Source organism: Carcharodon carcharias, chromosome 2 (genome assembly GCF_017639515.1).
Source record: "Carcharodon carcharias isolate sCarCar2 chromosome 2, sCarCar2.pri, whole genome shotgun sequence".
In the NCBI taxonomy this organism is placed as follows: Eukaryota; Metazoa; Chordata; class Chondrichthyes; order Lamniformes; family Lamnidae; genus Carcharodon; species Carcharodon carcharias.
The window spans coordinates 232713814-232785902 of NC_054468.1; the positions used below are offsets into that span (position 1 = coordinate 232713814).

Sequence of the window (72089 nt, forward strand, 5' to 3'; positions counted from 1 at the left end):
TTTCAGGTTGGAAAGACATAACTTGTGGAGTGCCACAAGGATCAGTCCTAGGGCCTCAGTTATTTACTAGCTATATTAATGATTTGGAGGAGGGGACAGAATATAATGTATCCAAATTTGCTGGCAGTACAAAAATAGGTGGGAAGGCATGTTGTGATGAGGGCATATAGAATTTGCAAGGGAATATAGATAAGTTGACTGAGTGGGCAAAAACATGGCAGATGGAGTTTATTGTAAGAACGTGTGAGGTCATGCACTTTGGTAGGAAGAATCAAAAGGCAGACTATTATTTAAATATAGAGAGACTCCAAAAAAATGCAGCACAGAGGGATCTGGGTGCTCTTGTGCATGAAACACAAAAGGTTAACATGCAGGTGCAGCAAGAAATTAAGAAGGCAAGTGGAATTTTGGGCTGTATTGCTAGGGGTTTGGAGTTTAAAAATAGGGAAGTCTTGTTACAACTATTACTCCAGGTCGCACCTGTTGTACTGTGTTCAGTTTTGGTCCCTGTATTTAAGAAAGGATATACTGGCATTGGAGGCAATTCAAAAGAGAATCGGTAGGCTGATTCCTGAGATGAAGGAGTTGACATATCAAGAACGGCTAAACAGGTTAGGTCTTTATTCATTAGAGTTTAGAAGAATGAAAGTTGATGTTATTGAAGCGCACAAGATTCTGAGGAGGCTTGACAGGGTAGATGTTGAGAAGATGTTCCCACTAGTGGGGTATATTGAACAAAGGGACATAATTACAGAATAAGGGGACACTTATTTAAAACTGAGATGTGAAGGAATTTCTTCTCTCAGAGGGTAGTGAATATCTGGAATTCTCTACCCCAGAGAGTTGTGGAGGCTATATCACTGAAAGTATTTAAAGAGGAGGTAGACAGATTTTTGAAATATCAGCGAGTTGAAGGTGACGAGGAGCTGGCACGAAAGAGGAGTTGAGGCCTGGGGCAGATCAGCCATGATCTTATTGAATGAAGGGGCAGGCTTGAGGGGCCGAATGACTTACTCCTGCGCTTATTTCTTATGTTCTTATGTTCTAAGCTGTGCAGGAGAACTGGCTTCGAATGGTGAGAAAGATAAACCCCTTTTGTGCTCATTAGAGGTAGTAAAGATGTCTGTGTGTACCAGCCTGGGGATTAATAGCAGTGTCAGAGGTAACAAAGCACAGTCAGGCTGGCTCTGTTCCTTCAAGCATGACCTTGTGAGAGGCTCTGGACTTCAGGACAAGGGGAAAAGACACTGATTTAACTGAAAACCAATTAAAAGAACAAAAAGCAGGCATTACCTTATATGTCACAGGGCCATAGCAAAAAAGCTGTAAAGAAAGAGTCCATGGAACCAGCTGGGCTGCAGTGTTTAGAGCAATTTTGTCAGTTGCTCAGAAGTCGTGTACAGAGGATTCATTATTAGGTTGATCCCGAGGTGGACTCCGGTTTGCAGGGAAGCTAAGCAGCCGTTATCAATGTGAGTATGTAATATTGCTTAGTGGTTTAATAAAGGTGTATCACTTTTGGTGAACCTTCATCCAAGTTGTTGTATGCTGTTGAAATCCAACACAAGGACTTTTAGACTAGGTAGAGGGTCTTACAATGTGGATGTAATATTCAATCACATTGTGGTCATTGCTTTCTAGGGGTGACTTCACTCTGAGGTCATTAATTAACCCTGTCATGTTACACAATACCAAATCTAATATAACCTGCTCTCTGGTTGGTTCCAGAACCAGCTGTTCATAGAAAGCATTCTATGAACTCCTCATCCAGGCTATTACTGCCAATCTGATTTTTGCAGTTTATATGTAGATTAAAGTCATCTATGATCATTGCCGTCCCTTTATCACAAGCACCCAATATTTCTTCTTGTATATATTGTCCGATATTGTGGTTACTGTTAGGGGGCCTGTAGACTTCTTTCCCCTGCTATTCCTCACCTCCACCCAAACCGATTCTGCATCCTGATCTCCTGAACCAAGCTCTTCTCTAACTATTGCAACAATGCCACCCTTGATTAACAATGCTACCCCTCCAGCTTTATTTAGCTTCCTATTCTTCTTGAATATCATATGCCACTCAATATTCAGGACCCTTGTCATTCTGCAGCTATGTTTCCGTAATGGCTATCAGATCATATTTATTTACTTCAATGTGCGCTAACAATTCATTTACTTTGTTAAGAATGCTACGCACATTCAGATACAGAGTCTTTAGTTTTGTCCATTTGTTATCTTTCTAACATCTAGTCTTGATTGTTGGTGCATTCTTAGGTTTTTTTCTCTCTGTCTCTTCCTGCCATTCTCTGACCCTCATTTCCCATATTATTATTCTCCTCTCTTACCTTGTCTCTACTCTTTAACATACCACATCTTTCCACATTTGATCCTTTGCCCCCCCACTATTTAGTTTAAACTCTCTCTACTTCCCTAGTTAGGCAGTTGGAAGAACACTAGTCCCAGCACGATTCAGGTGTAAACTGTCCCAACTGTACAGCCCCCACTTTCCCTGGTACTGGTGCCAGTGCCCCAATGCAAGTAACACAACAAAGGTCAGGGTTCAAATGGCAATGGTGTTTGGGTGTTCCCATTCACTATTTTAATTGGCCTGGTAACAGGCATGAGAAGGTTGCTTTAGCCAGGAGAAGGGAAGGGAAGGAGCAGTGGGGATGGAGCAGGGGAGGTGGAAAAGAATGTGGGGATGAAGGAGAAAAGAGAGAAAAGAGAGAGAGATAGAGGGTCCAGCCACGTCCCAGTGGTGTTGATTTAAATGTGGACCAACTGTAGGTCACTCAGTCTCAGCTCTGCTGGTGAAAGCTGATGGCAGTAAGGATCACAGCCCCAGAGGACCTGAGGGATGGTGCTATTTATTTTAATTTTTAAATGCATGCAATGAACCAGGATCACAGGGGCTGAGGGGTTTTGGGGCAGAGGTAAGGGAGACCCCAGCAATTGACGTGAATAAGAAATAAGACCAGGAGTAGGCCATAGATCTCTGAAGGCGGAGGGGCATGTTAGTGGGGTGGTGAAAAAGTCATATGGGATACTTGCATTTTTCAATCGAGGCATAGATTACAAAAGCAGGGGGGTCATGTTAGAGTTGTATAGAACCTTGGTGAGGCCACAGCTGGAGTACTGTGTGCAGTTCTGGTCACCACATTATAGGAAGGATGTGATTGCACTGGAGGGGACGCAGAGGAGATTCACCAGTATGTTGCCTGGGATGAAACATTTAAGTTATGAAGAGAAGTTGGATAGACTTGGGTTGTTTTCGTTGGAGCAGAGAAGACTGAGGGGCGACCTGATCGAGGTGTACAAGATTATGAGGGGCATGGATAGGGTGGATAGGGAGCAGCTGTTCCCCCTTAGTTGAAGGGTCAGTCACAAGGGGACACAAGTTCAAGGTGAGGGGCAGGAGGTTTAGGGGGGATGTGAGGAAAAGCTTTTTTACCCAGAGGGTGGTGACGGTCTGGAATGTGCTGCCTGGGAGGGTGGTGGAGGTGGGTTGCCTCACATTCTTTAAAAAGTACCTGAATGAGCACTTGGCACGTCATAACATTCAAGGCTATGAGCCAAGTGCTGGTAAATGGGATTAGGTAGGTAGGTCAGGTGTTTCTCATGTGTCGGTACAGACTTGATGGGCGAAGGGTCTCTTCTGCACTGTGAGATTCTGTGATTTAGCCCCTTGAACCTGCTCTGCCATTCAGTTACCCAGCTGGGAATGCCCTGAGGGAAAATAACATTTAGTCACTTATTGTAGGACTGGAGTCACATAGAGGTCCAGGCTGGCGAAGGGCAACAGCTTTCCTTCCCTGAAGGACATTATTGAACTGTTGGATTTTTACAATAATCACCAGCTTCATGTCAGTTCGTAAATAATCGGATTTATTGAAATCAATTTCACAACTCACTGTGAGGGGATTGCTGGTCCAGTATCAAACACATGCACCATTGGATGGCTGTGAGGACTGGGACTCATGTCCTCAGACAAGCAGAAAAGGAATACTCAGCATTTACTCTCACTCCCCATCCCCCTCCTCCTGCTGGCCCACCCCATCCCCTTACCCCTCCCCATCCCCCTCCTCCTGCTGGCCCACCCCCTCCAGGAAGAAGCCCACAGTCAGTTGAAGTTTCCAAGGCCTCTCACTATCAATAGAACATTACATAGGAGACAGATTATATAAAGGACTTGGGCATTAATTCTAGTGTTTTACTTGGATCTTGTGGTGTGTGGAACCATAGCTACTGTGTGACTGGGCTGACAATTCTCTGTAGATGTGGTCTTCCAATGGAATTAATAATTTTAACTATATGGGTATAAAAAACTTACACTTATATAGCACCTTTCTCAACCTCAGGATGTCCCAAAGCAGTTCAAAGTCAGTGGAGTACTTTTGAAGTTTAGTCACTGTTGTAATGTTGGAAACAGGGCAACCAATTTGTGCACAGCAAGATCCCACAAACAGCAATGTGATAATGACCAGGTCATATGTTTTCATAATGCTGCTGCAGGAAAAATATTGGCCAGGAAACTGGGGAGAACTTGACTGCTTCTTTTCCAATAGTGCTGTAAGGTCCTTTACATCTGCCTGAGAGAGTATCCAGGGCCTCAGTTTAATGTTTCATCTGAATACAGCACCTCTGATAGTGCCGACCTCCCTCAGTACTGCACTGGAGTGTCGACCTGGAATTTGGATGCAAGTCTCTGATTGGAGTCTGAACCCACAGCCTACACGAGAGGTGAGAGAGTGACACACTGAGCCCAGTTTAATGGTATCAAAAGTTGTGATTGACCACATGACACTGAGAATTATTCCAAGATTCTTTATTAAGCATTATATAGTAAGGTGCAGTTACGTGGAATATAAATTCTGTTCCTTATTCTATTGACAGGTACAGCGAAAAAAAATCAATGAGAAGTGAAATATAAACCATTTCTTAAAAGATCATTCTCTCCTGGAACTTGATACCTTAAAGTTGTTGAGAATAGAGGACGCCTTTGCAGCCAACCCTTTTTTAGTTCTTGGGATGGGGGCGACAGTGTCAAGGCAGTATTTATTGTCCATCTCTAATTGTTCCAAGAGCTTTAATCATCGGTCAAATAGTGTGGGTCTGGAATCACATGCAGTCCAGAAGCCGATGGCTCCCTGGTTTTAATGATCAATTTCCTGGTGCCAGCCCCACAGATTTGAGCCAGTGACCTCTGAGATCATGAGTCTAAGACCAGCATCAGTGATCTTAACTGAGACACTGAGGTCACGTCTCTGCCGAGCTCTGCATGCCCCCCCCACTGCCTGTGCTCTTCACTGGCACTTGAATGACTCGTGTCGATTTACAAAGGCTGGAGTGCCCCCTTAAGCACATTTTCAATGTGGTACATCCGCAGTCTTCAGTCATACAAATCAAGCTACCAGCAAAAATATGAAAGTTCTCTTCTATTCAGACACACGTGTAACCAATGAACATCCCCAGAAGTAATCTGTGCATTGCAATAAAAATATAATTATTTTACAAACTCACTTGGTTTCTGGGCTAGCTGCTGTATAAACATATTCCCTTCAATCAGTGCATTCCGTCAGCAATATTTGGCTCCCAGAACAAGAGTTAATGTAAATCATTCTCAAAGAGTTAACCTGTATGAAAAGACTGAAAGAGCAGCTTCCAATCAGTTCCCCTTCCAACAAGAGGAACTTTAATAGAAAGTACCATTGAATAAGTGAAATAACAACTTTCATTTATTTAACACCTTTAACATAGTAAAAACATCCCAAGATGCTTTGCAGGAACATTATCAAACAAAATTTGACACCAGGCTGCATGAGGGCAGATGACTAAAGCTTAGCTAAAGAGGTAGGTTTTAAGAATCATTTTAAAAGAAGAGAATGAGGTAGAGAGGCAGAGAGGGAGGGAATTCCAGAGCTTAAGGCCCACAGACAGCTTAAAGCACAACTGAGCAGTGAAAGAACAGAAATCAAAACTATTGCTCAAATGTTAAAACTCTTCATAAGAGGACAAGTTCCTCACTGTGTTCACGCCTTCTGCTCTGCCCAGCGTTAGGGTCTGGGGTTAATAGTTTCCTCGGCCCTGTCATCCCAAGTCCCTGCTTTTTGCCTTAAGGAATGAACTTGCGTTTCTGTGGCACCTTTCACAACCTCAGGATGACCCAGAGCACTTTACAGCTAATCAAGTACTTTTGAATTGTGGTCACTTGCACATTAGGGAAATGCAGCAGTCACGTGCACAGAAAGCTTCCACAAACAGCTTCCACATGAGATAAATAACCGAGAATCTGTTTCTTTACTGTGGCTTGTTGAGGGGCACGACAGGCATTCCTGATCCTCTTGGATTAACATTAATTTTCCTTCTGTGCCCCCTCCTCAACCCGCTGCTCCCTGTCCCTTGCATTGCTGCTGAGGTCAGCAGCTGCACTAACTGTACTAGTGTGTATTACAGTAGTGACCTGATATGATGACATCATCAAACCCTGACTTTGGCCTGCCTGAGGGGAGAGGCTAACAGCTGGCCAACATGGTGAGGGTGGTTTAGTCATCCTGGATATGGTGAATATCACACTACACCATATTAACTCGGAAGTTGGTAAAGTGCCAATGTGCTACACCACAAGACAGTGGGAGGAAGGGATTTGTTTCCATCATTCCTCCCTCGCCCAATTCTTAAAATAACCAACACCAACACCCCCTCCCGCCCCCCCCCAACCATCTTTCCCCCATGGGGAGACAATAAGCAAAGGCCAAGAATATCCTCACAGGGGAAAGTGAATGAGTTGGCGGCTCTGAGCTGTTTTACCCAATTCCTGTGGGTCAGTCATCCTACACAAGCACAATAACTAACCCTGAAGAATTAAGACATGTCTCTAGAAACATATTCCAAAAATAACAGATAATTATGACAATCCAAAAATCCATTAATTATCTGGACTATATTCATTCAGATTACAGCTGGAGAATCCCATTCACCAAAAGCACAGTTTTGCTCCGAATATGATACCATCTACAGCGTGAAAATAGTTGGCTCTACTGGTGAGATTAATATCAAAATTTTACAAGAATAAAAAAGGGAGGCTATTTCTCAACAATCGAGGGGTGTGGTTCATTGGAACAGGAATGTTCAATCTTACAATAGCTTAATCTTTTGATACCATTCGCTAGCAGTGATTCATTTGTCTAAATGTGACTGTTAAACCTGTCATCAAATTGGCTTTTGACTCATCCTCAGCAATTCCACAAGAGTTAATGAAGGTGGGTGGATGGTCAAAGCTCACTAGAGGGAAGTTGAGTCTATTGATTCTTGAAGAGTTCCCATGAATCATTGCTGCTCCCATAAGCCTCTCTTGTTCCTGCTACATTCATCTCTGCCACCAGATTAGACCATGTCTTTCACTTATCCCGTAATCAACACACAGGGGAAGCTTTTAACCTTGGACCCCACCTGAGCCTCCTAACCTTTCCCTTAACTCTGATCTGTTCTCAGTCGAGAATATCAGGTGGGGTTAGCCCAGTTTCTCTAAGGATTTGTTAGAAATAATCTAAGGATATAAAAAGCCTTGGTCAGATCCCATCCACACCCTGTCTTCAGTTTTGGCTAGTGCACCTCAGGAAGGATCTATTGACCTTGGAGGGAGTTCAGTGCAGATTCACTGGAATGATTTTCTTTTTATTCATTGGATGTGGGCATTGCTGGCCAGGCCAGCATTTATTGCCCATCCATAGTTGCTCTTGTTCAGACGGCATTTAAGAGTCAACCACTATTGCTGTGGGTCTGGAGTCACATGTAGGCCAGACCAGGTAAGGACAGCAGATTTCCTTCCCTGGCATTAATGAACCAGATGGGTTTTATGACAATCAACAATGGTTTCATGCTCATCATTAGAGTTTTAATTCCAGATTTTTATTGAATTAAATTTCTACCATCTGCCGTGGTGGGATTCAAACTCAGGTTCCCAAAGCATTACCCTGGGTTTCCGGATTACTAGTTCAGTGACAATACCACTAGGTACTGGGATTAAAAGAATTAAATTAGGAATACGGGCTGCATCAGCTAGGTTTGTATTCCCTTGAGTTTAGATGGTTGAGGGGTGGTCTAATTGAGATAGTTTGATAGGGTAGATAGAGAGAAACTATTTTGTCTGGTGGGAAAATTGAGAACAGGGAACATAATGTTAAAATTCGAGCCAGGCCATCCAGGGATGTAGTAAGGAAACGCTTCTTCACACAAAGGGGAGTGGAAATCTGGAATTGTCTTGACCCTAAAAGACTGTGGATTCTGGGAGTCATTTGGAACATTCAGGACAGAGATCGATAGATTTTTCTGGGTTAGGGAATCAAGGAATATGGATGAAGGCTGCAAAATGGTACTGAGATTCAGATCAGCCTCAGTCTGATTGAATGGCAGTGGAACAGGCTTGAGGGGCTGAATGGCCTCATCCTGTTCCATTATTTCTGAACTGCTCTTGAGCTATGGGCAATGCTGCATTTATTGCCTCTGCCCAGTTGTCTGTAGCTCCTAGTGGGATTCAGGGGTCAGGATTTATGGGTAGAGCTGAGCAGAGAGGACCAGCACATTGTCTTTCCGGAAGAATTTCAGTGAACACCAATCCAGGAGTTTTCTCCTTAATTTTCCTTCTGGTACCTGCCACAAAACTGTTAAATTAGCTTTCATAACTTGTCAAGGTTAATGAACTCGTGGTTTCTGCCCAGCACCATAACCTTGACATTCCCACACTTGGCAAGTGCTTATTTTCTCTGATGTAATGTGGTAGTGAAGGCATGGCATAAAGGCTGAGGCAGAGCCAGAGCTATAACCAATGCACAGTCAATGCTGCAGACTGTGTGTGACTAGCAGGGCCTCATATGCAGTCAGTGCATGTCCTAAAACTCCTTACCTAATTCCCAACAGTTGAATGTTGTCCAGGAAAATTCACCCTTACACATCCCATCAGAGGCTTTGGTCACAGAGTTTTACAAATGAGGGTGATTGTATTTAACGTTACCCACCCATTGGTTATACTAACATATTTCATAGAATCACGGAATTCTGCGACACAAAAAGAGGCCATTTGACCCATTGTGCCCATGCTGGTTCTTTGAAAGAACTTTCCAATTAATCTAATTCCCCTGCTCTTTTCCCATAACCCTGCAAAATGTTTCTTTTAAAGCATTTATCCAATTCCCTTTTGATAGTGACAAATCTACTTCCACCATCCTTTCAGACAGCGTGTCCCAGATCATGAGCAACTCACTGAATGAGAAAACGTCTCTTCACCTCCCCCTTAATTTAGCCTCCTTTTTTATTCCACATCCATTTGTTAACTAGGTGACAGTCCCTGTCTGCTTGCTGTAGCGAGGATCCTCCTCTACTTCATATTCATTCGGTACTGTATCACTTTCAACTCTTTGACCATTTTCTGCACATTTGCCTCATAGGCCAGTAGCTCATTGTGGGAGTTCTGCTGCTGTATGGTTTTAAATGTTTGCTCTATGACAGGCATGATTGGACCCAAGTTGTATACGTCCTTGCAGGAGTTGTACAACACTTCCACAGTCCCATGTAGACTGTACAGGTAGTCGTAGCAATACTTCAGTTTGCACTTGATATCTGCCAAGACCCCACATGCTTGCTGCATCTTTTCCACCTCGCTTTCTTTCCGGGCCAGGCTCTCCTTCAATCTCTCAATCTCTTTGCTTTTCTCTGGTATCTGCCTGCTGCACTTATTCATTTCCTCTTCATTATCTTTGACAACAGCTCTGAGGTGATGCAATTCGCCCTCCACCATCTTCACCAGCCTCTTTGTGTTATTTAGTTCCTTGTTGTAGTCAACGGTCATTGGAATTCCTGGAAGATGAAAACAAAGATCATTGATAATTGTGAAGTGAGTTAGAGGAAGGACTCTCCATGTTGTGCCTTTTCAATATAGGGCTGCAACCTCTCGGATTCTCATTGAAAGGGGATGGTGGAGGAGGGATGTAAATTAACCTAGTAACTGTAGACTGTGAGAATGAATGTGTCTATTTTGTCTGCTTCTATCCTGACTAATTATAAACTTATTCTCTTGTGCTCCTCTTTACAAAGCCTTGTGGAAATGACCTTTAGTCTGAAGTGGATCGAATTTGTCGACCTTTTCCTGAGGTTATTGGTAAGAGCTACACGGTAACTGACAGTGACTGATTAATCACATCAAGCCATGCATTCTCTTTGTGCTTTCTCAATGTTAGTGGGTATTTTGTTCATAATCTTCCTGGGCCATAAGCAGGGAGCATGTCCCTGTATAAAGTGATGCATCAAATCTGTTGGACTGAGTAATCATTAGTGAGTATGCAGTGAAGACGATGTTCAATGACAGCAAGTGTTACTTAACAAGAACATGAAAACATGTTGTGTTTAAAGGAAGCCGGTCAACTGAAGACAATCGAAAGACATTATGAGAAAGTTAGTGAATATCTGTCTTGTGAGGACTGAGGCATGTGGACCTGGGAGATCCCAGAATCGATCCCAGGGCTGTGCAATTGATGGACAAAACAATCACTGTCACCATTTTCAGACTCTCTGGGTTGGGCCGGGAGTTTCAGTGCCCGCTGGATGTGGGCGTGTTGAGTGGTGTGAGTGGACAATCGGTTTCACGACGGCATGAAACCAGTTCACGATTGTCTGCTCAGCCTTGTCAACGGAGGGCCGCGTTTCCCTCCATCTGACCTCAGGAACCTCATTGTAATACATCTGCTTATCATTATTAGGCCAGCCTACTGGAATCGTTTCTGCCCCCCCTCCCTCCCCCCACCAGCAGCTGGATCATCCGTCCACGTTGGTGGGAGAGCAGGCCAGCGCGTTTCACAACAGCACATAAAAGGTGTATACTTGGCAGGCTGCATTTTGAGGGAACTTGGAGGTGAGTACACAGCAATGGTGTGCAGCACTCGCCTGGGTCACCTATTGGACTTCAAGCTTGAGGAGCGTTGGGGGGGCGGGGGGTGGGGGGGCGGAGGCCAAGAGCAGTCCTGGCATTGAGGCAACTTGTTGGGGAGGGGGGTGCAGGGTAGCCAAGGGCAGCCTTGTGGTTAAGGCGACTTGTGGGGGTAGGGTAAGGGCAGATCTGCTGGTGAATATAGCGCACAAGTATTCAGGGTGGGGCGTAGGGTGGGCAAGAGAAGTGGCCATGCATTAGGGAAACCTTGTATAAAGTGTCCATTCCTCTGCAACTCAGGCAGTTTAGCCGTAGCCATGTTGATATGATTGGAGTTGGGTCTCTAGCTTATCTGCCCACTCAAGCAATGCAGAGGCATCAAAGTGCCACCAAGTGCTCCAGAGCTTCTCACTCCCCCTGCTCATTCTGCCATGTATTGAGTGTTTTAGTGAACTGGAGAACAGTTGGACGACTGGGCAAGTTGTACAATCTCCTCACTAAAGCTGGCCATGGAGCAGTCACTGCTGGAGACGCTCACAGCCCCTTGCAATGTCATCATCCCGGTTTGTACCCCCGTGAATCAAGCTAACAGGCCAGCCTTGCAGTGTGGGTTAGGAGAATGCCTGTGCCTGAGCTGAGAGCACAGCATGCAGTCCATTGGACAAAGCTGCTGCCAATTTGTCGGGCGGAGTGGGGCGGAGGTGGGTGGGGTTTCGGGCAGCCTTGCAGCACACTAATCTCTGGCCATCCAAGTGGTGGCCAGCACTCTCCCGGATGCATTGAGGGCCCTTCAAACTTAACCAAGACAGGTTCTTAGTACACCCATGCTAACCACATGCCTCTCTCTTTCATCCTGCAGGAGGAGTACATCAGGGTCATGGAGCCTGGTGAACCAGTTGTATGCCTGATGGTCTACAGTGAGCAAAGACAATATAGGGGAAAGTGACTAAGGCTCCTGGCTGTGCAGAGGGAGGAGCAGCAACCTCAGGAAGGGGTGGCTGGGGATACCACACACACCACCAAAGAGCCACAGCGAGTCATCGATAGTCGGCGTCTGGTGACACCCAGGGTCTATAGTTGGCGCCTTTCATTCCTACAGATAACTGAGAACCAGCATCGCCAAAGACTGTGGATGTCTAGGGAATTGGTCGGTCACATCTGCCAGTTACTGCAGGATTTGGTGCCACGGGGACATGGAGGGCATCCACTGCCAGTGGCTGTGAAAGTGACTGCGGTGCTCAATTTCCATGCCAGTGGCTCCTTTCAGGGCTCCACAGGTGACCCCTGTGGGATCTCACAAGCCTCCACCCACAATGCATCCATGAGATCACGGATGCCATCTTCGCGTTTGGTATTTCGCCCAGGACCAGGACAGCCAGGATGCAAGACACATCCTGCAGGTGTCTGCACAGATTCCAAGAAATGTGCACGATGCCTACATCTTCAGTCAGTCACAGATCCCTGAAGTCTTCCAGGGTCCACAGAAGCTGCAGGGATGGTTCCTCGGGGACAAGGGAGAGGCTGTGACTCATGGCACCCGTGTGGCGGCCTCAGAGAGCAGCAGAGTGAAGATATAATGAGGCTGATGCTGCAACTTGCAACTTGGTGGAGCAGACGATCGAGATGCTGAAGATGAGGTTCTGGTGCCTGGACTTGGTGGAGCCCTGCAATACAGACAGGGTCACCCATCGTCATCGTCTGCTGCACCCTTTACAACCTGGTGCTGAAAAAGGGAGATGAGATGACTGAGGAGGCGATGGAGGAGCTGGAAGTCTCCTCCGATAAAGACATCGACGGGGATGAGGGTGAGGAGGTCTTCGAAGGTGACAATGACAGTGATAAGACCCTCACATGGGCTAGATGAGGCAGGCGCACTCTGGAGGCCTTCATAGCTGCTAGATTTCTGGAGGATGATGACGACATTCGGTAAGGAGACCCCATAGATCTTCACATTGCATCTGTGAATGTTTGGCTCCAGTCTGGCCGAGTGCAGTTCGCTTGTGCTCTGTGATCAGGGTCATATCATAGAGACACAGCCATGAAACTTTAGAGGCATCTGATGCTTTGTCCGCCTTCAGTAGTGAGCCCTTCAGGAACACAGCATCAGTGGTCCCAGATGCTGAAGAGGTGGGGGCCAGCCCCACCTTAAAAGTGCTGAGAACACACAGAGAATGATGAAACTCTTTGGCACCTTCCCAGTACATTCTGGCAGCAATGATGAGCACTGTGGAGGTACAGGCATCAGTAATATGTTCAGGGAGTGTGAGGCTGGACCATCACTTTGATCTGAAGGCTGCACGAAACACAGGGACTGACCACCTGCCTTTATCTTGTGCAGAAATGTTTCACATCTGAGTGACAAGAACACTGTTTATCAGAACAAGGAGCCATAGGCAGGGAGACATTGTTGGGAGTTTATCAACAATAGTGAACAGTACTTACAAGTGATTAACACCTGTGCCCAGGCTGTGTAACTAATTCTTAACTTTCCTAACCCTGCCGCTATGTCTTGTTGCTCTCCGGACATCCACAGCGGAGCTGGAGGCTGCCTGCTGACTGCTACACCCTGTCTGTGATGACCTTGATGGGTGTCCTCTGGAGGGCTGAGACTTGGAGGGCCCCGCCCTACTTTCGGAGTCCTGCTGTGCGGCAGTCTGTGAGCTGGAGCTGCTGAGGCCACAGGAAGAGGGGATTCCGATGGGCCGGACACTTCCGGAGTCACCTGGATGGGTGGCCCCAGGGTGTTCACCTGATGATCCTCCTCCCTATGGGTGCCCAATGGCCCCAGGCTGACTCCTTGAGGTGAAGGGGTAGCTGGAGTGAGATTGAGCTGCCCTACAACCCTCTCGTGTACAAACTCTTGGAGGCCACTATGGCATCAGCGATGGAGCTGACCATCAGGAGTGTGCAGGAGTGACATCCTGGACCAAGGTCTCCATGGCAGCCACCATCCTACCAGTGTTGACCTCGGTGCATTGGCATGTCGGTGCTATCACCTCAGCCTGAAGGGGAATGGACTCTTCCATCGTGCCTTGCAATCTGAGGGAGTGCAGTGGACATCTCTTCCTGATGTTCCCGAGCTTGCCTTTGCAGCTCCAGGGACTGTGACGACTGACTTCAGAGGCTTATTATTGTCATTTTACCCACCCTCCTCTGCACAAATCTGGGACAATTCTGCCCTAGATAGGAGACAGTCAATCCCGAATCGCATTCCTGATCATTATTCAGCAGTTTGCAGTCTGTGCTTGAGATATCAAAGGGTAGAAATTTCTGCCAGTGACTGTACCAATACTGAATTGCTTGTTCTGACTCTTCTTCATTCCCTATAAGTATTACCTAGCAGAAATAAATGGTTAATGCCCTTAATTAATAGATTAAATTGCACCATTAAAATTCGCCCAGAACCAGCAGACTGTGACCTCAGATTAATGTCACATCCAAAGGACAGTATGTCTGATGTTGCACCACTTCCTCAGTGCTGTACGTGACATGGAGTTTAGAGGTGGTGAGATATCCACCACCTTTGCTCTTCCAGGCATGTGAGATGCCGGGTTTGCGAGATGCTACCAGTGAATTCTGATAATAGTGGAGCCAAGAACATCAGGCTCCTCTTCGAAATATGGATCTTTTGCATCCACCCAAGCAGACAGACTGGGCTTTGGTTTAGCATCTCATCCAAAAGTTGAGTGTGTTTTGTGCAAGACAAGTAGCCATTTCTGAAACCACTCCTTATCTTTTTATTCTTCCTGGACCTAAACCTTTGGAGATGCCGTGATGTACCATTGTGAGATGAATCTATTTATAATTCTTATCTTTCGACATTTTTGTGCACTGCCTGTTTGGGATCTTGCTATTCCCTCAATATTTACCCTATGGACCTGTTACCAGCAATTATCTTGAACATTACTTTGAATACCTCTTACCAACACAAGGAACAAGGAGAGTCAAACCGATTCCCATATCCCTTCCAGTGATTTTCTCTCCTTTCCTGGCCTCTGCGGCGTTCAGGGCGTTCTCCGTGTGTTGCAGGGACGATCTGGCAGCTTGAAGTTGATCATTGACCTGATACCTGTGACTCTCTAGTGTTATCAGTTCATCCCTCTTGATCCACAGGTTTTCCTCCAGATCCTTCCTGTCCATTTTCCCCTTGTCAAAATCCGCTGTCAGCTGCAGTGCCTCAGCCATTATTGATTCGATTATACCTTTGGCCTCTTCCTCGGCCCTGCTCATCTCCTCATAGGCCAATTCGACATCCACCTTCACTTTCTCACATTCTGCTTCCTCCAGGTCCTTGTTGTCTAACGTGGCTGCGGAGTTAGCGAAGGACAAAATGGCAGACATCCCACTCACAAAATGGGGCAAAGTGACATCTTTGAACTTCTTTTCATATGATTCATAATTGAGTGTGGTCATGGCTGCTCTGTAAAGTCACAAAAATATAAAACAGAAAGCTTATTAATGATTGAGTGATGCATTAAATCAGTTTCTTTGGGATCTGCCGAATTCACCATTACAAAGAATTATTGTCCAGTCTCACAAAATCAAATCTTTTGCTTCTAATGGTCTGTATCTTTTACATTTAGGTTTCTAGCTGACATAGAAAATCTCATCAAAGTAAGTAAGAAATGCATTTTGTTTTTAAGGTTTCCTTGACCTTTTGAAGAAAAATTGTAAATTGTTCAAAATCCCTTGAAGGCAGTTCCTCAGCTGATAAATCACTGAAACAAGATTAATACACACTCCATATCAAGTCTCTTTTTACTGTTTCATTTCTCCAGCATCTATAATTCACCTCAACCAGTGGTCCGATCAGCAGTGATGACCCAGGCACTAGCTGTCATTTCTGAGCCAGGCAAAGTGCTGCTGCATCAAAGGTTCACCAAGAGAATCTGGAGTGGGAATTGAACCCAGAGCCTTCTGACTCAATTCATTCTAACATGGATAATCACAATTAGAAAAAAACCACAGGTATGGCTAGAGTTGAAGATGAAGCTTTGCACCCAAACACTAGGAGGCAATGTTCTGCGATTGGGGTCAATGCATCTGATTGAGCAGTGACAGAGGGAGAATTCCTGGTCAATCTAACCCATGTTATCCATGGGAAAATGATATGCTGACACAGGTAGAAAAATAAATTAAAGTATTTTTTAGCTATGTAGAAAGAGAATAAAGTTAGAAGGCATCAGTCAGAATTGTTATCTTTTATGCTCAGAGGTAAAAATTTTAATTTCACTGTCCATGAAGTTACCATACCAACACATAAAGGGTCAATATTTTTAATCAGCACTGCAACTTATAATGTTGAAACTTTAAAATCAAAGTATATAGATATCATATTTTATCAAAAAAATTAATGTTAAGCAGCAGTTGCTCCTGTCAACTCCCCAGGGATGTCACTCAGAGTCAAACGTACAGAGAAGAGTGAGACTGTGGTCTCCTTTTTCACTTTTTATTCATTCTTGGGTCGTAGTTATTCCAACGCACTCCTGATGTGACTATTCCAATGGCTGTTTCCCACATTCTACCCTCTGTAAACTTGAGGTCATCCAAAACTCTGCTGTCCCTGTCGTAAGTCACAGCAAATCCCATTCCCCCCTCACCCCTGTGCTCACTGATCCACATTCGCTCCTGGCCAAGCAACGTCTTGATTTTCAGATTCCCATCCTTCTTTTCAAATCACTCCATCTCCTCCCCCCATCCCCCAATGTCGCTGATATCTCCTCCAGCCCCACAACCCTCCCAAGATTTCTGCACTCCTCTAATTCTGGCCTCTTGTGCATTTTCAAATATAATTGCTCCATCGTTGGCGGCTGTGCCTTCAGTTGCCTGGGCCCAAGCTCTGAAATTCACTCGCTATACCTCTCTGTGCCTCTACTTCACTTTCCTCCTTTCAGACACTCCTTAAAACCTAACTCTTTGACTGAGTTTTTGGTTACCTGACCTAATATCTCCCTGTGGTTCAGTGTCAGACTTTCTTTTCTCTTGCTCCTGTGGCATACCTTGGGATATTTCATTATATAAAAACAGCGATGTAAATATAAATGGTTGTTGTCATTGTTATTGTTATTGGAAGTGCCACTGGCTGGGCCAGCATTAATTGCCCATCCCTAGTTGCCCTTGAGAAGGTGGTGATGAGCTGCCTTCTTGAACCACTGCGTAGGTACACCCACAGTGCTGTTAGAAAGGGAGTTCCAGGATTTTGACCTAACATGAGTGAAAGAACACTCGTATAGTTTTAATTCAGGATGGGTTGTGGCTTGGAAGGGAACTTGGATGTGGTGGTGTTCCCATGGGTCTGCCACCTTTGTTCTTCTAGCTGGTAGAGGTCATGGGTTTGGAAGGTGCTGTCAAAGGAGCCTTAGCGCGTTGCCCTCCCTTACATTTAGAAATAACAGCACAGAAACAAGCCATTTAGCACAACTGGTCCATGCCAGTGTTTATGGCACATGTGCCTCCACCCATCCCTATTCATCTCACCTCATCAGCATCTCCTTCTACTCCTTTTGCCCTCTTGTATTTATCTAACTTTCCCTTGAATGTATTTACATTATTCATCTGAAATACTCCTTGTGGCAGTGATTTACACATTCTCACCGTTCTCTGGGTAAAGAGGTTTCTCCTCAACTCCTTATTAGATTTATTAATTTAATGTCTTGTATTTTGGTCCCTAGTTCTGGTCTCACTCACAATTGGAATAATCTCTCCACTAGCCTGACTCCAGTTTCCTAGCAGCTGTGGCAGGTGACTGTATGCGCATGATCAGGAAGTAATCTGGAGGGAAACAGAATGTCAGAGCAAGGTGCCCTTTAACACCAAATAAAACCATCCTTTTGACATACGAGAGAGCAAAGGTTTCCTGTTAACATGAAACAATGTCAGCAAATGTGAATCAATAATGCAAAACTCCACTTTTAATATAATTCAGCATAAATAAATTCACCACATGCAGTGACTCAAAAAGTGCTATGGTCAAGTGCGCAGTACTAAAGCTCACCACTAGTACGGTGAGCTCACACGAAAGCCTCAGACTGAAGCTCCCAGAGCCGGTGATGGTCTCATGTAATACAACACACCACCACCATCTGACTCTCCAACAACCCTGTCAAACTACATCACTTTGCAATCACCATTAACACTGGCAAAAGTAGCTTGTTCAATATAATACGAATAGTAGAGAAATAATATAATTGGAAATAAACTCTGATAATAACAGTTTTCAGAATGATTGTGTTCCGATTACTGTCATTGGGTTTTATTACACAAAATCTTTGAATTTAATCTCAGATATGTAAGCTGTTTGCTTGATAGTTTGTGAATTATGAGGCATTTAATCAGATTTATTCTGTCTCTCCTTCAGCTCCTCCTTTCCCTCGCCCTCAATTCCTCCTGCTCCCTCACCCTGTCCCCTTCCATCTCCCTCCCTCCTCCTTTCTCCTTCACCCTCTTCCCTTTACCCCGCCTTGTCTCCCTCTCAACGTCCTCACCCTCCCTCTTCTTCTCACTTCCCCTCTTTCCCTGTACCTATCTATCCCTCCTCCTCCCTTTCCCTCTCCCTATCTCCCTCCTCCCCTCTTCTTCCCAGTCTCTCCCTCTTTATTTCCCTCTTGTTTACCCCGTCTCTCTCCCCTTCCTCCAATCTTACCCTTTCCCAACCCCATTTCTTCCTCTCCTTTCCTCTCTCTCTCCATTTCCCCCTCTATCTCACTCACTCTCCTTCTCTTCCTCCTTCCCCCTCCACTTTTTCCCTTTACCTTCCTTTCCCTCTCCTTCTCCCTCTCTACCTTCCTCTATCCTCTTTCCTCCTGTGACTGCTAGTGGTTGAATTTTTCTCTTTCTATAATCACAATGTTCACCCTTTACCTTAAACAAAAGCTTCACTTTTCTCACAATAAAACTCACTCCTAGAACTCTAGATTAAAAATCAGGGCCCTGATTTCTGATTTGAGAAAACAGTATTAAGGAGCCAGATTTCTCTCTCAGAAAGCTGGCCGCGCCCAGATTTCTAGATTTGTCTACGTGTATGGATTTGAGGGGCTCTTTCTCCCTCATAAACAGTAAAATTACTTACAAATAGGGCCTTCCTATCTCATAACCAGCAGTCAATGAAAGTTCTTTCCAGAATAAAACTACGTGGGTTGCCTTCGACTTTCAGATAAAGATGGTATTCATATTGGTCTGTCATCAGTGCAAAACTTTAGTGGTCAGACGTTTTTCTTTCCACTCTGTACCTCTTTGTTTCTCTCTGTATCTGACCTTATGCAGAATAAAGCTCTAAGTAGGGACTTTACTTTTTAAGAAAAGCCTCACGTAGTAACTGAATATTTATTAATTCTCTCTCAGATCACTTTTAGAAACAAAATTTTGTGAGTGAATGTCTTTCTGAAAAGGAAGCTTGCTGGAGAGATATTCCTCTGAAAACAATTTCTCCCCCTTTATCTTAAACAAAAGCCTCACTTTGCCCTTTTGAAAATAAAAGTTCAGCTGTTTGAAGAGATTTCTTTCTCCCTCACAAAAACGAGTTTGGAAATCAGTCTTTCTTCCCTCTGTACATATTCAGACAACTCTCCTTTGAAAAATCAAGCAGTGTTGAGTTCTCTTTCGTCGACGAAAACGTGGGAGATATTTTTTCTCTCTGTCAAAAACCTCGAAACAAACTATTTTTCCAACCCAGACAGGGATTTTATTGAGAAAAAATATAACCCCTGCTCGGAAACACAAGTCAAAGTTCTGATATTCTGTCCTGATTAAGCCCCTTTGCTGCTGAGACTCAATTTCCTTCACTGAAGTGCGACACAAGCACGAGATCGGAAAGGGCTACGGGTGCGGCCAGGAGCTGCTAACAGAGGCACAAGCCACGAGGCTCGATCCACCCTGGCTTCTCGATGCAAGGACTGAACCCTAATCTTCCAGGAAAGTCTTTCAAATGCTTGGATCCTGAACTAGCTCGACCTGAATACCACTTCATTTCAGTTCAATCAGCCCAAAGCTATCAAGAGCCTCTCTGGTTAAACTTTAATATTTTCCCCCCACATTCTTAACACAATAAAATCATCGAGGACTGTTTAGCTCGCTCTGAGCACGTGCTAAAGAACCTAAATCCCACCCAATCTACTTCATACAAGCTTTTTTTGGGAAGAAAAATCCACCAAGAAACATAAAGACCAATTCAGAGGGGGAAACACTCCTGCACACTGAGGCAAATAAAACGTCAAAATAAACCTAAAATGGTACTCACTGTTCAGTCCTGTTGAGTTGCCCTTTAAATACAATTAAATTTTCCTTCTATTCCAGTATTAAGAGAGCTGATAGACTGCAGGAGAAAGCTTAGATCCAAATGGTGGATGGAAGGAAATTCAGCAACTTCAACCATACAGCCAGTAACTAACAGCAAAAACTGTGGTGTAGCTGCTTTTATACCAGGCTCAGTGATGGGAGGGGCATATTTCTAACAGACAAATGGATGGAGGAACATTAATGTATTTAAGTCCATCCCTCCTCCTTCAGGTTCCCCTGTTTGATTCTAACCCTAGATCCTGAGCACAGAGACTTGGTAGAAAGCTTCATCGACTCAGATCCACTGCACTAAAGGGTGAATCCATGGGCTTTATTCAGACCTCCCTGAAGGATGGATATTCAGACAGGGGAGGGCTGACCTCTTTCCTGCCACCAACCCCCTGTCCCCAAAACCCACCATCTTGAATCTACAATACAACAGATACACCAGATGGAGGCTTTCCACAATCAATATAGGCCGCTCAGCTCTCGAACTGCTTGTGTTCTTGTCACAATTGAGAAATTATATGGCTTGAAAGTCATTTAACATTGCAGAATTGCAAACTCTTCAAACTAAGACAGTTTGTAATTAGTTTTGGGAAGAAATTGCTTCTGACCCCAGCAAGCGATGCATCACTGGTTGGATGATAAGGAATCAATTGCTGTAATTCAATATATACAAGAAACCTGCTGAGGTGTCAAGAAATAGTGCAAGTTTGAAAAAGGAGGGATATAATAATATTGGAAGTTGCTACCCGGATGGAGAATGATTAAATGTGCCTGGGATAGACAGAAACATGGGGTTATATATCTAGCTTGGTTTATGGTGCATTTTCTGCAGACTGTGCAATTCGTTGACATTATTCATTCAAACAACTTTCACTCACAAAGATACAAAAGTTTTTTAAAAAGCAAATGGTGTTAAATCCAGCAAAGTATCCAGTGCTTGAAAACTGTGCAAATGGGAAATGATTGAACATCTGCAGTGATTGAACTGTTAGGGAGCAGCCTTCTGTCACACCATTAACATAGAAACAGGAGGACATCATTTAGCCCCTCGATCCTGTTCTGCTGCCATTCAGTGAGACTATGGCTGAATTGTGACCTACCCTTCTTATACCTGCCTTTGCCCTATATCCCTTAATACCTTTGGTTAACAAAAATCTATCAGATTTAAAATTAATAGCTGATCTGGAATCAGTTGCCATTTACAGAAGAGTTCCAAAGTCCTACCACCTTCTGTTTGCAGATGTTTCTTAATTTTCTTCTTGAAAGGTCTGGCTCTGATTTTCAGATGGTGCCCCCCCCCCCCCAACCCCCCTAGCCCTGGACTCTCCAACCAGAAGAAGTAGCTTCCCCCTATTGAATAAATGGGAAGTAATGACAATAATTTGCCTTCCTCAGCACTGCCGAGGCCTGACCTGGGGTGGAGAATGCTGGCCCAAACGTAAGTTGGTAAAAAGAATTGAGGCAGAATTTATGGTCCATTGCCTGATGTAACAGATCTGTTCCCTTTTCCAACAGAGTCTGCTTACTGCTGTGTCATCTTTACTTCCATAATTCTCCCCTTCCCACTATCTCTAATAAACTCTCTGTTGATACCATTAGATACATTTTTTTGTAATGACTGCCACATACTTGTGTTGGCCTGTAATATACCTGCCAGCTACATCTTGTTAAGTAACATGCATCAAATTGGGGCCTACCAGGATAGGCCTTGGAATGTGCACTGCGATCAGGTCTGATGCAACAGGCCAGAGAGTTCACCATGTTAAAATTATGGCATGAATTGTATATTGCTGGATTGCAAATGACAAACCTTTCTATGAACCAGGTAAACATCTCATGTTGTTTCCATCAGAGATGTGTCCTTCAATCCAACAGAACACAAGGAATGTCCCCCGACTATCCTTCTCCCTCTGAATTTCCTGATTTGAAAGCCCCTTGACTTTTGAACCCTTCACCAATGAAGAGTGCAGGAGGGCATGCCAGGAGCAGCACCAGGCATACCGAAAAATGAGGTGTCAACCTGGTGAAGCTACAACACAGGGTGACTTGTGTGCCAAACAACAAAAGCGGCAAGGGGTAGACAGAGCTAAGTGATCGCACAACCAATAGATCAAATCTAAATTTTGCAGTCCTGCCACATCTACTCATGAATGGTGGTGGACAATTAAAAAATAACTAGAGAGGGAGAGTCCACAACTATTCCCATCTGCAATTATGGAGGAGCCAAGCACATCAGTGCAAAAGGCAAAGCTGAAACATTTGCTACAATCTTCAGCCAGAAGTGCCATGTGGATGATCCATCTCGGCCTCTCCAGAGGTCCCCAGCATCACAGATGCCAATCTTCAGCCAATTTGATTCATTCCACGTGATATCAAGAAACAGCTGAAGGCAATGGATACTGCAAAGGCTATGGGACCTGACAATATTCTGAAGTCTTGAGCTCCAGAACTTGCTGTGCCCTTAGCCAAGCTGTTCCAGTACAGCTACAACACGGGCATCTACCCCGGCTATGTGGAAAATTGCCCCGGTTTATTCTGTGCATAAAAGCAGGACAAATCCAACCCAGCCAATTACCGCCCCATCAGTCTACTCTCGATCATCAGTAAAGTAATGGAAGGAGTCATCAACAGTGCTATCAAGCAGCACTTGCTTATCAAGAACCTGCTCACTGACACCCAGTTTGGGTTCCACCAGGGCCACTCAGCTCCTGACCTCATTACAGCCTTGGTTCAAACATGGACAAAAGAGCTGAACTCCCGAGGTGAGGTGAGAGTGACTGCCCTTCACATCCAGGCAGCATTTGACTGAGTGTAACGTCAAGGGGTCTGAGCACAACTGGAGTCAATGGGAATCAGGGGAAAACTCTCTGCTGGTTGGAGTCATGCGTAGCACAAAAGAAGATGGTTGTTGTTGTTGGAGGTCAGTCATCTCAGCTCCAGGACATCACTGCAGGAGTTCCTCAGGATAGTGTCCTCGGTGCAACCAACTTCAGCTGCTTCATCAATGACCTTCCTTCCAACATAAGGTCAGAAGTGGGGATATTGGATGATGATTGCACAATGTTCAGCACCATTTGTGACTCCTCAGATACTGAAGCAGCCCATGTCCAAATGTAGCAAGACCTGGACAATATCCAGGTTTGGGCTGACAAGTGGCAAGTAATATTTGCACCACACAAGCATCAGGCAATGATCATCTCCAACAAGAGAGAATCCAACATTCACCCCTCGACATTCAATAGCATTATCATCACTGAATCCCCCACTATCAACATCCTGGTGTGGGGGGTTGGGGGGGCGGGTTACCATCGACCAGAAACTGAACTGGACTAGCCATATAAATACTGTGGCTACAAGAGCAAGTCAGAGGCTAGGAATCGTGCAATGAATAACTCAACCTCCTGATTCCCCAAAGCCTGTCCACCATCCACAAGGCACAAGTCAGGAGTTTGATGGAATACTCCCCACTTGACTGGATGAGTGCAGCTCCCACAACACTCAAGAAGCTGGACACCATCCAGGGCAAAGCAGCCCACTTGATTGGCACCCCATCCACATACTTTCACTCCTTCCACCACCGATGTACAGTAGCAGCAGTGTGTACCATTTACAAGATGCACTGCAGGAATTCACCAAGGCTCCTGAGACAGCACTTTCCAAACCCATGACTACTACCATCTAGAAGGACAAGGGCAGCAGATAGATGGGAACACCACCACCTGGAAATTCCCCTTCAAGTCACTCACCATCCTGACTTGGAAATATATCACCGTTCCTTCACTGTCGCTGGGTCAAAATTCTGGAACCCCCTTCCTAAAAGCACTGTGGGTGTACCTACACCACATGGACAGCTTTCTCCATCTCAGGACATCCCAAAGTGCTTTACAGCCAATGAAGTGTTTTTGACACTTGTTTTTGACAACAGTAGTCACTGTTGTAATGTAGAAAACACAGCAGCCAATTTGCACACAGCAAGATCCCACTAAGAGCAAAGTGATAAATGACCAGAAGTTGGATGGGTGATAAATATTGTTCAGACCATCAGGACAAACTCACTCAGCTTTCTTTGAATAAAGGCATAGAATCTTTCACTTCCCCCTGAGGAAGACAGGACCTTGCTTTGATGGCTCATCTGAAAAAAAAAGCACCTCAGACAGAGCAGTACTCCCTCACTACTGCAGTGGGAGTGTCGGCCTGGATAATGAGCTCAAGTCACTGGAGTGGAATTTGGGCACATGACCTTTGGATTCAGAGGCAAAGATGCTGCCAAATGAACCAACTCTGGAGCCTCTGTGGCATGCATGACAGTTGCCAGGACATAATAAAGGACTATATAAATGCAAGTATTTTCTTGTCTATCAGGTGCAATGGTTCAGGAGCTTTATATGGGTAGAAATGTGTCCTTTCCCAATAAAGAAAGCATAAGAGGGGTTACTGATTTGTTATTGCTCCTATTATGCTTTTGCCAAGGCTAAATTTCAGCTCTATACATATTTTTACAGTCCAATTCTTCAACATTGCAATGTCATCCTCTATCATTGATATAATAAAATGGAGAATTCAGATACATGGCCACTTGGCTATGGGGTATTTGTGAAAGGGGAATTGAATGGAGTGCAGTACAGATTCACTGGAATGGTACTAAGGTCTCCAAGGGTTAGCTTATGAGCAGAGTTTATATCAAATAAGCTTATTTTTCTTGGAATAAAGAAGATTAAAGGGTGAGTTGATTGAGGATTTTTACGATTTTGAAAGGAATTAATAGGATAGATATAAAGACAAACTGAAACAAAAATAGAAAGTGCTGGATAAACTCAGCGGGTCTGGCAGCATCTGTGGAGAGAGAAACAGAGTTTCGAATCCATATGACCCTTCTACAGAATTGAAGAGAAGTGGAAATTTATACTGTTTAAGGGGGTGGGGGTGGGGCAGGTGGAGCTGGATAGACCAGCAATAGGTGGGGACAAAGGAAGGATTGACAAAAATGTCATGAACTGAAGAACAAAGGGAGTGTTGATGGTGATGGTTAGTGCTAAAAAAAGATGCTAATAGTGGCATAGTAAGAAAGCAGAATGTGATTAAAGCAAGGGTAACATTGTATGAAAGAACAACATGGAACAAGTAACAGATGGCTCTTTTGGGGAATAGGGTGGGGGGCTGGGTGGGGAGAAAGGTCATACGGACTCAATGTTAATTCTGTTTCTCTCTCCACAGAGGCTGTCAGACCTGCTGAGTTTTTCCAGCATTTTCTGTTTTTGTTTCAGATTTCCAGCAACCGCTGTATTTTGCTTTTATATTCTTATAAAGACAAACTGTTCCACTGATAGGGCAGTCTAGGACAAGAGAACATAACCTTAAATTCAGAACTAGACTGTTCAGGAAAGCAGTTTGAAAATATTTCTTCATGTAGAGTGTGAAACACATTTCCACAACAAGCAATAGATCCTAGCTCGTTAAATAATTTTAAAGCTGAGAGCTCTAGACTTTTGCTAGACAAGGATATGAGAGGATGTGGAACCAATACAGATGTATGGAGTCAAGATAAAGATCAGTCATAACCCCAGTGAATAATGGAACAGATTTGAAGGGCTGAATGGCCTCCTCCTGTACCAATGAGTGGCTGAGAAACCACAGAAGTACCTAAAAAAACTTGAACTGTTCCATATTTTTCAAAAAGTGATTACAGGAGACAGCAAGCTGGGGACTGCAGCTTATTTTCTTTTTTGAAAAACTATACTTTATTCATAAAATATCTGGAAGAAACTTCCAAAACATTTCAAAATCATCATCACAAAGGTACAATCAGATTTACCTTCCACACATGGATCATGAGGTGCATCAATACAATCAATTAATATTACAGTCATTTCAATATGGTCAGTACTGACAATCAGACAATGGTATTGGAGTTAACAAGGTACATCATGTTGTAGTCTGAGGTGCTTCAATACAATTATAATATCATTAGTATTCAATGAATATGCAGATCAGCAAGGGTTTCATAAGGGCTGTTGACATTATGAGACTGTGCATTGCTCAGGATCAGTGAGGCTTTGTGCTATTTGGACACATTAAAGAGACACTGGTACTTTGCAACAGTTTGCAATCTTGGGACGTTTTTTTCCACTTGGACATTGAATGTTGCTGGGAAACTGATGCAGATTTTCAAAACTTTGAAATATTTCAAGGGATGAAATAGTAAAGGATTGTTTCCATTGGTTGGTGGTAGAGAAAGAAAAGAATTTGAATTTGCATAGAGTCTTTCATGGCCTCAGGATGTCCCAGAGTGCTTCATAGCAGATTAAACCTGAGGATTATACTAGCAGATTAAAAAAAGTTAGAAGCTGTCTTTTGTGGAGACCATTTGTAATTGAATATAAATTTATAATATTAATTTAACTTCAGTCCATATGGAGTGTTGTCAAAGAGCTTCCAACACTCAGTGAAAATGTATCAAAGACACAACATTGTCCAACTGGTCTGTTGAGGACTGTTCCCCAGTCATTGGCTTCATTCTGTTACTACCTCATTAAAAAACATCGGAAGCAACTTTCCACCAACTTCTCCAGGGTGACGATACCTCTTCAATAGTCCCGAGAAACAGCCAAAAGATACGCTTTGTCTCTTTAAACACTTTAAAGAGCTCAGTAATAATAACAGTACTTACATTCACCTGGTCATTTTCAGGTCAAAACAATTTACCCACTGTGTTACTTTTCTAAGTGCAGTGATTTGTATAAGAAAACAGTGCCAGCAATGTCCCACACACAGACAATGACCATTCAGTCTGGATCTAGATGGCATTGGCTAGGGTAGGGAAGTTGGGCTTGACTTCAGGGGAGTCAAAACACAACAGTGCTCAAGTTCTCTGCTACTGGGGAGGGACATGGAACTTTTTACCACGAGGAATATTGAGGTGGATGACATTATTGCGTTTAATAGGAAGCTAAAAGCTGAAATGGGGGAGAAAGGGATAGAAGAATACATTCCTAGGGCCAGATGAAGTTAAGGTGGGAGAGGCTTTTGTGGAGCTCAGTTGCTGAAATTGACCAGTTGGACTTGTCTGATTGATCTGTTCCTGTTCTGTACATTGTACGTCATTGTGAAGAAGGACCAGCATCATGGAGCCAAGGCATGTAGACTGTGTGAAGATACATTTCAGCATGGTCTCACTGGATGACAGGCCAGGCTGGATGGGGGGTATCAATTGTATTTTGTAATTAAAAAAAAAATTGCTGGAAATCAGTCAGTCGGCATGGCAGGGTCTGTGGAGAGAGAGAGAGTTAAAGTTTTGAGTTGCATATGACTGTAGTTCGGAACTGAAGAGAGGTAGAAATGTGATCATGTTTCTATTTCACAATTCACATTTCTACCTCTTCTCAGTTCCAAAGAAGAGTCATATTTAACTTGAAATGTTAACTCTATTTCTCTCTCCATGGATGCTACAAGAACTGCTGACTATTTCCAGCACTTTCTGCTTTCATTTCATATCACCCGCATCGCAGTATTTTGCTTTTATTAATTGTATTTTAATGGAGTTTAATCATTTGAAGATGGTTGGCATTAACTGAGGTTTTAGTTGAGCCCCTATAAATAAACACAAATTAAAATTCTGGTTGCTGGGTTAGGAGGTGCATGCTTGTTATCTGTCATTTTGAAAATAAATATAAAGGTGCATAAAGATTGGCTCCAGTTCTAACCTTCACCCACTGGCTTTCTAGAATAGAATATTCAGTGGCCTCCTCCTAAGTTCCTTTGTAGTTTTTTAGCCATGGCAATACCTGCGACTGATGTAATATTGAATTTTGTTGGTGATTGGTGTAATTCTACTTGGCATCAATAGAAAAGAACTTGCAGTAGGTTTGGTGAGGGTGCACTCCTGCAGTAACATTCTGCCCTGTGCTGTTGGTGTTCATCACTCTGAGTGTTGCCTCAATTAGTGATAGTTTTGTGGGTTAATGTTACCTTGCTTTATTGAGAAATGGAATCTTGGTCAACCTTAAATATTTCCTGATTGATGGAGCTGGGAATAAACTGAACTGTTGAATTACCATCACCAAATACTCAACCTCTTCTCCTCGAAATAACTGTTTCCTTCATTTACATACTGAACTGTTGTTGTTAGCTGTGATTGTAACCATGGTAATGGCAATTCAGTTTGCAATTGATTCTGATAAGGTTATGAGTAAAACTTACTGAAGTTTCTAGCAACATAAAGCTATATGCTTTTGGTTTGATATCATACAGGCAGTAGCCATACGTACTACATGTCCTGCCCAGTGGAGCTGGTTTTGAATGGTTAGCACCTCTTTGCCGGGCAAGTTGGCTTGGGAGAGGACACTGCTGTTGGACTGTCTTTGCTGCACAGGATTTGGTGGATCTTGATAAGGCACCGTTGGTGGTACTTTTCCAAGGCCTGGCATCAGGCTCCCCAAGCAACTGCTCTATCTAGAACTCAGTCATGACACGAGACTCCCAGGGCAGCAGAAATGCTTTTGGGGTGTCCTCAAAGCATCCCTGAGGAGGTCAAACATCCCAGCCAACTTTGTGGGATTCCCTGGTTCTTGACTGATCAAAATGGACAATGCTCATACGAACATATGAATTAGGAGCAGGAATAGGCCATTCAGCACCATGACCCTGCTCCCCTGCTCTGCCATTTGATAAGATCATGGCCAATCTGACCGTGGCCTTTACTTGCTTGTCTAACCAACCCCCCTCCCCAATATCAATGACCCAGCCTCCGCTGCTCTCTGGGGAAGAGAATTAATGACTCACTGGGAAAAAAAATTCTCCTCATCTCCATCTTAAATTGGAGACCCCTTAGTTTTAAACTGTGTCCCCTAATTCTAGTCTCTTTCACAAGGGGAGACATCATTTCTGTATCTGCCCTATCAAGTCCCCTCAGGATCTTATTTGTTTCAGTAAGATCTCAAATCTTCTAAACGCCAATGGATATGGGACCAGCCTGTTCAACTTTTCTCATCCCAGGAATTAGTCAAGTGAACCTTCTCTGAACTGCTTCTAATGCTATTATACCCTTTCTTAAAGAAGGAGACCAAAGATGTACACAGTACTCCAGATGTGGTCTCACCAATGTCCTGTACAACTGTAGAAAAACTTCCTTACTTTTATATTCCTTTCCTCTTGCAGTAAACAACATCAGGGAAGTACTGAACACATGGAGAGATTTTGTTGGGAATGAGCAGAGGTGAAGTCAATGTGTTAGAGGGAGTGCGTAAACCTCCAAACAATCCATCTACACAAACCTTCAAGCACCACTGCTTCACATGTGGCAGAATCTCCGGATAATGCATTGGGCTTATCGGCCATCTCAAAACCCTTTGAACCAGAGTGGATGCAAATCATCCTCGATTCCGAGGGACTGCCTAAGCGAGAGATACAGCTAATAGCTCAAAGAGTGGTTGGGCCAGGTGTAATATGGTGTTCTCTTGCTTAATGTATTCTAATTTCATTAACTAAGATTCAAAGAGAGAGTGAAATTTTGCAACTTCTTCCGAGGTCTGAATAGGCAAACAAGATACATAAAAGTGAATCAATTCTCAAAAAACAAATAAATAAACAATTAAGTTGTGTAAAACCACAACTGAACTATGAATACATTATTACATTAATGCAGAAAACATTGGGTGCAAAATGAACTACTGATTGCATTGATACACAAAATACTATCAACATAACAAAAATATATTCATACTTTAAAAATGAGCTAATAATTTCCTTCTGCCCTTCTCATGCAATTTCCCTTTGAAAGCCGAGCTGAAACATTTTCAGCTTATCACATCCCGAAGTGCTTCACCTCCAACTAATGACTTTTGAAGCTCAGTTGTTGTTATGTTCGACAAATAGAGCAGTCAATCTGTACACAGCAGGATCCCAAAAACATGATGGGTTGTTTGAGAGCTTACTCAACATTGCTAGGTTTGATTGAGGGATGAATGCCTGGTCCTTCTTCAAGTCATAACTTGAGATCCCCTACCAGCCCAGACAGCCCAGCCCTTCCTCAGACAGGAGCATCTGCCTGAGTTATATTCTCGAGAGTTTGACTGGGGTTTGAACCACAACCTTCTGACTCTGAGATGAGAATGCTGATGTTGGCTGAGGGATAAGTGTAAGTTAGACCACCAGGGAGAACACCCCAGCTCTTCTTTGAAATAGTCTCAAAGGTTCTTTTATATCCACCTTCAACTGCAGTGGATATAACGTCTCAAGCAAAAGACAGCACCTCTGATAATGCAGCACTCCCTCAGCACTGGAGTGATAGCCTGGATTATATCCCTTGATGGGACTTGAACTCAGACCTTCTGACTCAGAGCAAGAATGCTACCCACTGAGCTACGACTGACAAGGTGGGATGTGATTCGTGGTTACCGAGGATGCAGGCTGTGGGACCTATGCTTGTTCTAAACTATACGCAGAAAAGGACTGCTGGTAAATTACCAGATTTACTGATTCCATTAAGCTGTGGTCAGATGCTGAAATCCAAATAGATATTGACATGAAGTGCACTGGCTAAGGAATACCAGTTGAGCTTTAATACAGGAGAATATAAAGTAATGGGTTTTAGTGCATGGAAGATGGGTTGTGTACAAGGGGATGGGGCCAATTGCATAAGATGGAATTGAAAAGCTTATCATTGCAACTGACTGAGAGAATCAGTGCGAGGCTGTAATCAGGCAGTGTAATGTACTGAGATAGGCTGTGGGTATGAGATAAAATCCATGACTTTAATCATGTGTAATTGAGCGATAAGGTGACATTGCCCTGTGGTTCTGAGCACCCTCCTTTTGAAAGGATACTTTTATGTTGGAAATATTTCAGTTACAGTGACAAGGAAGATCCCAGTACCCAGGGTTTTTTTTTACATTACAATGAAACCACTTGTGAAAGTAACCCGTTGACTGGAAAGTGCTTGGAGGCATCTTGAGGAGCTGATGAGGTACCGAACAAAGGCAGGCTCTTCCTTTCAACTATGGGATGGACTGACAAAGGTCATTTGTTTTCATTAGGGAAAGAGGTTTCATCAAGTGGAACACAATCCTATACTTAGAAAGCTGAAAGCGGCGATATAGAGAAGTGATACATGTTTAATTCTGCCTGGTGTGGGAAGAGACAAGCAGAGAGGGTAGAACAACAATAACATTGTCAAACCTTGCACAAGTGTGAATGGTGGAACAATTTTAATTTGTGCACTTAATGTTAGACTTGTGAACCAGGCTCCTGTGAAATGTCATGATTTCCATTTAATCAACCCCTTTAATAATGAGACAGCTGGCTATCAGGTTTAAAATGCAGCAAAACTGACCAGTCAATTTACCTCTGCCCCTCATATGGACTCAAAATGTTAATTGTTTCTCTCTCCACAGACATGTTTCTTATTTTGTTTCAGATTTCCAGAATCCGCAGTGTTTTGCTTTTACCTCTACACCTGTCCCATTTTAGCAACAGTGCAATAGTAGGTCATCAGTACAGGTCCACCTGGCTGTATCATGAGCTTAAAAAAACCCCACAGAATCACAAGGCGACCATTCGGCCCATCGTGCCTGTGCTGACCCTTTGAAAGAGCTAGCCAATCAGTCCATTGCCCTGTTCTTTTCCCATAGCCCTGAAAATTTCCCCTTTAAGTTGATATTCAATTTCCTTTTGCAAGTTATTGTTGAATCTGCTTCCACTGCCCTGTCAGACAACGCAAACACAAAATGTACAAACGGCTTCATAAAGTAGGAATGTAAAAGTGCCTTTAATAGACTAGGTATATGAATGCAATTTTTAAAGAATTTAATTAATAAAAGGGAAGTAGTAAAAAAATAAAATCAATTAAAGTCAATAATGTGAGAACTGTGGCAGATCAGATATTTTGTCTTCCATTAAGTGCATCCCATCAAAGCTCATTAATCTGGACTGCAAAATTAGATTGATTTCCGATAGCTTGCATTTAGTCATTAGAGTTCAGGGCAAAATGGCCCCTTTTCTCTTCCAGAATGGATTCACTTGTGGTTACTCACTTCCCACAAGATATTAAATTAGTGGGATAGTGTCAATATAGTGTAAATTGTCTATGATGCTTGGGTTTAATGGGCCCAATGATATTTTCAATTCTACATTAAGGATGAAGCAGAGATTGTGATGTTAAAGCTGCTCCCTGGATAACTAGAAACCCAAATGATATGAATGCAAACTAGTCCAATAGTGTATTATACAGTGGGAAATATAATGAAGTGAAATCATAGAATCTTACAGCACAGAAAGGCCATTCAGACCATGAAAACTGTGCCAGCTCTTTGAAAGTGCTATCCAATTAGTTCTACTCACTTCCTCATTCCCAACACTCTTATAAATGTTTCCCTTTCAACGATGAACTCAATTTCATTTGAAAGTTACTATTGAATCTGGTTCCATCACCCTTTCAGGCCATGCACTCCAGATCACAACAACTCTCTAAACCTCTTAGACTCTCTCCCTCTCTCTCCTCATTTAAGACACTTACCCTTTTGACAAAGTTGTTGATTACCTATTCTAATATCTCTTTGTATAGCTCAGGCCTGGATTTTCACCAAGTCAGGTTGACTTGGGAGCCCTTTGAAAAATGATGGGCAGTGATGAAGTCACAATGTCTGCTTGAAATAAAGATAAAATCTAAGACTGGCTTCTTCCAATAGAGTTTTAATTTAGGTCCATAAAACTCTGCAGAGCACTTATCACACCTGTTTTCTCTTTTATACATTCAAATGGGTTCATAGCTAGTTAACTGATAATTAACTATTGAACTTCTTGGAAGTTAACTGTTTCCTTCCCCAACAGATTCCTCCCTTCTTAAGATCAGAGTAACCCTTAAGTATATATATCAAATAAATAAAGATAGATCTTCCTTTCCATAACACAAACATCAATATATTTTTCCATTCAATAAATCCACCTTCTTAGAAAAAACACCTGTACAGAAATGTCCACATAAAGAATGCTCATTTTCTGTCTTCTCAAAGGAAAAGACGTCCCTCTCTGAGGATCTCCAGTAACTTCTTGGAACTCACTCCTCTTTTAGTGAAGCAGTCAGACAATTAGTAGCTGCATTTAATCCATCTGATCTTGGCAATCTCCTTATTCTCGAACAACTGTTTTAAGCTTGCAGCGTCAATTTGCAATCTTATCGTTGACGCACTTTGTAGAGTGAACATTTTCCCAAAGTGACTTATTATCTATAAGACATTCATTATGTACTGTTCCTCAATACCCTTTTCCATTTAAAATTTCTACCAGCATCATTGACATAAAGAATGCCTTATCTACCCCCTCAACAAAAGCGAGAGTCTCCACTGCCAACGTGCTTTTTACAACTCCTTGTAATTTTTGCTTCCCATGCCAAAGGACAACATTTATCTTTTCCCTCCCACACTTGAAAATCCATCACATAGATTTGCATAAGCCGCATCACTAAACACAATCAGTTTCCTTTTTTGAAGGTCACCCAGAGATGGGAATTTCAAAACACACTTCTCCATTTTTAATTTTGACAATGTTTTGTTTGTTCAAATGATTCCTTCAACCTTGGGATCATTCATTTTAGTGCCCAATTCCAAAACTTCAAAACTGATGTCCGGCCTTTTTTGTTCGCCTAGCCAATTGAGTTGCCCAATTAGACTTCTGAGTTCCTACTTATCTGTATCAGAAGCCGCTGTATCTTTCTGGGAGGCCCTACCACGACTAATTGAAATGGTGCTGACGTTCTCTAAGGAGGTTTGCTGATGTAAAAGGACGTGTGATCCGCTCAGCCTGATTTCCAATCCAATATATTTAAATGCACCAGAAGCCTGACTTACAGTTTTAAACTCTGTTCTGAGCCCATTAATGACAACCGTTTCAAAATTGCTACCGCCGCCACACAAAAAAATCGACTCTGTGCATCATAAAGATGTTTGCAAGTTTCCCTCCATGGTTCCAATAAACCATTTCCGGGTCTGCTTCCAACTGAATGCAGCCCAATTTTAACAAAATTGTCCTCCTTGAGAAATATCAAACTCTGGAGGTGTCACTTAAACCATATATGCATTTATTTAGCTTCCAGTATGCCCCTTCTGCATTTGGCACCTCTTTCAGTGGGCAGAGAAAAACTTTCCTTTGAAGTTGGCGTCCCTGCAAAAAAGCAGCTTTAATATCAATTTTTTTTATTCATTCATGGGATGTGGTCTTCACTGGCTGGGCCAGCATTTATTGCCCATCCCTAATTGCCCTTGAGAAGATAGCGGTCAGCTGCTTTCTTGAACCACTGTAGTCCATGTGGTATTCCCACAGTGCTGTTAGGTAGGGAGTTCCAGAATTTTGACCCAGCAACAGTGAAGGAACGGCGATATATTTCCATGTCAGGATGGTGAGTTACTTGGAGGGGAACCTCCAAGTGTTGGTGTTCCCATCTATCTGATGCCCTTGTCCTTGTAGGTGGTAGTGGTTGTGGGTTTGGAAGGTGCTGTGTAATGAGCCTTGGTGAATTTCTGCAGCGCATCTTGTAGATGGTACACACTACTGCTACCGTGCAATGGTGGTGGAGGGAGTGAATGTTTGTGGATATGGTGCCAATCAAGCGGGATGCTTTGTCCTGGACGGTGTCAAGCTTCTTCAGTGTTGTCGGAGCTGTACTCTTCCAGGCAAGTGGGGAGTATTCCATCACACTCCTGACTTGTGCTTTGTAGATAGCGGACAGGCTTTGGGAGTCAGGAGGTGAGTTACTCGCCGCACGATTCCTAGCCTCTGACCTGCCCTTGTAGCCACATGGCTTATATGGCTAATCCAGTTCAGTTTCTGGTCAATGGTAACCTCTAGGATGTTGATAGTGGGGATTCAGTGATGGTAATGCCATTTAACATCAAGGGATGATGGTAGGATTCTCTACTGTTGGAGATAGCCTGACACTTGTGTGGTGTGAATGTTACTTCCCACTTGTCAGCCCAAGCCTGGATATTGTCCAGGTCTTGCTGCATTTGGACATGGACTGCTTCAGTGTCTGAGGAGTCGCGAATAATGCTGAACATTGTGCAATCATCAGCGACCATCCACACTCTGACCTTATGATGGAAGCAAGGTCATTGATAAAGCAGCTGAAGATGGTTGGGCCTAGGTCACTACCCTGAGCTCCTGCTGCAGTGAGGTCCTGGAGCTGAGATGACTGACCTCCAAGAACCACAACCATCTTCCTTTGTACTAGCTTTGACTCCAACCAGCTGCGAGTTTTCCCCCTGATTCCCCTTGACTCCAGTTTTGCTAGGGCTCCTTGAGGCTACACTCGGTCAAATGCTGCTTTGATGTTAAGGGCAATCACTCTCACCTCACCTCAGAAGTTCAGCTGTTTTTTCCATGTTTGAACCAAAGTTGCAATGAGGTCAGGAGCTGAGTGGCCCTGGCAGAGCCCAAACTGGGTGTCAGTGAGCAGGTTATTGCTAAGCAAGTGCCACTTGATAGCACTGTTGATGATCCCTTCCATTACTTTACTGATGATCGAGAGTAGACTGATGGGGTGGTAATTGGCCAGGTTGGATTTGTCCTGTTTTTTGTGTACAAGGTATACCTGGGCAATTTTCCACATAGCTAGGTAGATACCAGTGTTGCAGCTGTACTGGAACAGCTTGGCTAGGGGCACAGCAAGTTCTGGGGCACAAGACTTCAGTACTATTGCCGGAATATTGTCAGGACCCATAGTTTTTGCGGTATCCAGTGCCTTCAGCCATTTCTAGATATCACATGGAGTGAATCGAATTGACTGAAGACTGGCACCTGTGATTCTGGGAACCTCCAGAGGTGGATAAGAATGGATCATCCACTCGGCACTTCTAGCTGAAGGTTGTTGCGAATGCTTCAGCCTTATCTTTTGCACTGATATGCTGGGTCCTCCATCATTAAGGATGGGGATATTTGTGGAGCCTCCTCCTCCAGTGAGTTGCTTAATTGTCTACCACCATTCACAATTGGATGTGGCAGGACTGCAGAGCTTAGATATGATCCATTGGTTGTGGGATTGCTTAGCTTTGTCTATCACTTGCTGTGTATGCTGTTTGGCATGCAAGTAGTCCTGTCTTATAGCTTCACCAGGTTGACACCTAATTTTCAGTTATGCCTGGTGCTGCTCCTGGCATGCCCTCCTGCACTCTTCATTGAACCAGGGTTGATCCCCTGGCTTGATGGTAATGGTAGAGTGGGGGATATGCTGGGCAATGAGGTTACAGATTGTGCTCGAGTACAATTCTGCTGCTGCTGATGGCCCACAGTGCCTCACGATGCCCAGCCTTAAGTCGCTAGATCTGTTCGAAATGTATCATATTTAGCACGGAGGTAATGCCAAACAGCATGATGGAGGGTACCCTCAATATGAAGGCGGGTCTTCGTCTCCACAACGACTGTGCGGTGGTCAATCCTACCGATACTGTCATGGGCAGATGCATCTACAGCAGGCAGGTTGTTGAGGATGAGGTCGGGTATGTTTTTCCCTCTTGTTAGTTCCCTCACCACCTGCCACAGACCCAGTCTAGCACCTATGTCCTTTAGGACTCGGCCAGCTCGGTCAGTAGTGGTGCTACTGAGCCACTCTTGGTGATGGACTTTGAAGACCCTCACCCAGAGTAATTAACTTGCTTTCCCAAGGATTTGCAGTTAACAGAGCCAAGAAGATCTTCAGAATAACTCTTCCTGCCACAGGTGAATCTACTCTTACATTCCTGGTCACCCAATTTTTCTTCAAACCCTCGTGCCACTAGCCTGGCTTTAGCTTTATACGTCCCATCAGGAAGCACCTTTTCCATGCATTTCCATCTGAGACAGAGCTGGTTGTCCCTATCTGGCAACTCTATGTATACCCCAAATTCTTTCCAACGATGTAGTTCTTGCTGTTTGGCATCTTTTATTAATTTATCATCTAATTTGTTTGAAGCTACTAAGACTTCTCGATCACATGGGCTAGTGTTCTTTGTAGCATTATCAGTCTGTGCCATATTCCTTGACCTTAGGAAGCTATGTCCTCTATCCTGCATTCTATCATGCTCTGGACTGTTACTGTTTGATCTCCCTCTCCTATTTGTAGATGTTCTTTTAATCATTTGTGATCTCTTCCTAGAGGCATGTTCACTCCCAGACCCACTCCCAGTCCATACTGGCGCTATGTTTCCATGCCTTCCATTTTTGTACTTCATATTTCCAATCCGAGGGCCTAAACTCCTGTCCTTTCTCTTATACATTTGACTAGTTTTTATATTTTCCAGTGGCCTTCCCTGCTCTGCCTACAATCATCGCATCCATCCATTGGCTGGCCCCTTCTAGCAAGAATGTAACTTTAGTGCCAGCTTTAGTTGTCCTCTGGGGCAAATCGCCTCATCTCGCTTGTCCGAATTACTGTGCCTATCTTCAGATGCTCTGTCAACTTCAGCCACCTGGTCCTCACAATAATATGGGTATGAGAAATACTTGGTTCCTCATCCCAGCCTACAACCCTTTCCAGACCAGCAAATTTGCAGTCCATGCCAGCTAACCGCGATGAGTGTATCCGTACAGTCTGATTCCCATGCTGTAAAAAGACTGTTTTACCATCTTTACCTATAACCTTTCCCTGGCCTTTCTACTCAATAAGCCCTACACTTTTATAATATACCATGTCTACCTGGTTTAAAATAGTTTCCGATGATCGTATATTATGCCTTAGAGCTCACCGGATTCTCTGAAACTTTGGCTTTAAGGAACGCTCTTCTACATCGTGTGTAGTTCGTTTAAATGCTCAGAAATGGTGGAGCTAATTGTAGTTCCCTCCCAAGCTGGGGGATAATCACTCAGGACTGGAGAAATTTTTTGGTGTTCTACCAAAAACCAACTGATATGGACTTTAGCCCCCAATCATCTGCAGTGAATTCTTGGCATGGACAGCCCATGCTAGACCTGATGTTAATTTACAGCTTGGTCTATCTGCCAATATTTTACGAAGCATCTCATTTATCGCTGTGTGATTCCTTTCACACACTCTGCTACTAAAGGGGCTTTCAGCTGCTGTATTCATAACTATTATATTCATGTCTTTGTACATTTCCCGAAACTCATCGTTAGCAAACTCCACCCCCCCCACCCCGTTATCAATGAGGGATTTTGTCAGTGGTCCCAAACCGGTCCCTATCCACTTTTCCATTATCTGATCCACAGTTATTTTCTTTTCTTTACTGTGTATGATTGTCAACTGGTTAAACCTTGTGGCCAAATCTATGAAACGTAAACTAAAAATGTTCTTTTCTTTATCCCACCTTTAAATCCATCGCCACAAATTCATCGAAATCCCTCACTCATGGTAGACTCACTATCGGCCGTGACAGTGTCCTTCTGTACTTCTTACGTATATCACATCACTTATCTCCTCTATAAGTTTAGTTTACTCTCCACCCCTTAACAAAATTTTTAATCTTTACGAAGAAGGGTGGGCAAACTGCCGATGCACTTTTAACACAATTAGCTGTTTGTTTTCTAAATTCCTATCCCTAACACTAATAACACTTCTTTAACCTCCTTTATAGAAAAGTTAGGTTTCATTAAAGGGATACAGTCGGGTCCAGATTGTGTAAGTTGCAAAGCCACAGGTTTTCCACATCAAATGGCCTTGTCGTTCTCCATGCCAAACTTCATTTGCGTTTTCTTCATCAGTGGTCTGCCCAATAGTAACGGTATTTCGCTAGACACTACGCCTGTGCTGATGAAATGATTGACTCCAGCTATCTTACAGGGAATCACTACCCTTTTTAAAGATTCCAGGGTATTATCATCTCCAAATGTGAAGCTGGTGGAACTCTCACATTCTTTAACAATATTCCGATCCTTGTCATTTACGGAATCCAGGTGGCATTTTAACCAGTCCATTCCACACACAGTAGATGTGCATTTGCTACCTAGCACTGTACACTGGAAGGACTCTGCCACCAAGACATTCATCACTGGGCTGAAACTTCTTGTAACTAATACAATGTCCTCTCTTTGGTCAATATCTCCATCTTCTTCTTATAAGTCTTCAATCTCATGTTTAATTTTGAACACCTTATTATATCGTTCAGGACAGTTCATTGCATAATGGTATTTTGAATCATATCTAAAACACCGATTGACCACACCTTGGGCATTTCTGGGGTTCACCCTTTTGTTGTAATTCCCCAATTCTTTTCTCCTGCCATAATTGTCAAAGGTGTTTCTGTCCTCATTATTTGTAGTTAGAAATCTCCTTTCACACTGATGCCTGCGTCCTGTTTCTAAACGATCTTGCCATCCCATTAACATTGTATAATCCATTTTCTGTCTTACCACCGAATGGCTCATTTGCACCATGAATGCTGCTGGAAAGGAATGTTTTCCAAGGAATTTTTTTAGAGCTTCTGACTCCTGTTCCAGCAGTGTGCGTCTTTCTGCAAACTTAACTCCCATCAGAAGTCTTGTCCATATTCGATACTTTTGCACAGTCTAGTAACTTAAATGCCAACACTGACTGGGGAATTTCCAGGTAGAATTTTTGCAATCTTACATATAGCCTACTGAATCCCATTATGTTATCTTCTATGGAACTGTCCTCCAACTTTCTAAATTTGTCAAAATCTGACCACGCTTCATAAACGCTTAATAAGTCATCCTTCTGATAGATCTAATCCATAAAATCTAGTAGCATTTCCTAACTGTGATCCGTGTTCAAATGCTCAGGCTCCAACTCAAAAAACACTTTGCATCTTACTTTGCTTTTGTGTGGTAACGAAAGTGCCAAGACCATTCCTTGTTTTTTCCTTCAGCAAGGTCGTAACCAGTGTCCACATAGTTACTTCATTCTTCCACTGCTCGCAGGGTTCACTCTTAGAAAACATTGGCGGCCGATGTCCCTGTAAACCACGAAGGGCATTCCACCCTCTTGGCCTCCCCATCCGCCCACCTCCATTTTCACCTTGAACCTGTCTTCGGAGCTGATTCCATTTTGGTCCCAGAACAAAAATGTGGTGGACAGTGGCCCTTTTAAAGGAGGTGGGTTTGCTGAGTTGGGAAGTTTCCCAACTCAACCTTCCTGCCTCCTCCGAAAATCCGGCCCTCAATGTCAAATATTGTTCAATAATACTCTTGTGAAATGACTTTGGATGTTTTACTATGTTAAAGGTGCCAAATAAATGCGAGTTGATTTTGCTTGTGTGGAAGTGGGGCAGGGTAATCACATTCCTTTGATGGTCAGGCCAGGGGCAGAGTTACTTCTGGCCATGACAGTTCAGTTGTTGTTGTAGTTTTTGTTGTTTCAGTAACACAAATCTGTCGCAGAAGCTGAAACAGGCAACGAAGGGCAGGGATTGCAAATTCTTCCATTAGTCCCAGTCGATATTATGGAGCAGGTAGAGGCAAGTATCACGACCCAAACACATGCCTTCACAGAGTCATTTTTGCAGTGTGCTTTCGAGGTAATATGTTTTATGGACCTTGGTCTTAGGGAAGCTGGTCACTACAAGAGATGAAGGACATGTTTTCTGCATCCTAGTAGCTCATGGAGGACTTGTGCAGCTGGATTCAAAATGGGATTCACAACTCCCTAAATCCCGACTTTCCAATCTGAGCCTTGCTGTTGTGAAGGTTGCACGGGTGACAAAGGTTCAGCCTGGTGGAATCATGAGGAGGCACTTGAGGGGGAGTTGCCCTATATCGAATACAGATCCTGATTAACAGGCTGTGGAGCAGAATGCTGGGGGGACAACAGGCACAGAAAGCCAACAGATCTTCTCAAAGGAAAGAGAGGAAATGAAGAAAAATCTTTTTAACAGAAATAGCCTAGAATTAACTGCGCATAACTCCCTAATAGCCCCATGTGGATATAGGCGTGAACACGGAATGAACAGGAACCCAGAATTTCATGGCAGGTGTTGCTGATTACATTTCCCATAATAACAAGCTGTGAGAGTACCGATAACCCACGGAGAAATAAGATTAGAATTAGGACATCAGAAAAGTCTGATTGTCAGTTACTTAAGCTGCTGTGTCTTTCAATGACTGTTCATTTGTAACTGCAAGTCATCCACTCCCATCTTCCACCCCAGTGTTGTTCTATACTGAGCTCAAATGCTTTCTTCATTCTTATTTGTAAACCATTTGATTTTGATTTTTCTACAGGCTGTAACAATTGTGCTGCACAATCTTATGAAACTTCAGTCTGTATGGAACTGCCTTGGAAATGTGATTTATGAAATGCATTTGATCCCTGTTGTTCACATTTTATCAATGTTGGTCAGTGTAGATGTAGCTGCTGTAGTAATCCAGAGGCCCAGGCTAATGGTCTGGCAACATGGGTTCAAATCCCACCATGGCCACTGGTGGAACTTGAATTCAGTTCATAAATCTGAATGTAAAGCTAGTCTCAGTAATGGTCACCATGAAACTATCTTTGATTGTCATAAAACCCATCTGGTTCACTAATGTATTTTAGGGAAGGAAATTGGCCATCCTTACCTACTCTGGCCTACATGTGACTCTGTGGGAACCTGCGGATTGCCACGGTCTCAGAATGATACTCATGGGTTAATATAGCATAATCTGTTTAATGCTTGCAAACACCAGATGGCCATAACTAACTCGAGAAAGAATGTAGCAAACAAGATAAGTCTTTTGTTTATACCATACTATAAAGGCCAGGACCTTCCAGTCGAATTCGGACTTCACCTATGGACTGGGTTCGCGACCGGTGCCAAGGAACATGAGGATATCTCTCGACCAGCCATTGCCACAGGTCCCCGACAGGCAGATGGACATGAGATTATTGCTTGTAGTTGTGTAAATATAATAAAGTAACATTTATAATCAGTTGTCACCTTTGATTCCACTAATATTGGTCAGATCCGAACAAAGCGTTACCCTGTATAATGTAACAGACTCCAGACCCACAGCAATGTGGTTGACTCTTAACTGCCCCCTGAAATGGCCTAGCAAGGCGCTCAGTTCAAGGGCAATTAAGGATGGGCAACAAATGCTGGCCTTGCCAGCGACACCCACAGTCCATGAAAGAATAAAAGAAAAGTAAGAGTGGGAGATGGTAACATTGTGGTTATGTCACTAGGCTAGTAATCCAACAACCTGAGTTATTGCTCTGGAGACATGGGTTCAAATTCCACCACAGCAGCTCGTAGAATGTAAAATTCAAATAATAAATCTGGAACTGAAAACCAGTCTCAGTAATGGTGGCCATTGATTGGCATAAAAACCCATCTGGTTCATTAATGCTCTCTAGGGAAGGAAATCTGCTGTCCTTACCCAGCCTGGCCTACATGTGACTCCAGACCCACAACAATTGTTGGTTAGTAACTGCCTTCTGAAATGTCCGAGGAAGCCACTCAGTTCAAGGGGAGTTAGGTAGGGATGGGCAACAAAACCTGGCCTTGTCAGTGACATCCACGTCCCCTCAAAAAAGAAAGTGTAGTTACTGTTGTAATGTAGGACATGTGGCTGGCAATTTGCACAGAGCAAGTTTCTACAGGCAGAAATGTGTTAATGACCACGTAATTTGAATGGTTGCTTTATGGATACTTATTGGCCAGGACAGCAGGGAGAACTCCCATGTTTGTCTTGAAATAGCAGTATGGGATCTTTTATGTGAAACTGAGATTGTAGTTTAGCACCTCATTCGCAAGACAACACCTTCAACAGTGCAGTACTCCCTCAATACTGTACAGGACTGCAACAGCCTGGATGATGAGCTCAAATCTCTGGCGTGGGGGATGAAGCCAAAACTTTCTTAGAAGCTCTCAGGTTGTCGTAATTGCATGACAGGCCGCGTTTCTGTGAGTCAATTTGCAAGAACTTTGTTGATGTACAGTGCACGAGTGTGAGAAATTTAATAAAATAATGCACACACGCAGCCCTGCAGCGAGTAAGTGAAGGTAAAAGGCTTTTTCTGTGAAGCAATCACATGATCTTCCTGCTGCTTCTTAAATGATTAAAACTTTGACCATTCATCTTTCAAGAATCAAAGAACTCCTTGTTTCCCAGCACTTTCTTTCTCGTTCTTTGAATTTTGATTTGTTGATTTATAAAGATCAGTAAAAGCTGATTAAAGCAGCTATCTCTCTGTGGGCCACAGCTGCCAGGCACAAGTAGAGAAGCCCAAATAGAACTCAGTCACCTCCAGGTAATAACAAGAGGTAATTAACTGTGCTTCTGGAGAGAGAAAGGGTTTTGTGGAAGATTTCTCCTGGGTGCTGCTTGACAAAACAGTAAACAAAATTACAGAAAACAGATCTATGATTTCCTTACATAGCATCCTAGCTGCACTGGTTTTGGATTTATTTTTATTGTCATTTTTGTGTGAGTTACTCCCTGGTGCTTTCCACTCTGTCACTGTTGTTTGTCTTTTGGCTGCGTGATGTCTGACAGCATCAAGCAATGGAAGCAGAGCCCTTGCCTTTTAGGATAAGAAATAGGAGTAGGCTGTTTGGCCCTTTGAGTCTGTTCCATGATTCAGTAAGATTGTGGCTGATCTTCTCCTCAGCTACACCTCCCTGCACTATCCCTTAATTCCCTTAGTACCCAAAAATCTATCAACCTCTGTATTGAATATACTTAATGATTCAGCATTCCCAGCTCTCTGGAGAAAGAGAATTCTAAAGATTCACCCTTTGAGTGAAAAAGTTCCTCCTCACCTCAGCCCTAAATGGCCAACCCTTTACCCAAAACCTCTAGTTTTAGAATTTCCAACCAGGGGAAACAGCCTCTCAGCATCTACCCTGTCAGCTCCTGATATGTTTCAATGAGATCACCTCTTATTCTTCTAAACTCCAAAGAGTATTGGCCCATTCCGAAGGGTAAGGTAGGTTTCCGTGAGGTGATGGACTCCTCATGTTCCAAACTATCTGGTGATATTGTCATCTAGGATCGCTTGGTCGTGCATTCCTTTGGCATCTCCTCCCTTTTCCATGAGTGGGAAGCCTGAATGTTTCTATCTACCTCCCACATGAAGTATTTGTGTTCACTGTCAAAACTGAGGGCACCACCCCACTCAGCACCCTTGGCCCTTACATCCTCCATGTCAACTCACCCAGTATCCACCGTGGGCAGACCCCAGGACCCATGAGATAAAATAAAATAAAATTCACATAAGGATGTATAGATTCAAACAACACACTGTGATCTTCCTCATTCCTGCTCCTTTCCTTGAGTAGACCAGTGAAATGGAAGGCAGATTGGGTAAACTATAACTCACATCTCAACCCCAATGGTACCAGTAATGAACCCACCTGTTCTTCACACTCCATCTGAAGATGATGTTGCAGGATCTGTGTTGTGACTTTTATTTCATTTTTTGTGTCTGTGTGTCATCAGCATTTCCTTCCCCTTGAACTGCTATCTTCGGTGTGTTATTCATTGTAGTAGATTTTTGACAGACAGTGGTTAAAAGGCAGCAAAGTTGGTGCAGGTCTGTAGTTCAGACTGGGTAAAGTTGGATTCCTTCCCTCAAGGACCATAATCAATGAGTTGGGCCTTTATCACAACCCAACAGTTTCAAGTTCACCATTACTGAGAACGAGCTTTTAATTTGCAGTTTTTAAAATTGAAATCCTCAAACTGCACTTTTGCTGGGAGGTGTGAACTTGCTTTTGGAAGTTTCCCTCTGGAGTCAACTAAATTCCTGGATCTGTAACTGGAACTCGGGAGGAATTGCACAAGATGATTTCCATCCTCGTGGGGTGAATGATAGCTGGAGCTGGGCCCATCGCCCCCAGAAAGAGTTTGGAGGCAGCCACAGGGGCTGCTGGTTGCAGGGGCAGGCTGTGAGAATGGCCCATCTCGATGCTCCGGCACTTCTTGTCCCAGCTGTTAATAAAACATAAAACAAAAAAAGTCCTCCAGGCCTTACTCCTCACACCCCCTCACCCTCAGACACTCCCCATACACCATCAATGCCATTCCATGCCACCTCATGCCCCCACCCATCCCCCAATGGCCCCTCATACCTTCCATGCCAACTTATGCCCTCTACCCAACCCCTATCATCCTTTATAGCCCGATACAAACTTAGCACTAACTCATGCCAACTCATGACCCCCCATCCCACTCAGCACCTTTGGCCCTTACATCCTCCATGTAAACTCACCCAGTGTCCACCATGGGCAGACCTCAGGACCCATGCTGAGATAAAACAAAATAAAATTCTTAAGTGTCTCTCAATATATTCACTAACTAATAAAAACACTGATTGATTAAAAACCCACTCACTACATTTTTTTATTCATTAATAGGATGTGGGCATCATTGACTAAGCAACCATTTATTGCCCATCCCTAATTGTCCTTGACAAGGTGGTGATGAGCTGCCTTCTTGAATGCTGCAGTCCACGTGGTATAGCAAGTGTTTGTTTTCATAGCCCCACTTCAAAATTTTATAGGCACTTGGAGCTATGAACCTAATTGTGAACTGACAGGCACCCCACTATGATAATAATAGGCTGTGAAATCAGTCATGCAGCACAAATCATATAATGATAACCCTCAGGTTTATGTAAGCAGGCAGAGTGAAATAGCAATCACTCATTTAAAGGCCAGAAGATTTAAGTGCCTTGATAGCTTGACACTTCCTTTGACAGCTTGACAGTTCCAATCTTCTTGACAGTTCAAATGAGTTTATCCAATTTTTACACACATTCATGTCTACCTTTAACAATCCCAAACAGCACTTGACCTTTCCCAAAGGGCACCTGAACTCTCCAAAAAGGTACCTTACATCCCCCAAAGGTGTCCCTGGACCTTTTCAAAAGGTTACCTTTCCAGCCCAAAGAATTCTGGGAGCTTTGGACCTTCTCCTGAAAGCTCAAAAGCCCACAAGTTGTTTTTTGGACATCCCGCTAGTAAAAATTTAATCGGACTGAAGGCAGCTGCACTTGAATATGTGCACCTAACTCCATGAACCACGGATGTGCAAAATATAACCCAGCCCCACACTGAAGAAAGCGTTGGGCACTGGGCTTTGGGACGGGTCTTCCAGAATCAGGTCTCCAGTGCCATTTTGGCTAAGCCGGAGACCCTTTCCATTGTTATAAGGATTCAGGCTGCAGTCTCTAGATTACTACTCCAATAATATCCCACTGAATCATCTCTAGGTGGTCGAGGCCATGGATTTAGACAGTGCTGACGAAGGAATCTTGGTGAGTTGCTGCAGTGCATCTTGTAGATGGCAGACCCTGCTGCTGCTTTACGTCGGTGGCGGAGGGACTGGATGTTTAAGGTGGTGGATGTGGTGCCAATCAAGTGGGCTGCTTTGTCCTGGCTGGTGTCAAGCTTCTTGAGTGTTGTTGGAGCTGCACTCATCCAAGCAAGTGGTGGATCCTCCTTCATCGTTCTCCAAAGATTTTAATTATTGGATGATTCTTCAGCTTTTATTTTGCTCCATGCGGACATTCAGGACGTGACGGGTGTTGGTCCACCCAGTTCTCACATCCTGGATGAGAGACTGCTTTTTGGTAGAACTATGGTAGCCTTGTCTAAACAATGGCAGTGAACATGCAAATTTAGGTTGTTAAATCATAATTTACATTGGGTTACTTTATTCTGTTAACCAGTGAGGCTTGGAGTATCTATCATCCACACACTGTCAACATACACATTGGACAATTGGAAAGGAAAACCAGGCCTAGGCATGAAATTAAACAAACATTGTGCAGCAGTGCCAGATCCATGATTCAGAAACGTGCTGTTCATTCAGGATTGCTTGGTCAATTCAGAGGAATCCACTATTAGGTTCATGAAGTCAAAAGCAGCAACAGTTAGGACAATAATGTTATTCCAATCGCAGCAAACTTTGCACTTAGAAGGAGTAACTTTCTGACAATTAGCTATGCCAATCCTTAACTTTAACAGTCAGGGAATCATGGGCAATGTGCATCTGAGTTTTCCCCACTCGCTATTCTTGGGAAGACCTTCCTTTAGGCAGCTCATGTTGGAGAATGACCCGTGTAGTTTGGTAGAACATTTATTAAATGTGCTGTTGGCAGCTAAAGACAGAACATTAATGGTATACCAAACATGTATTTTTATCACTATGTTAAGCTCCTCTAGTTTTGATTGTTTCCATGACAACCTTTAAAAATGTAAAACAAAACAAAAACAGAATTACCTGGAAAAACTCAGCAGGTCTGGCAGCATCGGCGGAGAAGAAAAGAGTTGACGTTTCGAGTCCTCATGACCCTTCGACAGAACTTGAGTTCGAGTCCAGGAAAGAGCTGAAATATAAGCTGGTTTAAGGTGTGTGTGTGGGGGGCGGAGAGATAGAGAGACAGAGAGGTGGAGGGGGTTGGTGTGGTTGTAGCGACAAACAAGCAGTGATAGAAGCAGAATATCAAAAGATGTCAACAACAATAGTACAATAGAACACATAGGTGTTAAAGATAAAGTTGGTGATATTATCTAAACGAATGTGCTAATTAAGAATGGATGGTAGGGCACTCAAGGTATAGCTCTAGTGGGTTTTTTTTTTTTTTTATTTTATATAATGGAAATAGGTGGGAAAAGGAAAATCTTTATAATTTATTGGGAAAAAAAAAAGAGAAGGGGGAAACAGAAAGGGGGTGGGGATGGGGGAGGGGATGGATCCCCACCCCCTTTCTGTTTCCCCCTTCTCTTTTTTTTTTCCCAATAAATTATAAAGATTTTCCTTTTCCCACCTATTTCCATTATATAAAATAAAAAAAAAAACCCACTAGAGCTATACCTTGAGTGCCCTACCATCCATTCTTAATTAGCACATTCGTTTAGATAATATCACCAACTTTATCTTTAACACCTATGTGTTCTATTGTACTATTGTTGTTGACATCTTTTGATATTCTGCTTCTATCACTGCTTGTTTGTCGCTACAACCACACCAACCCCCTCCACCTCTCTGTCTCTCTATCTCTCCGCCCCCCACACACACACCTTAAACCAGCTTATATTTCAGCTCTTTCCTGGACTCGAACTCAAGTTCTGTCGAAGGGTCATGAGGACTCGAAACGTCAACTCTTTTCTTCTCCGCCGATGCTGCCAGACCTGCTGAGTTTTTCCAGGTAATTCTGTTTTTGTTTTGTTTTGGATTTCCAGCATCCGCAGTTTTTTTGTTTTTATCTCTGTGTTTAAAAATGTAATCCGTCTTTACTTAGACATCAAGCTGATCTGACCCAGACAACATTGCATGGAGCTAAAATTTGGCATTTTGAGTCTAAACATCATTATGTTTTAATTTCTAAGCCAACTACGATGCTTGGACAAAGAATTCATGTTATTTTTAAGATAACCAGGAACCATAATTTTAATTAAAAATCTTTCTTTTCTTACAGACATAACATGGGTTGGGAATTTATGCCTCAGTCAGTGGCAGACCTCTGTGTTTGTGCATTTCATATCTCTCACAGTCTGTCAAAGTATTTAACAGTGCTCATGAATGTAAGTCACGCTTTCCCATAGTTTGTCTGTTTTTGATGTTTGCTTCATTTTGAGGTTAAGAAGGTCAATTATGAAAAGTATTTCCTTTTTTTATGCCAAGTGTCAGCATCAAGGACGCTCAGGGTGGTGTCACATGAGTTCCAAAGAAGAGTCATGTTGGACTCGAAACTCTCTCTCCACAGATGCTGCCAGATCTGCTGAGCTTTTCTCGCAATTCCTGTTTTTATTTCCGATCTGCAGCATCTGCAGTATTTTGCTTTTATTTTATTGTTACTATGTGGCTTGTTTATTTTAAATATGTTTATTAAAGCTGTTTCACATTGTCTTAAAAATGCATCTTAAACTCATCATCAGCAAATTGTCTGCAACACCTGTCTCTCCTTTTAGTCATCCTATTACCTTCCCCTGCCTGCATCACATCACAACCAGGATAGAACCATGGCCCAAGCCTCTCAAATAATGTTGTTGTCTTCAGACAGTGGATGAAATGGATTTGTTCGGTCAGTCATCTTCAACCCAAGCCAAAGTCTCTGAAATGCAAGTGAGTGGAGTGACACCCAATTCCCTGATTCACCATTGTGCATTTTTGAAAGGCTCAGATTATGTATTTAACTCAATCCTGAAAGGACATGGTTTTATTTCTATTCACGAGTCCTCAGTGATGAATAACTGGAGCTGTGCTAGGAATTTTAATGCTCCCATTGTCTGACTTTCCAATTCTTTGATAATTTCTCCCCGTGTAGTGAGACTGCACACAGAAGCAGCACTTCCATGGAAACAGTGACATGGGATCCATCAACACCCATTCCATATTATCACAGCAAAATAACAAGCTTTTTAAAGGGTCCAGGTCTGATCAAGCTAGGGTGCAATTCCTTAAAGAAAGAACATACATTTTTAATGTGCCTTTCACAGCAATGTGATAATTATGACCAGGTGAAACTTTTGAGAAGTTGGCTGAAAGATAATTATTGGCCAGGATATCAGAGAGAACTCTTCTTCAGATAGAACTTGGGATTGTTTACACCCACTTGAAAGGTCAATCGGGGCCTTGGTTTTATCCTATCCTAGCCGAAAGATGGCACCTCTCACAGCGCAGCTCTCCCTCAGTTCTCCATCGGCTTTGGGTGGGGGTAGGGGGTCACTTTAGATTACTTGCTCCGGTCTCTCAAATTTGACTGGAATATCTGCCTGGATTGTGAGCTCAAGACTCTCAGACTCAAACCGACAGCCTCTGACTCTGAAGCAGCAATATAAATTATACTGCAAATGGTTTTTCAATCAGGAGTGTAGTGGTTCTGTTACATGGCTGGAGGCTTAGAGGAATAATGCTGGGAATGGGAGTTCAGATTTTATCTTGGCATATCGAGCATTTGAATTCATCAAATGTGTCTTGAAATAAAAATCTGGTATCAGTAAAAGTTATGAAAACCTAACAGGTTTACTAATCACCTGTTCCAAAGAGGAGTCATTTTGGACTTGAAATGTTAACTCTTTCTCGACAGATGCTTCCAAGACCTGCTGAGCGTTTCCAGTATTTTGTGTTGTGATCTCTAATAACTTGCTATCCTTACCCAGTCTGGGTCTAGCTCCACATCAACATGGCTGCATCTTAACTAGCTGCAGAAGTGGCCTCGAAAGCCATTTGGCTGTCAAACAAGGTGGGAATTGAATACCCAGATCTTGAGTATTAATATAAAATGAATACACAGAATAAAAGCTTTGTTTGATGTCAAAACAGTTTTTTTCTGTGCTGTCCTACCAAGTATCCCCAGGAAAGATGAGGACTAGCTTAAAAGCAAAGCAAGATCCCGCTACATTGTCCCCATCAAAACATTTTGTTCCTGCAGCAACCACTAATGCATCAGTTTACTACTCTGATTTGTCCTTCTTTGGTGTTTTGAGTGGGCCTTAGTACAAGATTGGGATTAGTTAATGCAGTACAAGAGTTCTTGAAGCCATTTTACATTACAGCTGATGAAAATAAGAGACTTACATCCCATCTATTTGGCCAGAAAGGAACCCAAGATTTAGAGGGTGAAAGATGATCTCATTAAGAATATCACTTCAAATGGTCAATGTGGAGATACTGATTTAGACTTAGTCAAAAGGATAATCTTCTCCACCAATGCTGCCAGACCTGCTGAGTTTTTCCAGGTAATTCTGTTTTTGTTTTGGATAATCCTGAAGAGCTGGCAAGTTGCAAAGAGACCGGAAAATTTGTTCGAAGCAAAATGATGCTCTGGTAACAGAAGCTGCTCTTTTGTTTCTGAGAGTTTGTTGAGGTCAGATGCTTCCTGTTTTGGGCATAGAACTTGTACAGACAGGATGTTCAATTGAAACAAAGACCAATTCTCTATTAATGAGTTTCATAATTATTGCAATTCAAAGAAGAATGTTATTCAGTAAATCTTTTAAACACAGCACTCTTTCCCTAATTGTACTTTGGAAGCTATTTCGATGGGAATGACCCAATTTAAAGAGCTGGCGGGTTAACATATGCTTTTTTTTCAGTAACAATTAGACCTGTTGCCTAGAGACAGCCTGTCATGACAGGAAATAAGTCTCCTGCTGAATGATCCAAAAGCACATTCCACTTTTTAATACATGCAGCTATTCTGGCACAAGCATTAAATGCTGTAAAGACTCTCTTCAAACGGCTAACACATGGGTCCCACACAGAAAGAGGGCCAAGGAGGAAATATCTGCAAAAAAACAAAACAGGTCATTGCTTTTTATGTACTTTAACTTTCCCCAAAAGCCTTTGTGAATATTGTCATCTGGCCCGTGTACATTTGGACAAAGTGTCATTTTGCTGTTGTAACTTATACACTTTTTGCCTTTTTGCCATTCTTGTTCAATGCTAGTGCATTGGTTTACAACAGGATGACACCTGGACTCAAAGGGTTAAAATACGAGGAGCATAATTCATTACCAAACTAGGTAATGAAAACAGCTGGAGGAGATCAGACAGCATCTCTGGAAAGAGAAACAGAGTTAACCTTTCAGGTCAATGACCTTTCAACAGAACTGGAGAAAGTTAGAGATTAACATCTTTAAAGCAATTGAAAGAGCAAGTGACATTACACAAACTAGGCGTTTTCTGTTTAAGGAGTGATTGGATGAAAGTTTGCAAGATATTTAGGGTACATATAGAGGGAAACTATTTCTGTTGGTTGGGAAGTTTAGGAATAGGGGACACAGTCTAAAAATTAGAGCCAGATACTTCAAGAGTGAAATTAGGAAACACTTCTACATTAGTGTGTGGCAGAAGTTTAGAATTGTCTTACGCAAATGGCAGTTGATGCTGGATCAATTGTTAATTTTAAACCTGAGATTGATAATTTTTTGTTAACTAAAGGTATTAAGAGATATAGGGCAAAGGTGGGTAAACAGAGTTAGATTTCAGATCAACCATAATCTCACTGAATGAAAGCCTGTTCTAAATAGCCTCTTCCTATTTCTATATTGATATGTTTTAATGTTGCCTGATCCTTGCTTCTCGGTTTTGGTCTATTTGCACAATGTAGTCTGTTCCCATAATTATTGAACATGTTTCATATTTAATCTGTTTACTCGAACACAGCTGGAAAGTATATAGAAGAGTCAGCATACTTAATAAAAAAAAACTCCCTGCAGAACTGTTCCAGTGTTACAGCACTAACTCCCTGTTAGTTACCCTTTGAATACAGTCCAGGCAGATAAATATAGTGCTGTGGAAAACATGACCAACAGTGGAAAAAAATGAACTGCTAAAGAAAAAAATCTCCAGACAATAATATCTGTTGTTTGAAAGAAACTTGACAGTGTCAGCAGAATGATAAGATCACCGTCAACAGTCATATCAAGTGCTGTGGATCTGGTTTTTGAAAATCATAAACCTTAAAATGATTAAAATTACTTTCAGCCAATGCTACAAAGGTAGTCTGTGTTTGGTGGGGTATCCTTCAGAGACTCTTTGAATTGGGCAGTTTCTGACTGTCCTGAGCACTGAGTTTATGTAAAACTGGGCCATTTATACCTTTTCCTGTAGAACAGCGAAAGTTGGGTATCCCGCTGACTCGTGCATGAATGCCATTTAAATTCATCACCATTTCATGAATGCTCATTTTATCTGCTGCTCGCCAGAATCACGTGCTGCCTTCCAATCTTGCATCACACTAGCGGGAAATCACGCAGCAGTCAAACCTCACTTCGCTCATGATTTCAAGGAAAGTGTTACATTTATAGCCTACCTACCTCAGTGCTACACCAGTCTTGTTGCGATGCCGCAGTGCTGGGGGGTGTGGGGTTGGTCTGGTCCTGGTGGGTACCTCCGTAGTCCTGAAGGACAGCACTGTGCAGTGGTTCTGAGGCAGAGCTGGACATTCAGACAGAGACCAGTATTTCAGCCGGGGGTGGGGGAAAGGATAATGGACACCAGGTGTCAAAAGGGCAGGAAGGCATTGAAAGGGGTTGGAGGGAGTAAGGGGGAGGGGGAAGGATGGAAGGCAGAGGGGTAGGAAGACTTTGCAAGGGGGTGGGGGAGGAAGGGGAACAATAGCAGACAGAGGGAAGACCGAGGGTTGGGAATCAAATGGGAGGGGATGCACACGGACTCCAGAATAGGAAAGTGGCAGGGGTCGGGGGGTGGTGGTGTTTGGTAGAGTGGCACAAGAGGAAGGGTCGCACAAAGACGCATGAAGTATGGGGAGTGGTGGAAGGGAGATAATGTAGTGTTCAGTCATGAGGGCAATGGGGAACTCATTAAAAGTCAAAGTCCTTGGTCTGGGGCCAGCAGGTCGGAGCTAGAGAGTGGAGACATGTCTTAGGCTCACAGTCAGGAGTGACAAAGTACAGACTGTTGTTGGATTCACAGACAGGAATGAGAGAGTACGGACTGTCCTTGGGCTCTGTGGACCTCATAGTCAAGAGTGATAGAGAAGAGACAGTCTTGGGGTGCAGTGAAACTGCAGGTCTATACTGCAGCTACTGCAGGGCTATGCATGGCACATATGTTGTACTCCTGCTCCAGCAGCAAGGGCTGTATGCTCAATTGGGATAATGCACAGCTTGGGTGTTTACACAGCCCATGAGCTTGACTGTCTCTGTACTGGTCTGCAGATGGGATGGTAATGGTTATGGGAGGCATGTGTAGCCTGCATTTGGAGAAAACATAAAAAAATGGGAGGGGGGGTATATGAAGCTTTCTGGGTGGGGGTGGGCCCCCTCTGTAGGTGACCATGCACACAATCTCTAGATGGTGGGGGGGGGTTAAAGATCTGTATGGGGCATGGGCATGTCAGTGATAGGCGCAATAATAATGAGATCCAGTAATACTGGGGGAGGCTGGAGAACAAGAGGAGGAAGCTCTACCTCCACATTGTGAGGTTCCAATACCTGGAACACAGACAGTGGGAGAGGGAATGTTGAAGTTGATCTCAAAGTAATAGTGGAGAACTACCATCTTGCACCTTCGCACTAATGACGCAGTTATAAATTGAAAGTAGAAGAGAATCTGGATGGGAGGGGTCATAGAGTAATAGAATTGTACAGCACAGAACAGGCCCTACAGCCCATTGGTCTGTGCCGGCCATCAAGCACCTATCCTAATCCCATTTTCCAGCACTTGATCCGTAGCTGTTGCTATGGCATTTCAAGTGCTTATCTAAATACTTCTTAAATGTTGTGAGGGTTCCTGCCTCTACCACCACCTCAGGCAGTGAGTTCCAGCTTTCAACCACCCTCTGGGTGAAAAAGAATTTCCTCAAATCCCCTCTAAACCTCCTGCTCCTTACCTTAAATCTATGCCCCCAGGTTATTGACACCTCCACTAAGGGGAAAAGTTTCTTCCTATCTACCCTATCTATGCCCTTCATCATTTTGTACACCTTTATCAGATCCCCCATCTCTGCTCTAAGGAAAACAACCACAGACTATCCAGTCTCTCTTCATAGCTGAGATGCTCCAGCCCAGGCAACATCCTGGTGAATCTCCTCTGCACCCTCTCTAGGGCAATCACATCCTTCCTATAATGTGGCGACCAAAACAACAAACAGTACTTCCAGCTGTGGCCTAACTAGTGTTTTACACAGCTTCAACATAACCTCCCTGCTCTTATATTCTATGGCTCGGCTAATAAAGGGAAGTATCCCATGTGCATTCTTAACCACCTTATCTACCTGTGCTGCTGCCTTCAGGGATCTATGGACATGTACACCAAAGTCCCTCTGATCGTCTGTACTTCCTGGGGTCCTACCAATTAATTGTGTATTCCCTTGCTGTGTTAGTCCTCCCAAAATACATCACATCACACTTCTCAGGATTAAATTCCATTTGCCACTGCTCTGCCCATCTTACCAGACCATCTATATTGTCCTGTAATCTAAGGCTTTCCTCCTCATTATTTATGACACCACCAATTTTCGTGTAATCTATGAATTTACTGAGCATACCTCCTATATTCATGTCTAAATCATTAAGGTACACTACAAACAGCAAGGGTCCCAGCACCGATCCCTGCAGTACACCACTCATCACAAGCTTCCAATCGCAAAAGCAATCTTCAACTTTCGCTCTCTGCCTCCTGCCACTAAGCCAGTTTTGGATCCAATTTGCCAAATTGCCCTGGATCTCATGGGCTTCTTGACCATGAGGGACCTTGTCAAAAGCCTCAGTGAAGTCCATGTAGACTACATCAACTGCACTACCCTCATCTACACAATTAGTCATCTCCTCGAAAAATTCAATCAAATTTGTTAGACATGATCTCTCCCTGACAAAGCCATGCTGACTATCCCTGATTAATCCCTGCCTCTTCAAGTGGAGATTAATCCTGTCCCTCAGAATTTTTTCCAATAGTTTTCCTACCACTGATGTTAGACTCACTGACCTGTGATGACCTGGTTTATCTCTACTACCCTTCTTGAGTAATGGTACCACATTCGCAGTCCCCCGGTCCTCTGGCGCACCTCTCCTGTGGCCAGAGAGGATTTGAAAATTAGTGTCAGAGCCCCTGCAATCTCCTCTCTTGCCTCACATAGCAGCCTGGGATACATTTCATCTGAGCCCGGAAATTTATCTCTGAGGCACTGTGGGAGGACTGCACCGCTGGACTAAGGGGCCCCTTCTGCGGGCACCCTCTTACTTGTTGGTGCCACAATATTACAATCAAGTCAGAGCTGAGAGAGAGGAACACTTCCTTGAGAGGCTAGCCGTTGGGACCTGTGCCTTTTGCTGTGTTGTAGCAGGGAAATGTGGAACTCGCTGGCTGAAAATCACAGTCACTGCGTTTCAACATTAACACACAGGAATGTGAAATTTGGGAATGCAGGCAACCATGAACAGGCATAAGTGCCGCATATGTGGCATTCCATCAATTAAAATCTTTCATGTGATTTCCAGAATTAACAATGGGCCAAAGGGCACCAGTCATTAATCATGAGCAACTTATTGTTAATCAGTCTGCCAGATCTGAGATTGGAGCAATGAGTTAGGTCAGGTCATGCATGTCATTCAAACCTTCTCCAACCTCTGTGGGTTTCAGATGTTGCCTCTCAGGGATGGCATCTTCGTCACCTTGATGTGTCTGTTAGTACCTCAGAAACAAGGCTGCATCAGCAACAAGGCTAGTAGGGCAGAAGCCGATACAGACCATTACAGTTGCTTTTGGTCCAAGGTTGTGAGCTTCACAATTTCCAAACGTGATGCATTAATCTATCATTTCAGAGAGAAGGACAAGACACTTATGGATCCAGAGCTCAATCCTGCCTTTTTGAGGGCTCTAATACAATGGAAGTGGAGAAGAAGGATCAGACGATGCTGGGCGCAGCTTCAGGAGGAGGCACCATCTGAGGTTCAGGGTGCAGGAGAGCCACAGCAACAACATGAGGATCAGGAGGATAGACCAAGACCGCAGAGGCAACTTGTTAGATCAAGGGTCTATTAAAGAAGACTCTTCTATTTGTGGATGAGTGAGAAACAATGCTGCTAATGTCTGAGCTTGTCCCAAGCTCTGATCAATCACATCTGCCACATCCCTCGGGAACTAACAGCCCGTGGAGTGGGAGGCTATCCCCTGCCAGTGACTATGCAGGTAACCGCCGGACTCAGCTTCTTTGCCTGTGGATCGTTCCAGGGATCCACAGGTGACCTGTGTGGCATCTCGCAGTCCACCACACATAGATGCAACAAGGAGATCACAGATGCCCTCTAAAGCGAGGGTCATCATTATGTGAGGTTTGTCCCTAATAAAGATAGCCAGGCTGCCAGAGTCACTGGGTTTGCAGGTACCTCAGGCTTCCCAAGAGTGCAGGGTGCAATCGACTGGAGCCATGTAGCTTTAAGAGCTCCATGACAGCAGCCCCTATTGCTTATTAGCCGTAAATAGTTTCATTCCATCAATGTGCAACTGGTGTGTGCGATCATCTGGAGCACATACTGCACGTTTATGCCAGGTACTCTGGGAGTTGCCATGACTCCTACATCCTGAGTCGCTCCCAGGTGTCTCAGGTATTCGAAGGGCCTGAGTGTCTGCAGGGATAGCTGCTTGGGGATAAGGGGTACCCACTGAAACACTGGCTCATGACATCTTCAGAGTGCCTCAGAGGAGAGGTACAACACAGCTCACAGCTCCACATACTCCCCAATGGAGCAGACAATTGGCATTCTGAAGATGCACTTCTGACATCTGGACCGCTCAGGTGGGGCACTGCATAACACTCCAGGCTGTGTCTCCAACATCATCATTGTGTGTTGCACCCTTCACAACCTGCTGCTTCAAAGGGGTGATCCCTTGCCAGAGGGAGAAATGGAGGAGGATGAGAGATCCTCGGAGGATGAAAGGCTGGACGGCCAGAAACCTGAAGAGGGTGATGAGGGTCAGCTGACGTTAAATTGATAGCAAGAAATGATGTAGGGTCAGATGATCCAACAGAGGGTGCTGGTGAGAAGTGATTGAAGCATTCTGGGAGAAGTCACCGCAGCCACCTCGGCTCAGGAGCTAATCGAGGAGAAGGACTCTTGCTCTCAACAGGAGGAAGAGCATCCAACAGAGGGCATTGGGCAGAAGTGACTGAAGCATTCTGGGAGAAGTCACCACAGACACCGCGACAAAGGAGGGAATTGAGGAGGACCCACTGTCAAAGAACGGAATAGACCCAACCATTATATTGCTGTAGTGTTTCCATCCCTCCCTCCTCCTCAAACCTAAAATAAAAGAGGAAGAGGCAGTGCATTCAGGAGTGCACCAGACCTGTGAGGGACACTCTTCTGAAAGTGGATTTTAAAGAAAAAGCAGCTGATTGGTGAGTAAATCCTGGGAGCAGACTCGGAGGGAGGAGCACCAGAGTGGTGAGTATAAATCTAGCTTAACTCGGGGATTGGCGGCCTTGTCTCCAGGGAGCAGGCTCGGTGGGAGGAGCACCGGAGCGGTGACCTTGGGGCACAGAGTAACTGAAGCCAAAACTGAAAAAGTGACATCACAGGAAAGCTGTGACCTGATTGGTTGGTAGGAAATCTGCAATAAATTTGAAAAAAACTGAAAAGCTAATTAGTAAATTAATAATCTCAGTCGAGATGGCTGGGCAGGTGATGTGCTGTAGCCGTATGATGTGGGAGCTGGCAGGTCCCATTGCGAGCCGCAATGACCACATCTGCAGCAAGTGTTGGTTGCTGGAGGAACTCTGGCTCAGAATTGATGAGCTGGAGTCTGAATCCGGACGCTGCGGCACATCCGGGAGGGGGAGAGTTACCTGGACGCTTTGTTTCAAGAGGCGGTCACACCCGGTAGATTAAGTACCTCAAGTTCAGTCAGTGGTCAGGGTAGGCAGGGTGTGACTGCAAGTGAGGCAGGTAGAGGGATCCTGTGTTCAGGAACAGAGGAGCCTCAGCTCTTGACCTTGTCCAACAGGTACCAGGTACTTGCTCCCTGTGTGGATGAGGAACAGGGCTGTAGGGAGGATGAGCCAGCTGACCACAGCACCGTGGCACAGGAGGCCATTCAAGAGGGGGGAGCAAAAAGACAAGTGGTAGTTGTAGGGGATCTTATAATTAGGGGAATTGATAGCATCCTTTGTAAGCAGGACTGAGAGTCCCACATGGTATGTTGCCTGCCCGGTGCCAGGGTGAGGGACATCTCTGACTGGCTTGAAAGGATATCGGAGAGGGAGGGGGAGGATCCAGTTGTTGTGGTCCACGTCAGGACAAATAACATAGGTAAGACTAGGAAAGAGGACCTGTTTGGGGATTATCAGGAACTAGGAACTAAATTAAAGAACAGGTCCTCAAGGGTTATAATCTCCGGATTACTACCCGAGCCACATGCAAATTGGCGTAGGGACACGAGAATAAGGAGAGTAAACACGTGGCTAAAGGAGTGGTGTGGGAAAGAGGGGTTCCATTTCGTGGGGCACTGGCATCAGTACTGGAACAGGAGGGATCTGCACCATTAGGATGGTCTCCACCTGAACCGATCTGGGACCAATGTTCTAGTGAAAAGGGTAAATAGGGACTTTGAACTAGAAAGTGGGGGGGAGGAAAGGGTAAAACTCCAAGAAGTATGACTAATGGGAAACAAAGCAGCAGGTTAGCGTGTGGGGGGGTGGATTCAACTTCATGGAAAATTATGAAAATACTGAAAAGAAAGGAGAGCCCAGGAGAGGCTATTAAAGTCTCCAGAACACAAAATAGGACAGAATGTTTGGAAAGGGCTAGGAATCTAACTTCAAGCACATCAGATAAAGGGACAACAATGAGAATGGGATCGGGAAATACAGGACTGAAGGTGTTGTATCTGAATGCACGCTGTATACAAAATGAGGTAAATGTGCTTGTGGTGCAGATTGAAATTGGCAGGTATGATGTGGTGGGCATCACGGAGACATGGCTGCAAGGGGATCAGGACTGGGAGCTAAATATCCAAGGATATACATCCTATCGAAAAGATAGGCAGGTTGGCAGAGGGGATGGGGTTGCTTTGTTAGTAAGAAATGAAATTAAATCGATAGCAAGAAACAACGTAGAGTCAGATGATGTAGAATTTGTGTGGGTAGAGTTGAGGAACCGCAAAGGTAAAAAAACCATAATGGGAGTTATGTACAGGCCTCCGAACAGTAGTCAGGATGTGGGGCACAAGATACACCAGGAGATAGAAAAGGCGTGTAAGAAAGGCAAGGTTACAGTGATCATGGGGGACTCCAATATGCAGGTAGACTGGGAAGATCAGGTTGGTAGTGGATCCCAAGAAAAGGAATTTGTGGAATGTCTACGAGATGGCTTTTTGGAGCAGCTTGTGGTGGAGCCCACTAGGGAACAGGCAATTCTAGATTTAGTGATGTGTAATGAGGCAGATTTGATAAGGGAGCTTAAGGTGAAGGAACCCTTAGGAGGAAGTGACCATAATATGATAGAATCTACCCTGCAATTTGAGAGGAAAAAGCTGGAACCAGATGTAATGGTATTACAGTTGAATAAAGGCAACTACAGAGGCATGAGGGAGGAGCTGGCCAGAATTGACTGGGAGATGAGCCTAGCAGGAAAGACAGTGGAACAGCAATGGCAGGAGGTTCTGGGAGTAATCTGGGAGACAGAGCAAAAATTCATCCCTAGGAAGAAGAAGCATACTAAAGGGAGGACGAGGCAACCATGGCTGACAAGGTAAGTCAGGGACAGCATAAAAGCTAAAGAGAAAGCATACAATGTGGCGAAGAGCAGTGGGAAACCAGGGGATTGGGAAGTCTACAAAGACCAACAGAGGACAACTAAAAAAAGAATTAATGAGGGAGAAGATTAAATATGAGGGTAAACAAGCCAGTAATATAAAAGAAGATTGCAAGAGTATTTTTTAGATATATAAAGAGTAAGAGAGAGGCAAAAGTGGACATTGGGCTGCAGAAAATGAAGCTGGAGAAGTAGTAGTGGGGAACAAAGAAATGGCGGAGGTACTGAATAGGTACTTTGCATCAGTCTTCATGGTGCAAGACATGAGTAACATCCCCAAAGTTCAAGAGAGTCGGGGTGCAGAGGTGATTATGGTGTCCATTACCAAGGAGGTGCCAGGAAAACTGAAAGATCTGAAGGTGGATAAATCACCTGGACCAGATGGGATTACACCCAAGAAGTCTGAAGTAGATAGATGAAGAGATAGTGGAGGCGTCAGTGGTGAATTTTCAGGAATCACTGGAGTCAGGGAGGGTCCAAGAGGACTGGAAAATCGCTAATGTAAGCCCCCCTGTTTAAGAAGGGAGTGAGGCAAAAGATGGGAAATTACAGGCCGATTAGCCTGACCTTGGACGTTGGTAAGATTTTAGAGTCCATTATTAAGGATGAGATTTCAGAATACTTGGAAGTGCATGGTAAAATAGGGCAAAGTCAGCATGGTTTCATCAAGGGGAGGTCATGCCTGACAAACCTGTTAGAATTCTTTGAGGAGGTAACGAGCAGGTTAGACAAAGGAGAGCCAATGGATGTTATCTACTTGGACTTCCAGAAGGCCTTTGACAAGGTGCTGCACAGGAGGCTGCTCAGTAAGATAAGAGCCCATGGTGTTAGAGGCAAGGTACTAGCATGGATAGAAGATTGGCTGTCTGGCAGGAGGCAGAGAGTAGGGATAAGGGGGTCCTTCTCAGGATGGCGGTCGGTGACTAGTGGAATTCTGCAAGGGTCAGTGTTGGGACCACAACTTTTCACTTTATACATTAATGATCTAGATGAAGGAACTGAGGGCACCCTGGCTAACTTTGCAGATGATACAAAGATAGGTGGAGGGACAGGTAGTATTGAGGAGGCGGGGAGGCTGCAGAAGGATTTGGACAGGTTAGGAGAATGGGCAAAGAAGTGACAGATGGAATACAACGTGGGGAAGTGTGAGGTCATGCACTTTGGTAGGAAGAATAGAGGCATAGACTATTTTCTAAATGGGGAGAGAATTCAGAAATCTGGACTTGGGAGTCCTAGTCCAGGATTCTCTTAAGGTTAACTTGCAGGTTGAGTCGGTAGTTGGGAAGGCAAATGCAATGTTGGCATTTATTTCAAGAGGACTAGAATATAAAAGCAGGGATGTGCTGCTGAGTCTTTATAAGGCTCTGGTCAGACCACATTTAGAATATTGTGAGCAATTTTGGACACCGTATCTCAGGAAGGATGTGCTGGCCCTGGAGAGAGTCCAGAGGAAGTTCATGAGAATGATCTCAGGAATGAAAGACTTAACATATGAGGAATGTTCGAGGACTCTGGGTCTATACTTGATGGAGTTTAGAAGGATGTGGGGGATCTGATTGAAACTTACAGAATACTGAAAGGCCTGGATAGAGTGGACTTGGGGAAAGGAGAGACTAGGACCCGAGGGCACAGCCCAGCGTAAAGGGAAGACCTTTTAGAACAGAGATGAGGAGAAACTTCTTTAGCCAGAGAGTGGTGAATCTATGGAATTCATTGCCACAGAAGGCTGTGGAGGCCAGGTGATTGAGTGTATTTAAGACTGAGATAGATAGGTTCTTGATTGGTAAGGGGAAGAAAGGTTACAGGGAGAAGGCAGGAGAATGGGGCTGAGAAACTTATCAGCCTTGATTGAATGGCGGAGCAGACTCGATGGGCCGAATGGCCTAATTTCTGCTCCTATGTCTTATGGCCTTATGACATGGGCGATGCCATCAAGGAACCATGATGTGGAAGATGTGCCTGTGCTACTTTCATTACTGGCAGAATCCAGGAGGAGTAAAGTGAAGGCAGCGGGGTATGACCACATTCCTCCTGTCTCTTAATCCCATTCCATTGCTTTGAAAGGGATATCCAAGCAGTCACTTCGACAGCAAGTTCAGCATTCAGACTTGCGTCTCCCAGCCTCATGATTGACCAGGCCATGATCTCTAAGAAGGTCAGCGGTGCACCCTGTACTTGCTCACTCTGGGAATTGAGAGTCGACACGACAGTGAAAACATAGTGGCAACTTACTTGATGCAGTTGTCGCCACGTTAATGAGAAACCACAGCAGCTAGTGAGATGAGGACATGGTTGGGGATATCATCCTCTTGTCCAGGTCTACTTCTTTGGCATCACCACTGAGCAGGCACAACTGCTGCTAATCAATCAAGGCTGCTGAACGGCCCTTACACAATGGTAAGCTGTGATGAGAAAGAGTTATAAGCGCATTGATCACACACTTACAATAAAGATTTTAATACATCTCCATGACATCACACAAGGGTGCAAAAACGATCTTCAGTGAGGTTGACATCATATGAATGTGAATCTCACTGAGGGAGACTATCACTGAATGAGAGGATGCCTGACCTCCAAAGAAGAGGGGTTATGTCTACATTATCACAACGCCTTCAGTTGGCCCAGCCATTCACAGAACCATCAAATGTATTAATAAAAGCGCAATATTTTGGCAGAGGTTGCACATCCATGACCCAAAAGTGGTTTCAATATTTTATCATTTTCTGAACTCTACCTCTAGGTCTGGGTGCAGCCCCGACATCCGCAACAGAGGTGGAGGCAGCCCACTGACTGCTGCGTCCTGATGTCTGTGAAGACCTTAGCGGACAACCTCTGGAGGACCCTGGCCTGATAAGGGTCTCCTGCTCAGGGGCCAATGCATCCTCCTTGGCCTGAGCAGCTGGAGTGGATGGGGACACAGGCAGAGGGGATTCAGAGCAGCTGGACAACCTTGGACTGCCCTGAGTGTAGGTCCCCAGTGTCTGGCTGATGCGTCTCCTCCCTGTGGATGCCTGAGGGCCCCTACCTGATTCCTTGAGGAAAAGAGGCACCTGGAGGGAGGTCAAGATGCCTCGTCTCTCTCTTGCCTAGACACTGATGGTGCGCAACAGTGTGTGTGGCCATGGAGTCCAGGGCCGAGTGCAAATCTGGCAAAACCTGTGGATCAAAGGCTACTTGGTGGTTGCCAACCTTCCCATGGTGACCTTGAGGCACTGGTATGTTGGATCCATGGCATCTGACAGAACGCAGCCAGACTCCTCCATTGTTCACTCCGGTCTGCTGAATGACTGTCGAATCACTGCCTGATGTTCTGTCATTGCACTTCCAGCATCGAGTGTGCGGCCGCTCACAGAGGCTCATCATCTGACTTGGATGGAGCGTGTGGCTGATCTCCAGCAGCCCTCTGAGTGCTGGAGACCTGGGCTGTCTCTGCCTCTGACTACTGTGGGGACATGTCAGTGAGGTGTTCTCCAGTAAGTGACCCTGAGCCTAATCTGGAGCAATTGACCCACTGAGTTGTGTGTCTCTGCGCTGGTGGAGGTGCAGGTTAGCGCTGTGATGGTTCCTCCTCAGTGGCTTCCTCAGCTTCCTCATCCAAGGTGATCTCAGGGCTGGGGCTTATGTTGGACCACCTCGTGTGCCTAGATCTGCTGGTGCCTATAAGAGAGAGAAGAGAGTTATAGTTCATGAGCAGGTAGATTAAAAGATTGAATATCAGTCACTGTGAATGTCAGGATGTGGTGAATTCATGGAGCTGTCATCTGTACTAGGTTTCTGGGACAAGCCGATCTCCCCTTCCCCAGAGGAGCGATCCCTGTCCTCCCCAGTCAGCTCGGCAGAATCCTCCTCAAACTGGGTGAGGGGCATGATGTTAGCCATCCCGCTCCTGTTCTGGGATCTTTCCCGTCTGTTGTGGGTCAGCTTGCCCTGGATGAAGACAAAAGAAAGAACAGAATATGATGAGAAGGGATAGACAGAGGTTGGGTGAGATGCATGCCCCCTGTGTGTGGTGAGCCTTCCCTCAAAGGGGCTGCGGATGGAGTGTGAGCAGCATGATAGATGGTACGCTAATGATGTGAAAGCTTCCATGAGACAATCAGTGGTGAAAAGTGTCCCCCGCTAATGGTTGTGTGAGATCCCTGAAGTGAGTAGCCGTTTGAGTGGATGATGGCATGATAAGCATTTGACGTTGGGGTGTGTTGAAGGGTGATTTACCCAGTGGAGCAGATGAGATCATTCATCCTCTTCCTGCACTGGGTGGTGTTGTGGGTGCGGTGGTCAGCCTTTGCTAAGGCCTCTCAGGCTGGAGAGGTGAGGCTAATGTGCTTCTTGGAGCTCTCCCTGGGGTAAAGCACATTGCTATGCAGCCGCATAGGATCCCCATTGGATCAAGGCCTTGAGGGTGGCGGGGCAGAAGTGCGGGTGCAGCCTTCCTTGTCTGGTCACCAGACATCTCTGTGGTCTCCTGGAGACTGGTAGGCTGGAGAAAGTGAAATATATGTGCTTGGTGGAGTTTAAATATGGCGCCCGGACCTTCGACCCTACCAGGTAACAACTACCAACCCACTGGATGATCTGACGAACGACTCACCTGTGCGTAATTAAAGAGCTCCTGAGCACAGAATCGGGCACAATTTCCCGCCATTCCAACCAGCAGAACGCGCAATGCAGGACTTGCCTGCCACAGCACTTAGTTTCAAAAATGGAAAATCCCATCCAGTGAGACACATCATCAACATTATCATTGGGTTTCATTTTAAGCTGGCTTGAATTTTCATTCAGTCTCTTACTGTTGTCTCGCTCACATTATTGACCAGAGTAAATGGGATAGGGTGGGCCTGGGTAAATTCTCCCACCTTGTCTTCTTTCCTCATGAGAACTCTGGAGCTGAGATTAAGAACTCTTTGGGTGCAAAGTCACAGATGTTGAAGCACAATACAACAGTCCCTCTCACTCTGCACCACACAGTTTGAAAGTGTAGAGTAACTCCCCACCTTTGTCTTCTCAATCTCTGTCATTTCAGGTCCAACTGGGGGTGAATCCTGGTTGATGAGTCCTAATCCCTCTGGGTATCTTCAGATTATGGACTGACTGTAGCCTAGAAGCAGCATGTAATGCAGGTCTCCAGCACCATGTTTCTGAGTCAGGCACTGGATAATATATTTTATGCAGAAGATGGTATAATACCTTTGCCTCACTTGACGTGTCTTGACAGATGAATATCTGAGATCTGGCAGAAGGGCCATGACCAGAAAAGTTAGCTCTGTTTCTCTCTCCACAGATGCTGCCAGACCTGCTGAGTTTTTCCAGCACTTTCTGTTTTTATTTCAGATTTCCAGCATCCGCAGTATTTTATTTTTGGATCTGAGCTGAAATTTGATCAGGGTCCAACCTACGTCCCAGCATTTTGTGGTCCAAATAGGTAGCATCCAACAAACTGAGCTACCAATTATTTCCAGGCATCTTCACACACGTGCTGGATCTACTCCTTTAAGGTGAAACACAAAAAAGCACAAAATACTAGAATACTTCATAATTTAAATGTACAAGTTATACAAAAGACAGGCTTTGTGGCAGACCATAATATTAACAATTTGATTATCTCTTTGTGCAGTAGCACAGACTCTGTGAGGTTAACTGCATTTACAATGATGGTATCGGGAAGATCAGGGGTTCTCAATCCTTTTTGCTTCTGAGGTCCACCTTCCTGTTTTATAAAACTTCCACTGACTTCCTGTCACGCCTCAATTTTATTTCCTGTATAAAAATTAGTTATGCAATTGAATACATTTAATATTAGTTCAATTTCACTTACTTAATGTGAAACTTGTTTTGCTGGTCCTGAGTGACTCTGTCAAACACATTAAAAAAAAGCAACAATAGTCATGCACAGCAAGACCCCACAACAGAAAATCAGATGGGTCACCATGAACAATGTGTACTTAAGCTCCAGGTTCACTGCCAAAAGCAAAATGGTGCATGTGGTCAACTTTCACTGCTGCCTGCACCACAGACAAGTGATGACCCTGGCACTCAGAATCAGGACAGTGAACTCTCGGTCGTGGTGGTAACAGTGAGAAGTTTTAGCAGTTGAGCTCAAACATGTAAACAGCCACCAGATTCTAGCAGTTTTCAGTCACAAAAAGGCAAAAGGTGAAGTCAGCTGGACATTTGCCAGCACTCTTGGTTAATTCTTGATTCATTACCTGACATGCGGACATCAAACCCCACCAACCCCTTGTTCCACTTACCTGGTTTAGACATGGCAACAGGAGAGTGCACACTGAACGGCCTGCTGGAAAAAGAGTCCAATGCCAGCTGCCATTAATGGATTCAGGAGAGAAGAAGGGGAGATGGTGCCATAGTGGTAATGTCACTGGACTAGTAATCAAGAAGCACAGGCTAATGCTCTGGAGACATTGGTTCAAAATCACCACAGCAGCTGGTGGAGTTCAAAGGAGATTTGGGATGGGCAACAATGCTCACATCCAATGAAAAAATAAAGGGCAAAAAGAGGGGTGGGCCCTGAGGTTCTCCTTTGGTGCACCCTTGAAACTTTCCACAAACCCTTATGGGGCTGCAGACTCAATGCAGACCCAACCCAGTTCTCGGGGAGGCTGGATTCACCCTCTGTGGCTTTGCTATGCTTTAATTTAAGCAAGTGCCTTTTCAACAACACAAACTCAGAGTTGAAGTGATTCACTGCCCAGATCAATGGGAATGCTTGCAGTTGCAGCACAGGATCTGATTGTATCGGAGAGAGTCGCTAATCCAGTTTAGCTGGTTGAACAGCTTTTTACAAATGGCATCACAAGGACAACATTTTAAAGAAAAGGGGAACAAGAATTTTAAACACAGATTAGGAACATTCAGCCCATCGAGGTCATGATTTACCAGTAGAAACAAGTATGATGTGTTGGAAATACTCGCCCCGGATACATCCCAGGTGTTTAGTTTTTAGTTTCCTGTTTCTATCCAATTAAGGGGTTTGCTAATAGTCCTTTTTATGGCCTCCATTTCATCATCCAAAGATCGGAGCGGTTGATGAATTCCACAGAGGATTTCCTCACAGTGGATTTATATCCCAGGATGAGATAACTGCTTTAGGATTAAAGCTGCTCAAACATAAACAGACCTTTTCATAATCAGTTTTTCTCTTTCACCTGACAATGTGATATCTCAGTGCAAACTAGAACACATCGCAGGCTCACTCTGGGTAGGTATATATTCAAAATTGTGCTGGAAAGCACAATAAAAATACATATGGAACTCTGATCAGTCCTAATTCTGTCTGCACAAAGTTACTTTGTTCTGTAAAAGTCTCTCTTCACTAGATTTCGTTGGCTCAGTTCCCAATGGATCAACAACAACTTGCATTTAGAAAGCACCTTTAATGTAGTAAAGTACCCCAAGGGACTTCACAGGTGCATTATCAAACAACATCTGACACTGAAATATAGAGGAAATAATGGATAGATTTTCAGGAATGTCTTAAAGGCGGGGAGAGAGAGGTGGGTGAGATTTATGGAGGGAATTCCAGAGCAAAGAACCTAGGACATTCAGGGATGATATGTCAGGAAGCATTTATTCACACAAAGTGTAATGGAAATATGGAACTCTCTCTCCCAAAACATCAAGGCTGGGGGAGAAAGGGAGGAGGGAAGTTTTAAATTTTCAAAACTGAGAGTGATAGATTTTTGATAAGCAGGGGTATTAAGGGTTACAGAACCAAGGCAAGGGATATGGATACAGTCAACCCCCATAATCTCATTAAATGGTGAAATAGACTCCAGGGGCTAAATGGCCTCCTACTATTCCAGTGTTCCCCTGGGGTTTGACCCGTGTCGTGTCAGAGTTTTGGGAGAGGTTGGTAGAGGCTCTGTGGAATTTCAAATCCCAGATGAATGCACACAAGGGAGATCCCATTAAAGTAAAGTCCATCAACACAAGGAGGTGGGTCAGCAAGAGCCATTCAGCCCATCAAATCCTCTCCTCTCACTGACCATGTATGTTCACTGCCTATTTAATCCCCTGAAGCATGGCTTTGCCCCCTGATCAAATTCTTTCTTAGAATGTGAGTGTTGATAGCACAACCAACACTTATTGTGTGAAAAAAACAAAAACAAAAAACTGCGGATGCTGGAAATCCAAAACAAAAACAGAATTACCTGGAAAAACTCAGCAGGTCTGGAAGCATCGGCGGAGAAGAAAAGAGTTGACGTTTCGAGTCCTCATGACCCTTCGACAGAACATTCTGTCGAAGGGTCATGAGGACTCAAAACGTCAACTCTTTTCTTCTCCGCCGATGCTGCCAGACCTGCTGAGCTTTTCCATTTATTGTGTGAAGCTGTGTTCCTGGCTGCTCTCCAGAGTTTGGTCTTCATTTCTGATTTTACCATCGCTCAGGGCCGCTAAAAGAATAAACCATAAAAAAAAGGCATCACTCACAGGAAAGAAAGATTTTTAGTTTCCTTCAATTGTATGATAACAGCACAGTAAAACATAAAGTTTTACCAGAAGCATTTTGGCATCCAGTATAGATATAAACAAAAGAAATACCACACCATAAATGGATTGAGTGATGATAGGATTGCTGATTTCAGGATTCTTAAGGGACTGGATAATGTTTACCATGACAAGCTGAATAATAGAACCAGAGATTGCAAACTGAGTTTAAAGGGGGCGAGGAAATTAATAACTAACCTGTGTAGACAATATTTTGTTGAACATTTGGTCAATCTCTGGAACTGGCTCCTGGAGGAGAGAGATGGAAGTAGACAGCATTGATTCATTCACAAATCAGATCGAATTCTTTCAAAAAAATGATATTTTGGGACACAGTATTTGAGTAATTTGAACCATGATGTGTGATGAGTTTAGTTTGGGAGGCACAGTGAGTTTGGCCCAATGATTCCCAAAGCTCTCCCCCACTGGGAGTTTTCCTCACTTCATGTCCGGCTTTGTTGTAGACTCATTGATTGACAGAATTTGATTTCTATGATTAGTCAATAACTCACATTTTATTGCACCACATGACAACCAGGATGGTAGATGGAGAATTAAATGGACCTTGATCTTTTTTCATCCAGGAATCCCTAAGTTCTTAAACTTCAAGCTGAATATCAAAGGATTCAAATTCCCATTTATAACTGAGTTTGCTCCTTGTTTATAGAAAGTCAGAAAGACTTGTGTTTATATAGCACCTTGCATGATCTTAGGATGCTCCAAAGCTCTTCACAGCTAATGGAAAGCTTTTGAAGTGTAGTCGCTGTAAGAATATAGAGAATGTAGGAAACACAACAGCCATTTTGCACACAGCATGATCCTACAAACATGTGAGAATGATCAAATTATCTATTTTAGTGATTTTTTGTGGGATAAATATTAGTCAGAGTACTGGTGAGAACTCCTCTGCTCTTCAAAATAGTGCCATGGGATCCTTTACCTAAGAGGGCAGATGGGGCCTCAGTTTAACGTCTCGTCTGAAAGACTACACCTCCAAATCCAACCCGGCCAATAACCGCCCCATAGGTCTACTCTCCATCATCAGTGGAAGGGGTCATCAACAGTGCTGTCAAGTGGCACTTGCTTATCTATAACTTGCTCGCTAATGCCCAGTTTGGGCTCTGCCAGGGTCACTTAGATCCTGTCATCTTTACAGCTTTGGTTCAAACATGGACAAAAGAGCTGAACTCCTGAGGTGAGGTGAGAGTGACTGCCCTCGACATCAAGGCAGCATTTGACTGAGTGTAGCATCAAGGAGCCCTAGCAAAACTGGAGTCAATAGGAATCAGGGGGAAAACTGGTTGGAGTCATCCAAGCACAAAGGAAGATGGTTGTGGTTGTTGGAGGTCATTAATCTCAGCTCCAGGACATCACCACAGGTGTTCCTTAGGGTATTGTCCTCGGCCCAACCATCTTCAGCTGCTTCATCAATGACCTTCCTTCCATCATAAGGTCAGAAGTGGGGATGTTCGCTGATGATTGCATGATGTTCAGCATCATTCACGACTCCTCAGATACTGAAGCAGTCCATGTCCAAATGCAGCAAGATCTGGACAATATCCAGGTTTGGGCTGACAAGTGGCAAGTAACATTTGTGCCACACAAGTGTCAGGTAATGACCATCTCCAACAAGAGAGAATCCAACCATCGCCCCGTGATTTTCAATGGCATTACCATCACTGACTCCCCCACGATCGACATCATGGGGGTTACCATTGACCAGAAACTGAACTGGACCAGCCATATAAATACTGTGGCTACAAGAGCAGGTCAAAGACTAGGAATCGTGCGATGAGTAACTCACCTCCTAACTCCCCAAATCCTGTCCACCATCTAAAAGGCACAAGTCAGGAGTGTGTTGGAATACTCCCCACTTGCCTGGATGAGTGCAGCTCCCACAACATCAAGAAGCTCGACACCATCCAGGACAAAGCAGCCACGTGATTGGCACCACATCTACAAACACTCACTCCCTCCACTACCGATGCACAGTGACAACATTGTGTACCATCTACAAGATGCACTGCAGGAATTCACCAAGGCTCCTTCAATAGCACCTTCCAAACCCACGACCACAACCATCTAGAAGGGCAAAGGTAGCAGATAGATGGGAACACCGCCATCTGGAAGTTCCCCTCCAAGTCACTCACCATCCTGACTTGGAAATATATCGCTGTTCCTTCACTGTCACTGGGTCAAAATCCTGGAACTCCCTCCCTAACAGCACTGTGGGTGTACTGACGCCACATGGACTGCAATGGCTCAAGAAGGCAGCTCATTACCTCAAGGCAGCTCAAGGGAAATTAGGGATGGGCACATCCCATAAATAAATACATTTAAAGAAATTAATCCCTGGGAGATGTGACCAACCACAATGACTAATACAAGAAGACCAACTCCTGGGAAATAGCTCCTACATCAAATGCTCCAAGATATCTGTTTAACCTTCTGATCTACCCAACACCAATCGGTTACTTACCTTAGATGTCATTCCAATGATCACAGCAAAACAGAAGCCCCCTTGTCCCACACAGAAATTGTTCCTGTGTCTGTGCTTAACTCTATAACTTTCACTCAGTGTCTTATTCATTCGCACATACTTTTTGATGATGGATGAAACATTATCTCCTGTCACAGGGTGACTATTTGTAAACGACTCCATTGGTGGACTATACACCTGTTAATCTCTATTCCTGCTTCAGTCATGTTAGGTTTGCATTAATGAGAATAATTGTGTGAATCCCTAATCCCAGATGGGGCCTCACAACTAGCGAGGGGGAAGCAGCATAATAGAGAATAGACCAGACCTTTCAGCCCCAATACCCAACTGCACTTGTTACTGGTGAGGATATTTAAGAGGAGTCTTACAAAATTAATCCTTCTAATCACTTGTCACTATGAAGCTTCATTCCCTAATCAGCGGATGTAGGCCTTTCTTATTGACTTCACTATAACATTTCATAAAATTTGACCCAATTCTTTGTTCATTACCTCTACCCTCTTCTCCTAAAGTCCCTCATACCTGGTATCATCTCTGAGAAACTCTTCTGTACTTTCTCCATGGAAATTGACAACATTCCTGAAATAAGGTGCTCAAACTTGGATCCAATATTCTAACCATGGCTGAGCCAATGATTTGGATAGGTTAAGCTTCATCTTTTTGCTTCAGTGTGTGATAATTTGCTTTATAGCTCAAAGCATGAAGTCAAAAAGGGGACTTACGATCTGCCTGATGGGCTTTTTTCTGT

General features: G+C 44.0%; 1 protein-coding gene across 1 annotated transcript; it reads right to left on the reverse strand.

The window, feature by feature from the left end:
• Nucleotides 1–8763: 8763 nt before the first annotated feature.
• LOC121273403 lies at nucleotides 8764–20292 on the reverse strand. The gene is made up of 3 exons (XM_041180588.1): nucleotides 20151–20292; nucleotides 14839–15335; nucleotides 8764–9849 (listed from the first exon to the last, which is right to left on the reverse strand). The coding sequence occupies exons 2-3, from the start codon at nucleotides 15326–15328 to the stop codon at nucleotides 9371–9373; spliced, it is 969 nt and encodes a 322-aa protein (XP_041036522.1). The 5' UTR covers nucleotides 15329–15335; nucleotides 20151–20292; the 3' UTR covers nucleotides 8764–9370.
• Between the last annotated feature and the right edge of the window lie 51797 nt (nucleotides 20293–72089).

What these genes read in the sequence shown, in the direction of transcription:
- LOC121273403 (XM_041180588.1), bottom strand. Translation starts at nt 15,328, where the DNA reads ATGACCACACTCAATTATGAATCATATGAAAAGAAGTTCAAAGATGTC. An exon ending in TCTCCTTGTTCCTTGTGTTG is followed by an intron (nt 9,850 to 14,838) that starts GTAAGAGGTATT and finishes TTCATCTTCCAG; the next exon opens with GAATTCCAATGACCGTTGAC.